Below are 70,646 nucleotides of genomic sequence, written 5' to 3'. Positions count from 1 at the left end.
CTGGTCTAACCCTAACAATTCTAGTTAAATAAAACTTCATGGCACTTGATCATATTTTTTTCTAAAACAATCCTTAGCCAGGTATCCACATGCATCATGAGGAAATGTCTGAGAGACATTTGTTAAAACAGGATTAGAAACTTGTTGTTGCCATTGTTAAAACAGGATTAGAAACTTATTTCAATGATTATTGATTATTCCATACTCAACTTCTTTGTTCTTTAAAAATAGCTTTGAATAATGAAATCATGAAACAAGAAAAACAAATGAATTAGCAACTCAAAAATGGGAAGTAAAAAACAAATTGCTGTTCTATAGATGTGCAAAAACGACTTCTTTTTAACCAAGTAGTTTGATTAACCAAAGTTCTCCATTTCTTTTGCCCTGAATTTTATATTTAAACAAAGGGGATGAAGAATTAACCAAAGCAACAAGAAACACAACAGAGACTCTGTTAATAAATTAATCTACTGTCTAAATTAGTTTTTCACCCAGGATGAAAATTAGTACCAAACCCTGACCGAAAATTAAGCAAACCAGTATCCAGATAGAAAGAATGGGGGGCATGGTGGTAGTGGGGCAGCCAGCATTGACAGTATGTGCCTGTAATTCCAGCTACTCAGGAAGCAGAGATAGGAGAAATCTTGAGTTTGAGGCCAACCAGGGCAATTCAATTAGACTCTATCTCAAAATAAAAAAATCTTTTAAAGAGCTGGGGATACATTCAGTGGAAGGACACCTCTGGGTTGAATCCCCAGTTACCATAAAAACAAAAACAGAAAAAAAGTAAAACAAAAAATTGAGAATTTCTGAAGCAAAGAATGTACTTCACCTCTTTATTTCTAATCTGGTACCCCTGACCCCATCCCCCCACCCCCCACCCCCCCTCACCCCAGACACCCTCAGAAGGAGTAGTGTCCTCCCTATGAATCCTTGAGTCTTCTGTGATCCCATATCTGCTCATTTCTCAGGGGTGAGTTTGATGTTATTATGAGACCTCTAATATTCCAAAGGTCAAGGTGTCATAATGTTTGATATAATATAACCATGTAGTATCAGTAGCAGAATAAAGCAGCAAGGTATCATGATTTACTATTTATTTATGTGTAGAAGTTGAACTATTTTAGGCAGATGTCTTTGAGGAAAATTGAAAACAGTCTCAGAAGAATTAGCTAGCTTTCACCTCAACTTCTTAAGACTGAAAATGTAAATATGATCTTTACACATATTTGGCTGACTTATTAAATCAATACACAAACACAAGGAAACACTGTCAATACAATTTCACATTTCACCGGTTTCTAATTCATCTTGATTTAGAGGAGGGTCCCCATAAATAGATAACAAAGTCCTAAATATCTAGGGATAGGGCTAAGCAAAGATCACATATTCTAAAATATGTGAAACTCTACAACATCTAAAAAGATGCTATAGTAGATTGTAAACAAATTTTTTCTGATGCCAGAACTAAATTAAAATTTGATTTACAGTTCTCCTGGATTACTTTATGACCAAATGCTTTGTCTATAAGCATGCACATAGTTAATAAATCATCTGAACCCAGTCTCCCCAACCAGAAGATCCCCACACAAACAATCTTGGGGTTCCTATGGAAATAAATCAGTCTAAATAAATAAATAAGTACACATCACGCGTAAGTATACATTGCTGGATTCTACAGACAGAAATTCATTCCTCCCACCAATATTTCCAAAATTCCTACCATGTACGTGCTTGGCACCGGACTAGAAGACTAGGGATAGAAGGGTCCCTGGGAACTCCATTTCTGTAAAGACTGGAATCTCATTCCTGCCCTCCAGAAACTTAAAAATAAATCACTGCCTGAGCAGCTTTACACCCAAATATGTAACTTTTAATTATAGAGTACTGACTTAATAGCAAGGCAGATGACCACTCTAGGTGTTAACACAAATTTAGTTAATATTCTTGTTGACATATCAAAAAAGATCTATTATCTAAAAACCAAAATAGGCCAAAATAAAATTTCGGTTACAGACTAAAACTTCAAGAATGAAGTATAAACTATGTTCAGACTTCCAGTATTTCAATTACTTATGTTTATTTTCTTATTTTAACCCAGAGCAAAGGTGAATCTCAGGCATGACCATAAGAGATCAGAGCCTGCTTGTAATCACAAAAGGCTTACTCTGTGCTCCTCTGTATTCCTAGGTTTCCATTCACTCAAAGCCAAAAGTTGTACAACTAATTTTAGACAACAAATATAATTGGTTTGCCCATCTTCATTAATATCAAATTTATGAGAGACTATTTTCACTGCAGACTGCTATATTTTCTTGAAGCTGAACAATCCCCAAAGAGATTAAACTTGTAAAGAAAGGCCTATCAAAAGTCATTTTGCATTCCCAGCGACTCAGAAGGCCAAGACAGGAGGATCATAAATTGGTGGCCCTAAGCAAATCAGCAAGACCCCGTCTCAAAATAAAAAATAAAAAGGGCTGAGGATGTAGTTCAGTGGTAAAGGGTCCCTAGGTTCAATACCAAGTACCAAAATAAAATAAAATAAAAATTTAAAAAATAATTTTGCATTGTTTTAAGCCAAATCACACCACAATTTAATTCTGCTAGCGTTCCCCCACTCTTTCAAAAATGACAAAGAAAATTCTTGTGTAAGTTCTTCCATCAAAAGAGAAAATTCCTGATTTTCTCTTTCGACGAACAGGATCCACATGATCTATTTCCATCTTTACGTTTTAACCAAGACCTCCTTAAACTTCAAGCCTAATTCTCCATTTCTAGGACCCTGAAAAGACCTGAGAACAATTAAAAAAGGGATCCGCACGTAAGCGTGTCATCACAATGTTAAAAGACTTCGAAACTTTTCCTGACCACCATGGAGCCTAACTGTTCAGCAACCCTCATAGGTGCAAACAACACCGGGTTGAAACAATCGACCCCAAAGACAAAAATCACACATCTCTCTCTGCACGACCACTCAACCCAACAATCGCAGGACTACAGCCAAAACACCACGTTAATTCGTTCCAACTAGAATCTGGGCCTGTCGCGGTTAAACAGAATCAGGAAAAGGCCACGACCTGAGGCGGGGGTCTCGGAGAAGTGTCTCGGAAAGCTGCCCCCTCGGAAGAATTCCCAGGCCGGAACGGGAGCCGAGGAGCTAGGGATGCGGGAGAAGACGGAAGCGGACCCGAGGGGCGCAGCCGACGAGAACCGGGCTCGGAGGAGAGCGGGAAAAGGCGGGAAGGGGCAAAGGGCGGCCCTGGAGGGCGAAAAAGGGGAACCTAAGGCTGGGCGGGAGACCGCGAAGGAGCGGGGCGGGGACGGCGGGAGGGAAGAAAGGCGGGAAGCGGCGAGAGCGCGGAGCTCCGGCAGATCCAGACCGCCGCGGAATAGCCGGCGCCGAGAGGCGCAGGTTCAGGCCCGGCCCAAGTAGTCGGCGCCGGGAGAAGACGCTACGAGAGGTGGGCGAACCCAGAGGAAACTGCCCGCGCCCGGGCAGGACCTGGAGGCCGACATGCCGTCCCTCGGCCCCTCCCCGTCACGGGACGGCACTTACCTCCTCGCAGCTGGGGCGCTCCGGTGACCCGGTCCCGTCAGTTCAGATCGTCTCTCCCCGACCGCCGCGCCTGACTGACCCGGATCCAAACCCGCGGCAGGGGCGGCCCGCGCCTCCGGAGTCGCATTGCGCCTGCGTCATTCGGCACGCGCCCCGCCTCCTGCTCATGCCCCGCCCACCCCAGTGACTCGGCAGCGCAGTAGGCATGGCCGCGCAGGCGCGCGGTGGAGGACGTGTCTCTCCATGCCCCGCCCCGCCCCTCTCAGAAGCACGTGCGCTCGCGTCATTTCCTGTTATTCTTTTCGCTCCCACTCCGGTGTTGTGGGTTTGCTGGGGACCGACTCTTGGGGCGTGTCTGCTTCCTCTTTTTTGTCAGGTGAGTGAGTAGGCGTAACTCGTCCCAGTGGCCAAGCCGTCTCCACTTCCCGGGGGTCTCCTTGTGCTTAGTCCTTCACTAGGAGTCGCCAAGGCAACAGGATTCCTCGAGGGTGAAGTCCGCGTGCGGGAGCCTTCGTACAGAGACCCTTCTGAGAGTTTGGCCAAGTCCCCTCAATGCCGGGGTATGGGTCGCCTGCAAAGTCTTGGGCTCGGGCCGCAACCCTTGCCTCCTGGGATCTTTTCTGGGCCTTCTGAGAAGCGAGGAGGTATCGGTCATAGTTGTGACCAGGAATGCGAGGCCAGAATTAAAACCGAAATGCCTTCGCTTCTGATGCCTCTGTTTGATTCAAGGCAACTGCTTATTCCTCTCTGAGCCTCCGTTTCTTGTCTAGTAAATGAGGAAGTTGGACGATATCTGCATGTGTCCTTTTTTCAGGGACTCCTTTGAGAATCTGGTGAGAACTATAGACCCTTTCGCCAGAGAAATGCACATACACACCAAAGTTTTCCACAAAGTTTAGGCAGGTCACCTACGTCGGTGATTTTTTTAGGGATCGCTATATATTTATGATTCTGATGGTTACTCACTCAGCAGACGGGAAAGGGGTGAGCTCTGCAGCAGCTGCTGCCTCCTCCATCACCAGGACTGGTTCTGCCAATCTAGCTATGCCTCTCCTCACCTGCCTTTGCCCAGCTCCACTTCTCAAAGCTTCATGGGAAAAGATGACTGTCTCAATTCTGTTACTTTTGACCCAATGTCACAATGGCAAAAGGTGTGACTTTTGCAGTCGAGGGGAAGAAATAAAGAATGTCCACGCTCGGGCTGGGGATGTGGCTCAAGCGGCAGCGCGCTCGCCTCCAATGCGTGCGGCCCGGGTTCGATTCTCAGCACCACATACCAACAAAGATGTTGTGTCCGCCGAGAACTAAAAAATAAATATTAAGAAAAAAAAAATTCTCTCTCTCTCTTTCTCTCTCTCCCTCTCACTCTCTCTTTAAAAAAAAAAAAAAAGAATGTCCACGCTTCTGCCTTTGTCAATGCTTTATTCACTCAAATCACTCAATATAATTTCACTCTATAGGTTCTTTTTTTTAATATGCGTGGGTTTTTTTAGTTGTAGGTGGACACAATAACCTTTATTTTTATGTGATGTTGAGTTTTGAAGCCAGTGCCTCATGTGAGCTAGGCAAGCACTCTACCGCTGAGCCACAACCCCAGCCCCTCTGTAGGTTCTTAATCAAGAAAATGACAATACTTAGTGCTAGACACTGAAAGAGATGTAATTCACAGCAAACAATTATACATTAATTCTAAGTGCTGCAAACACACTTAATCATGACAAACTCATGATAGACATTCCCTCTGCATGCTAAGCTCAAGTGTGACTTAGAGCCTTAGGCTCTAAGTCTAGCAGATGCACACTCACTCAGACTGCGGTGATCAGATCAGGAACCAGGGCAGGCTTCTCCTGGTTCCTGATGGAGCTGATGGCTGGCTGAGGAAGTGGTCATAGGGAGAAGTCTTTTTCTCACCAGAGTCAAGTGGCTGCTGTAGAGTATGAGAGCGGAGAGAATAACACAGAGGATCAGGCAGATGAGAAGAGTTGGGATTTCAGTCTGGGTCCTCACGAGGCTCTCAGACTTGTGTGCATCAGTGTCGACTGGCTGAATGTCTGTTCATTTGCTCCTTCATTTATACTAAATTTTGGGGCTTTGACCACCCTTTCAGTCCCTATCAGCTGCCACTGGGTCTCTCAGTGATGTCTTTACCCTGGGGTTAAAGCACTGGGTCTGTTGGTTCCCACCCTGATTTTCCTGCCTTTCCCTCTTATGGGGCAAGGACAACATGCTAGAGACTTCACTCTGGGATTGTCAGGGTGGGGAAAAGTGACTTGTTTGTGCCTAAGCACCATACTGGAGTGCTCCGTTAGGCATGCCTGGTGAGACTGCAGGTTTCAAACTGGAGTTGTAAGAGGGAGTTGCTTAGGCTCAGGCCTAAGGCCATCCTTACCCCCAGCCCTAGAGTGAGGGAGTAACCCTGAACCCAAACTGGCTCCCTCACCCTTATTCTCCAGTCCTACTAGCTGAATTGGCTTTTGAAGACAGTTCACCTGTATCAGCTTAACTACACCCATGGAATGCTTGGCTCTGGGAATGAATTAAAATTCATTGTACAGACAATCCCCCAACTGCTGATAGTTTGAATTAGGATTTTTTGACTTCACGATGGTGTGAAAACATATTGCATTCAGTAATAACCAGGCTTCAAATTTTTAATTTTGATTTTTTTCCCCCAGGGCTTGAAATATGCCCTCTTAGGATGCTGGGCTTAGGCGGGGAGCTGCAACTCCCAATGTCAGGCAGTCACCTAGTCAGGAGGGTAAACCACAGAGACCCTACAGTGTACTGTTGCCAGGCTTTGATGTTCAGTAAGTTATGTATATCAAATGCCTCTTTGGTTTAAGATATTTTCAGTTTATGATGACTTTATCTGGGTGTAACCCCATCATAAGTGGAAGAGTATCGGTATAAGTTTGCTAAAGCATGTTGTAGGCGTAGGTAAAACATTTTAGATTCTCCTTGTTTATATCAGTGGCTCAATAACTGACAGGAGAAGAAAGAAAACTGTAGTTATAATATGATGCTAATAAATAATGGCTTTCAAACGGAGAGAGAAGGGAAAGCACATGGAAATAGTAGGAGACCTTCAATGATACATAAAATTATAAGAGGTTATGAGGGGCAAGGGGGAGGGAAAAAAAGAGAGAGAATTGAACAACAGCAGGGGAGGTAGAGAGGGAAGATGGGAGGGGAGGGGAGGGGAGGGGAGGGGGGATAGTAGGGGATAGGAAAGGTAGCAGAATACAACAGTCACTAATATGGCATTATGTAAAAATGTGAATATGTAACAGATGTGATTCTGCAATCTGTATTTGGGGTGAAAATGGGAGTTCAAAACACAATTTGAGTCAAATGTATGAAAGATGATATATCATGAGCTATGTAATGCTTTAAATAATCAATAAAAAAAAGAAAAAAAAAGAAAAAAATAAATAAATAATGGCTTTCTTTTTCTGAGTAGCAGTTATGTACATATGTTCATTTACTATTCCTGTGATTTTATACCTTCTGCAGGTGAGGATGAGTGGGACTCAGAAAGATTAGGTAACTTGTTCTAACTCCTGTGGTCCTGTGTCACATAGTAAGTCAGGATTTAAACTGTCTCAAACGCCTGTTGATTCTCAGCTGCTCTTCTTGACAACTTCTGGAAAAGAAGAGGGAAATTGACATTTTTTTCTCAGAAGTTTCCAAGTGTTGCATCAATACCAAATATGTATTTTTTTTAGCTGCCACTTCAAAATATACCTTGAGTTAAAATCTCACACCTCTTTTGAGTGTGAGGACTGTGTCTAGATCATTGTTGAATTCCCAGAGCTTAACACAAAGCCTGGGAGGTAACTGCTCAATACAGTTTGGGTGACTTCTCATTTTACTTTACTTTTACCTGTTAAGACATTAAATACTAAAAACTAAAAAAGAAAAAGTTCCTTTTTTGTAAGCCTCTCCATCATAAAGTTAGATATTGTTTGCGATGTGACTCATTTTTTTTATAAAAAGAGAGTGAGAAAGGAGAGAGAGAGAGAATTTTTAATATTTATTTTTTAGTTCTGGGTGGACACAACATCTTTGTTGGTATGTGGTGCTGAGGATCGAACCCGGGTCACACGCATGCCAGGCGAGCGCGCTACCGCTTGAGCCACATCCCCAGCCCTGAGATGTGACTCATTAAGAGGACTGAAAGGTGAGAACTTCTTGGGAACACTGAATATTAACTCACACTTGATGAAGCTTTAACTTTCAAGTCATTATATAGAGGACTGACTCGCTGTGTAGGACATCATGACTTGGAATGAGATGGAGAAGCTACAAAATATGCTCTCTGGTAATTCTAGCTACTCAGGAGGCTGAAGCAAGAGGATGGCAAGTTCAAGGCGGGCCACAGCAATTTAGAGAGACAATAAAATGTATCAAAATAAAATGGAAAAAAGGGTGAGGTGCTGGGATATAGCTCAGTGGGATATAGCATTTGCTTAGCATATGCAAGACCCTGGATTTAAGCCCTAGTTAAAAAAAAAAAAAAAAGAAAAAGAAAACCCAAACCTGAATGAACAAAAAGCTAGACTTGGGCCCTGTACCAACAGTATCTTTTTAGCCATCAAAAAACTCTGAACAGCTGGGCACTGTGACCCACACCTATAGTCCCAGTGGCCCAGGAGGTATAAACAGGAGGATCACAAGTTCAAAGCCAGCCTCAGCAACAGCAAGGCACTAAGCAACTCAGTGAGACCATCTCTAAGTAAAATACTATATATGGCTGGGAATGTGGCTCAGTTGTTGAATACCCCAGAGTTCAGTCCCCAGTATCAAAAAAAAAATCTCTGAACTTTGTGGATCTTATGTTCAGGAAATTAAATAGGTATTGACTTAATGCACATAGAGATGCTGTTTAATTAAAAGGCTGTGCTAGTTATAAGATTCCTGTTAACAGTGACAGATGTTTTGTAAGTGGTTCTTCTAACCTTCTTGTGATAGGTATCCTATAAGTGATTGAACATGGAGGACTTAATTCCATCAAATTAATGCTGCAAAGACAGCTTATTTAGGATGATCTTTTATTTTTCTACATTTTTAGGATAATTTTTTTTAATCTTAAATACAACTTTGGAGAAGGCAAGTTCAAAGTCTTTTTTTTTTTTTAATTTCTCCCCACAGTGCCAGGGTTCAAACCCAGGGCCTCATATATACTAGGCAGGTGCTCTAACACTCAACTACACCTGTAGCCCAAGTTCAATAAACAATTTTATTTCCCTAATGATATGGTTTCCATCGTAACAGTGGTAATCTAGAAAAGTAGTCTTTTGTTTTAAGGGTCAAATAAGTCAATTTATTCCTTACCTTGGTATACTTTTTGTTTATTTATTTTTATGTGGTGCTGAGGATTGAACCCAGGGCTTTGCATTTTAGAGGCAAGCGCTCCACCGCTGAGCCACAACCCAGCCCCACCTTGGTATACTTTTTTAAATGACTAGGGTAGAAAATAGTGGTGATCTCATTTGTGTCTTAATTACAAGTGTGGTCTCTTAATCTTCCTAACTAACTTGTAAAACAGGTCCTTTTACTATGTCCATCTTACAGCGAGGAAGCTAAGGCTCACGCAGTTAGATAGCTTGTCCAAGGTTACACAGCTTGTTAGTAGCAGAATGAGGATTCAAATCTAGACGGGCTGACTCTCTACCTCCCTCCTGATTGCCCTCACATTGCTTTTCCTAGCCTCCCACACCTCCTGACTAGACAGGGATCTCTGCTTTCACCTGTGCTTGAGGAAGCTGTCTGTTCAGCTCAAGGACTGTGTTCCAACAGCACTTGCCTTGTATGTCCTTGAGCCCACTAGACATCACCCTCTCAGATCTTTTGCATTTCTGGGAACATTGTTTACTCATGGCTCCTCTCTCCACTCAAATCTCTGCTCGTATCAGTTCCTTAGAGGGGTCTTCCCTGGATAACCCCAGAAGTCCCCTTCACCCTGTATCCCTTTCCTTGTTTTCTTTTTCCTTTCAGAGCTTGTCATGATCTGTCGATGTGTATTTATCATCATGTGCCCTAGAATTGAAGCTACCTGAAGACAGGCTTTTCTTTTTCACTGCTTTTTTAAATTGACTCTTAGATGCACATTTCCTCACAATCTAGTCCTCTGCAAATCTAGATGTGTCTTATAATTGGCCGAGTGACCTGGTTTAATTAGTTGTATTTGGTGGTTTTTTGTTTTGTTTTATTCTGAAACAGGGTCTTGCTAAGTTGCCAAGGCTGGCTTGAATTTGCCATCCTCTTGTCTCAGTCTTCCCAGGAGCTGTGACTATAGGTATGTGCCACCATGCTTGGCTGTTTTCTTTTTTAATCATACCTCCAGTAAATGTGAGTCTTTAAAATGACAATGTCAGGCTGGGAGTGTAGCTCCGTGACAGCACTTGCCTAGGTTGTATGATCCCCAGCACTGCAAAAATATTTAAAATAAATGATGATGCCTTAAGAGTTTAGGAAAATATGTTTATCATCAGGGCCTAAATTCTTGGTAGCACATAGTTGGCACTCAGTAATTGCTGATCAAAGGAAGGCATTGAACTGTGTACCAAAACTACTAAAATATTTTTCACTCCCACAATTATCCTTTTATGAAATGCTTCCTGTTACCAAGACAGTCTGGTAGTGAGAATTGAATGCATGTTGATCATTTTGAAAGGCTTCAGGAGCCCAGAGACCTGTGTCCATTCTGCTTTCTCTGCTGTGGGACCTCACCATGTCAGGGTGCCTCTCATATGCTCAGTTCTATCCTTCTTTCCACAGACTTTAATGCTGCTTGCCCAGTGTTGTGCAGACGGCCTTGGGAAGTTCCTGGGCTCATTCGAGAGCCACAGAATCAGCAGATGTACAATGTGCTGTGTGGACACTCAGAAGGGTTGCCTGGCCCACTGTGAGGTGCAGGATGGTGTCTCAGGGAAGGCTTGCTGAGGGAGGGTTTGAAAATCAGGCATTGCCTGGGCAGTAGGAAGGGGTAGGACGAGACTGGAGGGTGGGCCAGGCCAGCGCTATGGGAGAACTGCATTGAGGAGTTTGGATCTTGTCCTGAAGGTCATGAAGTATTTTCATGATGGTGATGTGCCAGTCGGCAGTCGCTGTTGCTCTGGAAGTCTCTTGGAAAGTAGCGGGGAGATGGGAGAGTAGGTGAGGCCAGTTAGAGACACTTGAAATGATGTGGGAAAGGCCAGAAAGAAACCACAGCTGAAGGGCAGTGAGGAGGACATGGCTTCCAGGGAGACGAGGGACTTAGACCAAGCTGGGCAGAGGTGTCCAGCTCAGTGAAGCCAGTAGGTGACCCATTTACTAAGGGAGTAGATCCAGGGAGACCAGGCTTGGGGAGTGGGGGGAGAGTTTGGTTTGGGGCATAGGGAGGTTGAAATGCAGATGAAAACAGGTATCAAGTAATGAGGGGTCTTAAAGGCCGTGGCAAGGGGTTTATCTTCAGATTTCTCCTAAGAAACATGGGAGTTATGAAAGAGAAGCAGCCAGATAATTTTAGAATGATTACGCTGGCTTCAGGGTAGGCTGGCACGGTGCACCAGGCCTGAGAAGGCAGTGATCTACAGCAGTCCCCTAGGTACGGAGAGCAAGTTGTGTAGATCAGGCTTCAGCATGAGATTCATGTGAACCAGAGGGGCAGGTAGAGAAAATCCACAGTGACATTTGGCTGTCCAGTTTGACAGCTGAATGGATATTATTGCCTATCTGCTGAAGTCAGTTAACAGGGAGCAGAAGAAAAATAATATTTAATTGAGGATAATAGCAACTAATACTTATATAGCTCTTGTTTTGTATCATATTTTTAATTTCTTATTTTAGTTCTCACAACAATCCTATAAGGCTATCATTATCCTCTTCATTTTTCAGATGAGGACATTAAAGAGCAATTAAGCAACTGCTTGAGGTTACACAGCAAGCCCATGGTGGAGCTAGAATCTGAACCTGGGAGTCTGTGCCCTCCCTGCCTGCCTGTGAACCTGGAATATCAGTGGGTACCGTGGGGCAGTGTCCAGGGGCAGGAGGACGTGTGGGTCTGAGGCTCAAGTAGGAGGTAGGGACTGGAACTAGGGATTTTGGAGTCAGCATACCAGTGGCCATGGAAGCTCCAGGAGCGGGCAAGGACCCCATGAGGGTGTGGGAATAATAGGTGAAAGAAACAAGGGAAACCCGGGAAGGCAAGCGCAAGCATTTATAGGGAGGAAACATCCATCAGCAAGTTCGTTGCCGTTGGTTTACAGATACCAGTCAGCACTTAGAAAGTCCACCCCCTGAGTCTGATCAGCTCTGGGTATCCTGACAAAGTAGAGTTCTGGACCCAGGACTCTAAGGACCTACCTGGAATGGGGTGATCCTCCCTACTCTCCTCCACCATGAGATTCTACTTGGTGGCTTCACTGAACATCTGGGTTGTCCCTCACCACTATAGCTGCAAAGCCTCCAGCCCTTCTGCTTGCCATGTGCCAGCTTCCTTGAGGCAACACCCCCACCCCGTGTAGGTTCAGTCCCCACACTGTGTGCCCCATGGCACTTCATACTTACCCCAACAGAGTCAGGCTGCATCTTGTACCCCAGCATCTGACACAGGGTCTGCCGCAGTGTACTGATCAGGGTGAGCAGTGAGTCCACCTGTAAGTCATCAGTCGTCTCACTCTGCATGATTCCAGAGACCCATGCTTTTGAAAGCCACAGCTGGGGAATGCTGCTTCCTTCAGCTGTGGCTTTGAGCAGCAGAGCCTTTCTCCACATTCTGGTTTTGGGCAGATAGGAATTGTCTCTCTCTCCTGTAATTCTCTCTTAGCCTCAATGCTATTGTAGTTTGTTAGTATTTTAAAAATTTTTTTTAGTTGTCGATGAACTAAATATTTTTATTTATTCATTTTTTTAATGTGGTGCTGAGGATCAAACCCAGCACCTCACATGTGTGAGGCAGACGCTCTACCACTGAGCCCCAGTCCCAGCCCTGTAATCTGTTATTTTGATAGTTACTCTCCTGAAATGTTAGGAAGCAGAAAAGGAAGTGAAGGAAGATCTTGGAATGTACCAGTGAATGTCCTGGCCTTTCACTTCTGTGCTGGTTCCCAGTAAGGCCACTGCAACTTGGATCCAAGACTCCAGTTAATCCTCAAAGGTTCGAGGGAGCTTTGTTGCCACTGATTACCAGCAGAGGGCGCCATAGGATTGCAGCTTCTTGCTTAATTGAGATACAGCAGAACTGTTGAAGGTTATCTGATGGCTTGCCTTCTCAAATTTTCATTCATTTGAACTTTACAGTTTAAACAGTAAAGTAGTATATGTGTGTTTTTTTCTGTGTGTGTATTTAAACTCCAATAAAAAGTTTGAAAATCTTAAGAAAATAAGAATAACCTCCATATGTATGCCATAAGATAGTATTGGGTTAGAGTGAGCTGGTTTTTTTTCTTTACAATTCTTGATCGTATCTGAGCTATGAGACCCCTCACCTCAAGAAAGCCACAAATCCCAGGTTAAGAACTTTTGCAGCAACAGAAAAGAAAATGAGCAAAGGACATGAACAGATGATTCACAGAAAAAGAAATGGAAATGGCCCTTAATGAAGAGATACTCAGCCTCAATCTTCAAAGATAAATGCTCTTGGAAGATCACTGATATACCATTTTAACCTATCAGATTGACATAAATCCCAAAGTTTGATGGCACTCTGGCTGGGGTTGAAAGAGGGGTCAGGCAATGGGCAGCAGCTTCTTCATGCATTGCTGGTGGGATTGTGAAATGGACAATCCTGTTGATTTGGCAGTACCTATCAAAGTGGTGAGCCTAGCAGTCTCCCCTGTGGATGACATTTGTACACATAGGTAATGACTTATGTAAAAGGTTAACCATGCAGCAGTGAAGGTGAAGTCAGGTGGCCCTCTGTAGAGGGCTGGAAAAAGTTCAAGGAAGCTCTTTTTAGACTGGGGAAAGAGCTCCAGAGCCAGTGAGATGAGCCTTTAGGCATCCATACTTAATAACTGCCCAGTTCAGAATGGCTGAGTTTGTTTTTTTACGTTGAATTGAGCTGAAGTGAGAGTCTTCAACTGATTTTTTTCAAGCATTTCTTCATTCTCTGCTTGTATGTTCATAGCATCTATTTCTTTCAGAGAGGAAATGGAAAGTTTTCACCAGAAAGGTGTGCTGTGTCCCTGGAGCCCTGAGCGGGAGGTCTTGCTCTGTGTTCTCTTCTCTGCCTGTCTCCACATCTCTCCCCCTCCTGTCCTGACGCTGGTTCCCCCCAACATCACTTGGGTTTCCTCTCCCATCTTTTCCTCTCCCATCTTCACACTGTTTCTTCTGTGTGTGCAGACACACATCATCTCCTTGTTCTCCTCCTCCTCTCCCCAGCCATTAGTTTTAGTTTCAGAGGTCTTAATGAGCTTTATTTGTGATACTAGAATTGGTCAGCATTGTAGACCCAAAATAGTTCAGAATGTCCAGCTCTGCCACTTAGGCAAGTTTTATTTATAGCCGGAGAGCTTCTCTCATCTTTGAAAGACAGAAAGCGAAACCCAAACCCACAAAGCGCCCTTCTACTCAGGTTCTCCCTAAAGCTCTTGTCCTTCTCCTTATCTTCCCATCCATCCCCCATCCTGTCTCCTACTGCAACCAGACTTCCATTCCCACTGAAGCATTTCTTGTCAAGGTCATCAATAACCTTGTTGCTGAATCTGAAGGCCGCCATCTTGGCTCTTCTGTTGCTTGGGCACCAAACACTATCTGATACATGCAGCCTCCTCCTAACTTAATCCCAGCCTGTGTGTCACTGCTATCAGGCATAGCCGGTGGCCCCTCTTTTTTCAGTCTCCCCTGTGGCCTCCCTTTCCGATGCCTACCTGCTGATCCCCAGAGGCCTCACCCTGCACTTCCTGAATGGTTCAGTGTCAGAGAATATAGAAGGCCACTCTGACTTGAGTGAATAAAGGAATATACTGTATGGATATCAGGAAGCACACTCAACAAAAGGAAGAGCTAAACAGGCCTTATCAGCCTGGGAACCGAAGCCCTGCTCAGGTGCCTGGAATCCCAGAGCATAGCAGTCAGAGTTGATTCCGGTCCTCACATTTTTGATGCTGATGCACCCCTCTGTATAGGATTTCAGATTCCCGGGAGAGAAGCTCTGATTGGAAGCATCTGTAACATGGTCAGAGTTTACCCACTACCCCCCAGAGGGTGGAAACAATGCAGCTTCCTCTGCTTTGTTGTCTGGTCTCATCTTCCTCTCCAACTTGGATTCTTCCAACTGGGACACTTTAGACCTTCTAATTTCCAGCACTCTGTCTCCTGTACCTGTTCACAGTGCCAAGGTTTCTCCTCCCTCTCTCCTTTCTCTCTGCTTTCTTCCAGAATGGCATCTGGGCATAAGGGGGTGGCATACAAGCTATATGGTTTAGATGCTGTCCCCTACCTTTTGCTGGTCTTCACTGACATGTGGCTATTCCAGACTTTCCCCAGGGCATTATGGATTATGACTGAACCCACCAGGACAGGACTGGCCTGGATTAGGTCCTGAGCAGCACACTGACCAACTTTGAATTCTGAAACTTGCCAGTGTTTCCAGTCCTGAGGTCCTCATGTGCCATGGCCTCACAGCTTATCACCTGGCCTCTCTTCATCCCTCTACTAGCATACCACTGGGCCATATGGACAACTCCAGATCACCCACACGGCACTCGCAGACCAAGGGGAAGTGTGGAGTTGCTACTACCCACCATACCATCTCCCAGAGCTACTCTTACAGCTTCTGTGTCAGCTTGGCTGTGTGGCATATCAGGGGACAGCTCCTCCAAGAGGCCAGTGCCCTCCCTGGTCTGTGTTGGGGGAAGTAGCCACCAGTACCCTCCAAGCCTGTGTCTTCATCACCAACCAGGATTTGACCTGTGAGGAGGGGGACCGCAACACTTGCTTCTGAACTTTCATCTTGCCTTTTCCTTATCAACAGCATCAGAAGGCCCTTTTCACTTCCTGCTGCATGGGATCTTGTCCTTGATCTTACACCATGTCATCTTCACCCTGTGGTTTAGAGAAATCTATCCTCTCATCCCCAAATTGTGTTCTTGATCTGCAGAAGAAAGATTTCTGAAATTAGGAAATTTTCTCCAACGAAGCCAGATATTAAGACGTATCTCACCATGGACTCAAGAAAACTGAATTCCAATCTCAGGACTGAGCAATGGTGGCCTGAGTGACAGAGGCCATTGATAGAGATCTGCTAGCTGGGGATCTGCATGCTAACTAAGAATCCAAAATTATTAGCAACCAAGTTCACTTGGGGAATGGGGGGGTTGGGGCTGTAGCTCAGTAGCAGGGCACTTGCCTAGCATGTATGAGGCACTGGGTTCGATCCCTAGAACCACATTAAAAAAATAAATAAAGGCATTCTGTCCATCCATAACTACAAAAAAATTTTTTGATGCATTGTTTTTTAAAAATATTTTTTAATTGTAGATGGATGCAACACCTTTACTTATTTATTTTTATGTGGTGCTGAGGATCGAACCCAGTGCCTCACCCGTGCTAATCGAGTGCTCTACCACTGATCCCCAGCCCCAGCCCCAGCCCGGCATTGGGTTTTTTTTTTAATCTCAGGAAATGTTCTTTGTACCTGTCTTGGAAGATGTGCACATTTGGGGTTTCAGGACACTTTGGCATCTCACCAGGACTATGTGGCAAGGGTAGGGTGAAGAGGGGGTGCTGAAAACCAAAGGAAGGGGGAGGGGAGAAAGAGGAAGAGTAAAGGTCTCCCATGGCTTAGGGAGTCTCTTGCTGCTATGGACACCACATCTGTACCTCCAGCCCCTGTCATCTGCTTCTGCCTGGTGGATGTAATCCGTGGTGCTGGTAATCTGTTGTTTTTTTCTTGTACCCTGTTCTTCCTGCCCTAGGATGTTTAGCATTGTGGCATCTCACTGATGACAGTAGGTCCCAAAGCCCAGTATAGGTTCTAAAGAAGCCTGACTCAGGTGAGTAGGAGCTGGGGCGAGCTAAGCCATTTCTGAACTCTGTAGCCTTCCCCATGCAGATGGCCAATACTCTATGTATGTCAACTTCCAATTTCCCCAACATCCTCTCACTTTCACTTACCCTGCTAGTGTTATTCTAACCTCCCAAAAAGAGAGCTAGAGTTTTTCATTTGTAAAAAATAGAATCAACTAGGGCTGGGGATGTGGCTCAAGCGGTAGCGCGCTCACCTGGCATGCGTGCAGCCTGGGTTCGATCCTCAGCACCACATACAAACAAAGATGTTGTGCCACCGAAAACTAAAAAATAAATATTAAAATTCTCTCTCTCTCTCTCTTTTAAAAAAAATAGAATCAACTAAAATTGTATTTGTATTTTACAAAACTCATTCGCGCGTGTGCCTACGTGGATCCTCAGAACCCTGGAGTTAGGTGACCGTGTCGCAAGCTGACTGTGGAGCCCGGAGCAGCATGGTCTAAGTGCCTGGTCTTCCTAAAGGACGTTGCCTTCAGAAAAGAAGCGCAGCAAGGATGTACATTGCTTGGGAGAGGAGAACACCAGCTGTCTTTGAAGGAATAAAGCTGAAGTTAAAAGTGTAGAGACCCAAGGCCTTGAACTAAGGGGATGGATGCTGGAACTGTGGTTTCAAGAATCTTGCTCCTGTTACCTGCAGGGTGGCAGAAGGAATGGCAGCCCAGGACTCTAGGGATGGGGCTTCCCCTTTCTTTCCTCCAGAGTTACCATTTCTTGTGGGATCCTGGGCCACACACTATACTGACTCTCAGTTTATCCATTTGCAAAATGGAAATAGCTGTCCTACTTTGCCAATTTACATGATGCTGCCTCAGGGACTTTAAAAGTGTGAGCACAAGGAACCCCTTAAGCTGGATCTCTGCACTTAGGGTCAGGGGGACACTCCAGCAAGTGTTCTGTTCTTTCCTTCCTTTTATCCTTTACCTCTTATTTTTATCTTTACTTTTGTTCTTGGAAGGTGACAAGTGGTGCTGGAATATTTAAAATAGATATAAAAAAATCCTGTGTGCCTCTCCCGGTAAGCAGCCTGAGGTGATCTGTGAAAATAGTCCACTACTCTCTTGACCCAGAAAACCCCACAAAATCATGCAAATCAAGAGGTTCAAATCTTCGTGTTCACTTTTAAGAACACCCGTGAAACTGCGCAGGCCATCAAGAGTACGCATATCCGAAAAGCCACCAAGTACCTGAAAGATGTCACTTTAAAGAAGCAGTGGATGCTATTCTGGCATTACAATGGTTGAGTTGGGAGGTGTGCCCAGGCCAAACAGTGGGCTGGACACAGGGCCGGTGGCCCAAAAAGAGTGCTGAACTATTGCTGCACATGCTTAAAAATGCAGAGAGTAATGCTGAACTTTGGTCATTGAACACATCCAGGTGAACAAAGCACCCAAAATGGGCTGCTGTACTTACAGAGCTCATGGTCGGATTAGCCCATACATGAGTTTGTTCCTAAACCAGAAGAGGAGGGTGCACAGAAGAAAAAGATATCCCAGAAGAAGCTAAAGAAACAAAAACTTATGGTATGGGAATAAATTCAGCAAAAAATAAATGCAAGTAAAAGAAAAAAAATCCTGTGTGCTCCCTGCATCCCACCATCTTACTCTGCAGAGAGAGTGAGCACTATCTGTGGTTAGTACACCTTCCAGGCTTTGGAAACCCAGAGCCCAATCATATTTTGGTATATGCACATTCTCACATTCACATGCACTTGTTCATAGAATTTTGTAAAATGCCTCCACACTGCACCTTGCTTTTCCTCCTTAATAAATGCACCCTGCAGACCTCTTTACATCAGAACTTGTCTATGTCTCCATATTGAATTAATTACCTACTGATGTCACTCATTTTTAAAACTAAAATATTACCAATGGTGCATTAAAAGACTTCTCGAAGAAGTTTATATATTGTAAATGTATTTTGAAGTGAAGTTGCTGTGGCAAAGTTTAAATGTCTGATGGAAATGCCACACTACTGACCCCACCCCACCAGGGCTGTTGGGGGCTGTACACCTCCAGTGCTCACAGCTGGAGGAAATTTTGCCCCCAGGGAGTATTTGTGAATGCTTGGAGACAGTATGGTTGTCATCTACCTGGAGGATGGCAGTGGAGGTGCTGCTGGCATCGAGAGGACAGAGGCCAGGGCACTGCTCAGCCTGATGCACAGGACAGCCCCACAGCGGGGACTTACATCAACAGGGCCAAGGCTGAGAAGTTCTGGCCTAAACCCTTGTTGCATATTGCTATTAATTTTAATCTTGCCAATCTGGTAATTTGGAAAATGATGCATAATTTAATTTTGTGCCTCTTTAGGATAATGGAATCATTTTTATTTGCTTATTATTTGAATTGGCTACAATGATCATGTATTCTTTTTGTGATTTAATTTTTCCCTGGTGCAGGGCCTCATGCATGCTTGGCAAGTGCTCAGCCACTGAGTTACACCCCAGCCTTTTTATTGTTGTTGTTGTAATTTTATACAAGGTCTTGATAAATTGCCAAGGATGGCCTCAAACTTGTAATCCTCCTGCCTAAGCCTCCCAAGTAGCTGGGATCCAGGCATGCACTGTTGCACTTGGCTTCTTTCTGTAATTCTTTGAAAAGCCATTAAAGATTTTCTTTTAAGAATATGCATCTCTTTGACTCTTAGCATGCAATCTGTTCTTAAGATTTAATCATGTTAGTGCCTGTCTGTTTTCCCAGGTGAGGTTTAGAAAGAAGTCCTCAGTGTTGGCCTTGAGACCCCAACAAATCTTCAGGTTCAAGTTCCTTCTGACCTTCAGAGTTTCTCTACTGCTTTTTTAAAGCACCTTCTCCTAGTGTGCACCCAGACCCAGGAGCCATCTCCCAGCCTTATCTTAGTCCAAAGAAATTCCTCACCACAGACCAGAGCTCCAAAGCAGAATGTCTCCTGCAGCTGACCTAGGGGGCCTCACAACACCCACTATGGATTCATCTTCCCAGATACCAGAAAAAAAAAAAATCCTCACGCTCATTTCTCAGCTTTGAAACCAGAGATCCATTCACGCAGTGAGCTTCCAGGACTGTCACAGCTGAGCCAAGCCCCTGGTGCCTGTGTGGAGCCTGGAGCTGCTGGCACAGGCCCTGATGGAGCTTGGACATGTTTGCATTTCCTCACCTCCATTAGGTCCCATCAGTGTGGAAATGGCGAGGAGCCCAGTGACACTCCTGCCCAGCATGGCAAGGACTCTTGGAGCAGCGCCCCAATCTCAGAGCAAGTCAGAGCCTGCCTGGAGGAAGTGTCCTGGGAGGACTTGTGGGTGTGATCTGGATATTCCCAAGAAAATGTTCACATGTAGAAATGACACAGACTTGCCTGCAGCCTTTGTGAATGTCATGAAGCAGAATCACCCAACCACAGATTTTCAACACTTGCCTTGTGGGCAGAAAGCTCCTGGCCCTGGTGCAGGAGATAGGACTTCCACCAGCAGCTCTGAGTGTTTGATCTGCAGTCCAGAGGGCTTTCCCAGCAGAGCCGGGTCGGGTGGCTCTCCCCACTCTCTCTCTCCACACCAATCAGGCCAGTGGAATGGAGCTGTGAGGCCAGGGAGTCTGAGGCCCCCAGCATTGCTGACTTAGTGAGAGAGCAAGCAGCAAGTAATTCCTGGGGGCCGGGGATGTGAGGAAAGGGGCCTGAGTTCTGGTCCTGTCCTGCTGCCCACCCCAGGCCATCAGACCCTTCTTGGGCCTCACTAACCGGTCATTGGAAGCATTTGCTATTTTTCAATCTGCTTTTTCTTCTCAAAATAGTGCCAATTAGATAAAGCTGGCTACACAAATTAGTGATTTAAAGTAGAATTTGAAATCAATCCAGTTCCTGTTTGTTAGTTTTTCTTGACTGTCAGTAATAAATCCTCAGAACTTCAGGGAGGGGGAGAAGACACAGCTAAGCAAGAGGCAGTTCTTAAAGAACACCCATAATCCCACCCACACAGACACCGTGCTGCTGGCATGTTGGATGGATCCTTCCAGAAAGGTAGTCAACCTAGATTGGAGGATGGGATTTGGGGGAAGAGAATCCCTAACCCACTAAAACTAGGGGCTTGAGTTGGAGTTTCCACTTCTCATTCGGTGTGCACAGAGTTTCCTGACTCTCCTCCAACCAATCAGCACTGTCTCAGGGATTTCCTAGGCCTACATATTAAATAGTTTTAATGGTTCTTACCATAAGGTGACTTTGCACTTGAGCCCTTTTCTTTCTGTCTTTATTTCTCTCTCTCTCTCTCAACAGGGGATTGAAGCCCGGGAGGCTTTACCCCTGAGCTACATCACTAGTTCTTTTTTATTTAGACAGGGCCTCACTCTGCTGACAAGGCTGGCCTCAAACTTGCAGTCTTCCTATCCCAGCCTCCCAGGTCACTGGGATTACAGTCATGTGCCATCACACCCAGCTATAGGGTTTTTTCTTAATACTTTTTGACAACTTCTGCTCCATTGCTTAGCTAAGCTTGACTTAACAACCTGCCATTTAGGATATTTTAGTCATTTTGCTGCTATAAGGACAGTAATGCAGATACAAAAATATGGATGGAAAATAATATAACAAGAAAACAAGAAGAAAAACATAGAAAATGTGAACCCCTGAACAACAACAACAACAACAAAAAACTTTAAAAGGATGTCAAATTACACTGCAGAGCACAAGAATTACCAACCAGCAAGAGATGAATAAGATACCAATACTCATTTTCAACCAATTACATTTAAATCAACAAATATGTACCGGGCAGCTGCTGTTATATGCCATACCCGACGCCAGATGCTGTAGACTCAAGAGGTGGCCTAGTCACAACCTTATAAATGAGGAGAGACCAGCCCAGAGATGATTTCCTACACCATTACAGCCCAGCATTACCTCACTCTCCATGCTGTTCTTGCTGGTGACTGGCCTCCCTGCCTTTGGGGAGGCACTTCTGCTTGTTCTCTTCTGGGAACAGAAGGGAGGCGGGAGGCAAGAAGGAGCAGGAGAAGGCAGGAGGGGAGGGGGGACTGGCAAGACTACAAGGGCACGCCCCCAGGACTCTCTCTTCCACCAGCTCCCAGCTCCGAGCAGCTCCATTCACCTATGAATCCATCAATGGATCCATCCACTGATGAGATCAGAACTCTCATGATCTAATCACTTCCCAAAGGGCCCACTCTGAACATTGCTGCTTTGGGGACCAAGCCTTCAACACATGAGCCTTTGGGGAACATTCCAGAACCAAACCATAACACCAGCTGCACCATAATTGCCCAGATCCCAAAGGAAACACAAGACAATTCCCTTTGAAAGAAATTAAAATGGCTTTTAAACATTTGAAAGGATGGTCAATTTCACTCATATTTAATGAAATTCAAGTAAAGAATGCACACTGAGAAGTGCAGATGAAAGGGCAAAATCAGAAAATCCTCATTTTACAACCCTGCTAATTGACTCACTTGAAACCATAAATGGATGAGTGGATCCAACGCTGGCCGGAAGAGGAGAAATGGACCCTTACCATGGAGTGCTGTGGTCACCACCTTAACCTGTGACCACATTCAGCATCATAGTGGGACAACATGACATTGTAACTACTGATACAGGCACAAAGAAGCAGGCAGCACCTCCAGGAAGTATTGATTAAATCCTTGCCCCCAAAGTGTCTAACCTAATTCTAATCCATCCTTTGGGGTCCAGATGCTACTTTGTAGAAATGCAGGGGACAGTACAAGAAACTAAAGGACATGGCAATGAGACAATCAGAAAACTGCCAGGGTGGGACATTGCACACGGTGTCTGGCCCAGTCCCTTTGGGGAGTGCCCTGGGAAAGGGAGCAGGGACCACTCCAGACTAAGACACCTAAGAGAGGCAGCCACAGACTTTGGTGTGGGGTCCATGATGGGCTCCTGATTGGAACTGACTGTAAAGACACTTCTGGCAAAACTGGTGAATTTCAATTATGAACTAGAGTGTTAGGGCCTTGTTAAATTTTTAAGGGTGAAATTTGTATTTTTGAATAAGAAAATGACCTATGTTAAATATAAAGTCTTTAATACTTTATGTAGTACCTAGGACGGTAGTTGGAGAAATATCATGATGCATATAATTTGTCTCCAAATACTCCACCCCCAATTAAACAAATATGGTAATTTTTAAACAATGATTATTTCTAAGTGTTGTTCGTTGAGCTATTTGCTTTTTCATGTTTGAAAAGTAAAAACAAAAAAAGTAAATTGAAATACCAAAGACAAGATTCCATTTTTCACTTGGAAATTCAGAAAAAAAAATGTTTAAAAATATGGTGCCAGGAACAGTGGCCCTTGTCTGTAGTCCCAGCTACTCGGAGGGCTCAGGAAAGTCCAAGGCCAGTCTCGGCAAATTAGTGAGACCCTGAGCTAAAGTGAAAAATAAAAATAACTCAGATGTAGGGCTGAGGATGTGGCTCAAGTGGTAGGGCGCTCGCCTGGCATGCATGCGGCCAGGGTTCGATCCTCAGCACCACATACCAACAAAGATGTTGTGTCCGCTGAAAATTAAAAAAAATAAATATAAAAAAAAGAACTCAGATATAGCTCTGTGATAAAGTGCCCCTGGTTTCGATCCCTAGCATCAAAAACAGAAATGGAAATTTCCCTCACTCTCTCTCAATATAATATATATATATATATATATATATATATATATATATATATATATGGTTAGCAGGAGGATAGGGAAATGGGAACTGTCCTAGATTGTTACTGAGGAGTATAAATTGGGATCTTTACTAAAGACATGTCCTTTGACAGTCATACTACTTCTAGGAATTTAACATGTAGTGTACACTTAGGTGTGTACAATGTATATGAATAAATTATTGCAACTCTTTCTTTTTATTATATTTTATTTTATTTTCAGTACTGAGGATTGAACCCAGAGATGCTTACCATGGGGCTACATCTCCAACCTTTTGAAAAATGTTTTAAAATTTTGAGACAGGGTCTTATTAAGTTGCTGAGGCTAGCCTCAAACTTGTGATCTTCCCTCCTCAGCCTCCTGAGTAGTTGGAATTATAGATGTGGGCCACCATGCCCACTCTGCAACTTTATTTTTATAACAAAAGATTAGAAACAGTATATATGTCCATCAGTAGAAGTTGTCAAATTTTTTATGGTCTGACCATGTAGTAGAAAGTGTCATAAAGTATGAGTTAGACCTTTTGTGCTGTTAAATGTATTGCTGAGTGTATAATGCAAAGGTCAGGGCAGACTCTTATTCATCACTATATGTCTGGGGCCTAGTAAGGTGTCTGGCACACATGGGTCCTTAGTAATATTAGTAGAGGGACTAAATACACCTCTGAACAGCTGTGAATCAGCCTGTCTGGATGGATGTGATCAAGTTTAAGACATAGAAAGGGGCCAGATTTTCTAACTCCCTTAAATATCTTCCTTGAATTCACAGATATTTGAATTTCTCTCAAAATGTACCATATCTTTCTTTGCAAAATCAGTGAACAAAACACTCAAAGGAGGAAAAAGAAAATTATCATAAAAGAGTGACAATGAAATTGCTGAAGGTAGGGGTAGGGGGAGCTAAGGTAACAATTGGGAATTAATAGAGAATGTAGCTTCAAGCTTCCTGACAGCCAGGCAAAAAGAGAAACCCTCGGGCCACAGAATTTTTGTTACATGGTAGAAGAAAGGACACTGAGTTCTATGAGCCATGCTTATAGTAGGGGAGGAGTCCCTAGTAGCAAACCTCTCTAGGTAATTTACAGCCATGCACTGCCTAAGAACATAGGTCAACCGCGGACCACATATGGGATAAAAATCCCATAAGATTATGTCACCTAATGATATTCTAGTCATCCTAGTTCTTACAAATTCGCTGGGATGTTTGCACAATAACAACCTGTCAGCTTGTTCCCCTTGTTAAGAGATAGGCGACTATATTTGTGTCTTATTGTCTTGAGATCTGTTCTGTATTTGCTCAAGGGTAAAAAGCGTCAACTTTATGTAAACGTCCTATGAATGTTTATTAGGATAATTGTTGGCAAAATGATCTCCTCTACTTCAGTCTCATTTTCCTGGGTGGAGGTGTAACCTTGGATCAGTGGCATCTCTGAGCCTCACCTTCCTCATCTGGGGAAAATGATTATTGTGCAGATAAAATGAGATGCTGCATGGGAAGTGCCTGCGTTGATAAATGCTTGCTGCGCTGCTTACATTATCATCATATCAGGATTTTCTGGCTGACAGCACTGACTGCCTGGATTTGAATCTCAGCTCCACCACTTAGTGACAAAGTGACCTTCGGCAAGGTCACTTAGCCTCTCTGTGCCTTAGTTTCCCCTCCATAAAGCGAGGCCAACAGGATTATCAAGGCGCTAAATTGGCTGATGGCTAAGTGCCGGTGTTTGTTAAATAACTCACTGGTTCCCTTCTGGTCTTTCAGGCCCTTCAGGGAAAAAGTTCGAAAATAGCAAAGAGAGATAAGCTCTCTCCCGACACTAATTTGAAAAAGCAACGGATCTCTATGATACCAGTTATCCTAAGAGGCATTTCCTTCGTGGAAGATTAAGAGGCGTAAATGCGTTTATAATGGTGGAGCTTTCGGCAGGTGCCTGGCCAGATTGGAGCTATCTGGGGGGCACGGTCCCCACCCCTCGGCTGCTCGCGCCCTTCCAGGGAGCCCACGCGGACCAGCGGCTTTTCCGCGCCGTCCAGGGGCGGGCCACCGGGAGGGGACGGAGCTCCCGGGATCCCCGCCCCTCCCCCCGCCTGGTGAGTAATGCCATTCGCGGGGAAGGAGGCGGAGGGAGGCGAGGAGAGGGGCCGGCTCCGCGAGGCCATGTGATGCTGGGCGAGAGAGCCGCCGCCGCCGAAGCCGCCTTCTTTCCTCCTCGGATCCCGGGCCGCCATGGCGACCCCCAACAACCTGACCCCCACCAACTGCAGCTGGTGGCCCATCTCCGCGCTGGAGAGCGATGCGGCCAAGCCGGCTGAGGCCCCCGACGCGCCCGAGGCGGCCAGCCCCGCCCATTGGCCCCGGGAGAGCCTGGTCCTGTACCACTGGACGCAGTCCTTCAGCTCGCAGAAGGTAGACGGACCGCGGGCGCCGGGCGCGGCGGGCGCTGGGAGGGGCCGGAGCTGGGGGAGGGCAGGCGACGGCCCCCAGGGCGAGCAGCATCGTGCTGCCTGTCCCTCCCGGAAAGACCCGGTGCTGGGGGCGCTGGGAAGAGAGACAAAGGCCCGGGGAAGGGAACGGGTGGGGAAGGGAACGGGCGGCGGGGAGGCGGCCTGCGGAGGGCTGCAGCGGGCGACCCGCCGCCCCGGGAACCCGCCGCCCCGGGCTGAGCCAGGCAGCCCTCGCTCTGCGCTGCCGCCCCGGACACTGCAGGGCCCAGGTCGCAGCTCCGCCGCCCTCTGTGCCGGCGGGGGCCTTCCCAGGCTGGCTTCGGAAGGCCGGTCCCCAGGCGCTACCCCTGCTCGGGAGCTGAGAAGGAGGGAGCCCTCCAACCAGCCCCGCGGCCCTACAGGTCTGTTTTGCTCTTAAAGACACAGACTGGCTCCAGCCCCTTAGACCCTTCTCAGACCCGTGGGTTTGCGGGTAGTTGGAAATCCAGCCTGGTTCTGAGTTGTCAAGGATCCCCCTTCTCCCGGAAACTGCACCCCTGTGACCCAGGAGCCTCCAGGGCACGCAATCCCCCACCCCGGGAGGCCGTCCTTTCTCTCAGGCATGGGTTCAGCACCATGGCCAGAGCCCAGAGACCAGTCCTACTGGGGCCTAAGCGGCACCGCGTCTGACCCTGACTCTTCCTCTCCTTGGGAGAATCTTTTGTTCCTTTCATTCATCTCCCACATGGAAAAACAGATTTCGTGAAGGAGAGGGGCTTTCGAACCCAAAGACTTGGCTCTGAGTCTTGGTTCAGGCTGGGGTTCATTGTCTGGAAAATGGGATAATGATAATAATAGCTGCCTCTAGTTCCAGCCCCTTCCCAGGGAGGCCGCCAGGGCTGTTGAAGGGGTGGCATAACTTAGCACTCTAGACAGGCACTCCTCATGCTGCCAAAGAGCCACAGGGCATCAGGGTAAGACATGGCCTGCCAGATTCTGCCCCAGAGGTTCTGGTTCAGTTCAGTGGGGGGCCCAGGCACTGTATTTCCAATAGGCTCCCAGGTGCTGCTGAGGTAACTGGGCCACCCATCACCCTTGAGGAGCCCCAGCTTAGATCTAGGCTCTGAGGCCAGTCAGACCTCAGTGGGAGAGCCAGCTTCCCCACATGCTCACTGTAGAGCTTTGGATAAGTCACTTTGCCTCTCTAGACCCTCTGTGTTATAATCTGCAGAATGGGCCTATCACAGTCACTTCCTTAGAGGGCTATTATGAGGACAAAATGAGATGATGCACAAAAAGTGCTGATGGTGGCCGGACACAGTGACGCACACCTGTAATCCCAGCTACTTAGGATGAGCACAAGTTCAAGGCCAGTCTGGGCAACAAAACAAGACTCTGTCTCAAAATAAAATATAAAAAAGACTAGAGGGGTGTAGCTTGGGAGTATGCTTGCCTAATATGGAGACCCCAGGTTCAGTCTCCAGTACTGCAAGGAAAACAAATGCTGAGGTAATGTCTGGTGATAGGCCAGGGCTCTGGTAATAATGGGTGCTTGTGTAGCTCAGTGGTGTAGCTCCTGTTCAGCATGCACAAGACCCTGGATTCACGTCCCAGCGTGTGTGTGTGTGTGTGTGCGCACACACACACACACACACACACACACACATAGGCAAAGGAGGGCCAGAGTTATGCAAGGTCATTCTGGGACCAGTCTATAAATTCTACACATGCTTGCTGAGCACCTACTGCATGCCAGACTCTGTTTAAGGTACTGGGGGGTTGAAGATGAATCAGACTGTCTCCCAGATTTTAGAATCTCCTTCCACCCAATCCTTGGGAATCAGGTCCCAGTGGCTGAGACTGGACAGGGAGCAGGAGGAAGACATCTCCTATCACCATCCCCAAGAGGGCCTCATAGAATATTTCCTGTTCCTCCTGAGCTCAGGTCTTAGGTGGCTCTGCAGTCAGGGATGGGAGCACCCACTGCAACTCCACTTTTTTTTTTTTAAAGAGAGAGTGAGAGAGGAGAGAGAGAGAGAGAGAGAATTTTTAATATTTATTTTTTAGTTCTCGGCGGACACAACATCTTTGTTGGTATGTGGTGCTGAGGATCGAACCCGGGTCGCACGCATGCCAGGCGAGCGCACTACCGCTTGAGCCACATCTCCAGCCCTGCAACTCCACTTTTGACTGAGTTGTGGAACAACCCAGGCTGGACATCAGCCTTCCTCCCCCACCGAGGGCCTTCCCGCTGCCCAGGGCCCATGGTGGATTCCAGGGGCAGGACAGCCTCACAGAAAGATGACTTTGGGTTCCAGTCTCACCCTGGCTGCTTACTGGCTGAGTGACCTTGGAAAAGTTGGTTTGCCTCTCTGTACCACAACATCCTCATCTGGAAAAGGAGACTTTCCGTCCTCCCCTGCAGAATCCATGGGAGTCTTAGAGGATGGAGAGGTGTAGTGCCCGACACGGAGCAGGAGCCCAGCGGGCACGTTCCCTGCCTTCCCAAAGCCCTGAAGCGCCTAGTTTGCCTACAGAGAGGCCCCACCGTGGACCTCTGAGAAGCCTGTCCCTAATGGCACATGAACTATTAATAGCAGAAAACAGCCCACCTCCAGAGCTGACGGCAGCTCCGCTGGGTGGGGGGGCTATTGGAGACCCAGGCTCTGGAGCCCCGGCTTGGCACTCAGCTCTGCCATCAGCCAGCAGGTAACCCCATTCAGGTGCTGATCTCCTGTGCCCCAGTTATCCAACCTGCTCCCTATGGATAATGACAGAGCTCCTGGACAGGAAGGACATTGCAAGTCAGTAGATGGACCCATGTGAATCACCTGGGATAGCATGTAGGATGTGCTCACCCAGGGCTGGCCACCATTATAAAGACATAGGCTGTGGCATCGGCTAGAGACCAGGCCCAACCCCAAGCCACTGTGTCCCTCTGCAGGCGTCCCTCCTCTCTGGGTCTCACTTGGCTCATCTGTGTGCAGATAATGGCAGTACCCCCTCAGAGCGCTGTGAGGATGGGATACTGTCACCTACAGTCACATGCTTAACACTGTGCACCTCCAAGCACCACCATATATGATAGTTGGAGGCCATGGGGTTTGAAGGAGGCTCTGAATGTGTGGTGCAAACAGTGGCTTCGGAGGGTGTTCCTGGCACAGCCTCCTCTGCCTTTCAGAGTAGAAGTGAGTTTGAGAGGGGCAAGAAATGCAGGGCGTCAGACACTGAGTGTAGCGCTGGAAGCCCCACGTACAGCTGTGTGGCCTGACCCTCTCTGGTCTTCAGCTTCCCCAGGGGAAAAAGGAGTAGATGGGTGGTACAGCCTGCCTTGCTCCCTCCTCCCCAAGAAGGGAGAACAACCCTTTATCTCTGTGCCCCCTGCCTTTGTGCGTCCCTCTGTCCTCACTCATACCTGCCAGCTTATTAAAAAAACTAAGATTGGGGGCTGGGATTGTGGCTCACTAGAGCACTCACCTAGCACAGGCAGGACCCGGGTTTGATCCTCAGCACCACATAAAAATAAAGGGGTCCATCTACACCTAAAACAAATAAATATTTTTAAAAAACAAACTAAGATTGCTACTTGTTAGCTGTGTGACTTTGGGCAAATTATGTACTGTCTCTGTGCCTGTTTCCTCTTCTATAGGTCAAGGATATCAGTAAGTGTTAGTACCCACCTTGCTGGGGCTTTGTAGGGATTAAAGGAGTAAATGCACGTGCTGCTCTCAGAACAGTGCAGAAGTGCTATGTGAGAGTTAGCTGTAGATACTGCTGTTATTTCTACCATGGCAACTTTCTGAGGACCTCTTCTGGTTGCTGCCCCAAGCCTGGTTTAGAGTCCCTTACCCCACCTTCTCAGGTTCTGTCTTGGATGGATCTGGGGAGCCCCTAGCCCAGCCTTTGTTCCTGGGGTAAGAGACCCAACTTCCTACCAGGAACCAGTCCTGTCACCAGGCAGGGAGAATGGTCTCTACCTCCCCGAGCAGCCTCACTTTCAAACTCCCAAGCACTGCCCCCCTCCCAGCCTGTCTCTGCTGCACTTGGCCATTTACTATTCTGCCCAAGGCTCACAGGTGAGAACTGACAGGGCCAGCAGAGCACCGCATTCCACTCCTCTCCTGCTCAGAAGCCTGCTATGCCTCCCCAGTCCCTCCAAGAAAGACCCAGAGTCCTCACAGTGGACTGAGGTCCTACTGCAGGCTCCTGATCTTGCCTGGGTCAGGACAAAGTCAGGGGAAGCCTATGGGCCCTAGTCAGCTACTGTTTTTAATTGAATAAAATAAAACACCTAAGATTTATAGAGTAGAAAGGAAACCAATCATATTGAAGTACAGCTATCGAAATATTTTTAAAACACATGTGTTATATAATGATATGTGTGTTTCTGATTAACCCATTATATAACACAGCCTAGTGGCAGGCCTGCTCGCTGCTGTCATGTTGAAGTCTCGATGAGTGTGCATGATATTTCGAGGTGACTGCAACAACTGTCAAGTGAGGTGACACCGCGGTACTTTATCACCTACATCCGTAGAAGAAGGGCAGGCCCGCATCAGTTTCCGTTACTGAAGTAAACATGTCAGTTCTCATTGAAGGTTCACACAGTCCCTGAATTTACTCATGGCTCCTTGCTGAAAAGCCCCTCCTAGAGATCCTTCCTCCCTCCTCATCTCCCTGGACCTGCTCCAACCATCCTGCCCCCATCCTCCTTGCTGACTTCCAAACACATCCACTTGATCTTGCCTCAGAGCCTTTGCACCGTCCATTCCCTCTGCCTGGACCTCCCTTTTCTGATCCCAGTGTGATCACCTTGTTCAACTTCTGCTCAAGGGTCGCATCCTCAGAGAGACCTGCCCTGCTGGACCACTCTACTTATGTATTGTGGGACTGGGGATTGGATCCAGGGGTGCTCTACCACTGAGCCCAGCCCTTTTTATTTTTTTATTTTGAGACAGGGTCTCTCTCGCTAAGTTACTCAGACTGGCCTCAAACTTGTGATCCTCCTGCCTCAGCTCCCAAATTGCTGGGACCACTGCCCCCTGCATGGTCCTTCCTATTTAAAACTGCAGCCCAGCTCCCTGACACGCTTGCATCCCAATAGCTCTTGCCTGTTCCTTAGTTTCATCATTTTAACTGCTTATCATCTGCCCCCATTAGAGCATCAGCACCTTAGAAGGGATCTTTGTTTCTTTCATTCATTTCAGAATCTCTAGCACTTGGAACAAGACCTGGCACATAGCAGGCCCTCAATGAACAACTGTTAAGAAGTGATGTATTTGTAAGCCATAAGTTGTTACCTAAAGAAAGTGTTTGATTCTGCAAACCTATAACTGCTTTAAAAAACAAAAAAAAAATCTGTTAAATTTTTCTTTTGGTGGGGAAAGATATTTGAGATAAACAAACTAAGGCTCAGAGACTTGAGTGCCTTTTAGAAAGTCACACAGCAACTAAATGACTGGGTACAGATGCCAAATCAGTGCACCACATAAACAGTGTCTGACCCCTCACATTGAAGCACCAGTGGGCAATGGCTGAAGTCTCATCACAGGGGTGGTGACCACCTAGGTCTGGTGGAGCCTCCAGGAGGCAGAGATGGCAGATGGCTTTGGTGGCTTCATGCCCTTCCCTTGGGCTTGGTTCCTTTCAGGTTCCCTCCCCCGCAGGCTGGCACGGGGTTCTGGCCTGCAGCTCGGCTGAAGGTGAACGTCTCCTTGGCCACCTGCCAGGGTGACCCTGAGGCGGCTCCAGGCAGGGTTATTGTGCCTCTAAAGATAGTCCCCTCCCCAGGCGGCAGCAGCCCCATACCCTCACTGGAGCCAGGGGCAGAGCCTGGGGAGTCGCCAGGAGCAGGTGCCTGCGGGGATGGAAGGCCAGCTGCATCTGCTGGCTCCCAGGGGAAAAGGAGGGACAGGAAGAAAAGGGTGGATGGTGCCACACCTGAGCTCCGGGTTTCTGCAGGGCACGGGCCATGCGTGTGCGCCAAGACCCAAGTCGCACACGCTCTGGCTCCCGCACACCAACACGCTCACCCAGTGCTTCAGTATACACTAAGTTGTGCGCTCAGCTATGCACACGCATCTGCTCACTCATGCACACCCACTCACACTCATGCCCAGACCCAAACAGCTCTGGCCCAGGCCGCTCGCCACTGCAGTTCTGGGACAGACCCGCAGTCCCCGCCCAGCGCCACCAGGGAGGTGGAGCCAGCCCCGCCTCCTGCTCGGTCAACTCCCCGCAGGGCTCCAGGGCGTTCTGTGAAGGAGTCCAGCCACTTTGTTTTACTGAAGAGAAAAAGGAAGTTCAGAAATGGGGAGAGAGAGATCTAAAGTCACACAGCATTAAGGTGCAGAGACAGGACGACAACAGGGTCCCTGCCTCCTGCCTGGGGGCCTGCTTTGGCTATCAGAGCAGACGCATCTGTGGAGAGCAGCGGCGTCCAGGGCCCCGGTACTTCCCCTCCACACTCCGCCCAGTGGGAGGGGTGTTAGCCGAGAGGGCGGGCAGGGGGTGCTCCAGGTTGCCATCCAGGGTGCAGGGAGGTCGTGCAGGCGCGTGCTCAGCACCCACAGGTTAACCTCCATGCTGAGACTTCACACACAGCACCCATTCCACCTCACACCAGCCTTGAAGGAATAGATCACAGTCCTCATTTCACAAAAATCAGAGATCGGAAAGGTTGCCTGATCACATAGCAAATATGCTGCACAGCTGGGCTTCAAGTCCTGCCGGCCTCTGAAACCTTGTCTAAACCGGGGAGCTGAAATGTGGCACAGGGCTTGGGGCCTTGAACCCCCCACACACAGCTGTCTCAGGGAGTCGCTCTGGGACTTCACGGGAGCAGGAGGCACACAGAAGTGAGGCCACTCGGCCATCCAGCAAGGCTGGAGCAGGGATTTGACCCCACACCCTCCAAGGCCCTGTCCCTGCCACCATGCTGCCTCTGCTGGCACTGAGAGGGAGGCCAAGTGCACCCAGGCCTGGGACTCCCGGGTGCTCAGCGAGAACCCGCCTTTGCTTCTCTCAGGCGTGCCCCCTTCTCCCCAGAACTGCAGTAGAATGTGGGAAGAAGACTGCGGGAGGGGATCCCTTGCCATCCCCCTGCCAGGGAATCTGGGGCGAGTCCCTCCTTCTTTCTGAGTCTCCATCCACAGGTACAGACAACTGGACTAGGTGATCTCTAACCAGGCCTGATTGTTTCCAGCTCAGAAATACTGAGCTGGGGACTGGAGTCATGGCTCAGTGGTAGAGCGCTTGCCTGGCATGTGTGAGGCCTTGGGTTCGGTCCTCAGCACCGCAAATAAATAAATAAATAAATGATCCATTTAAAAAAAAAATAAAAAGAAAAGAAATACTGGGCTGGGGCAGGAGCAGGCCCAGCCTCAAGGCTGTTGGCTTCTGCCAATTCAGGTGTTTGTCTGGAACACCCTAGAGACAAGGAAGGACTCAGGAGAAGGCAAGCCCAGGACTCCAGGAGGAATTCCTCAGAGGAAAGGGCACTCACTGGTCTGACAGTCAGAAACCATTGTTGCTAGCTTTATGTCTGCTGTGTAACTTTGGGTATGTTGCTTGCCCTTTCTGGGCTTTAGTTTTCTCATCAAGGAAAATAGGGAAATATTCCCTGTTCTGTCTTCCCCTGGGAGGCTACTGTGAGCATCCAACCAGACAGCCAGATGGGAAGGCACTTGTTCAGAAGCAATAAAACCTCAACTCATGTTGGCAAATTATTTTTCACCTCACTTTGTTCCCAATTAATTTGAGAAATTTAGCTCTTGATTATGACAATGATTAGAATCTCTGTGAATCTCCTGGACAGATCTACCTCCAGAGACCAGAGTAAGTGTCAGATCACGATCATGATAATCATGAATTGCCATCTCTGTGCCAGACCCACACTGGCAAAGTGTGCCAGGACTGGAGATACCCCCATCCTGCAAATAGGGAAACTGAGGCTCAGAACACTTAAAGAGTCTGCCCCCATGGTCCAGCTGGGAGTCCCATCCCGGTGTGTCCAGGTGTAAAACCCAGGCCCTAGACAGCGGCAGCACCACCTCTCAACCCCGGGCAGGCCCATGTTCCCCCACTGCCCAATATATGCCCCTGAGACATTCCCCCCGCCCCTGTGCCCAAGACTGCGCTGAAAGCAACAGTGTCACCCTCCTGTGTGTGACCTCTGACCTCCCTCCCCGCACGCCCTGCCCCGCCTGGGCAGTGTCCCTCGTGTCCGCCTGCCTTCCCCGCTCTGACCCTGGCGCCTGCAGGTGCGACTGGTGATCGCCGAGAAGGGCCTGGCATGTGAGGAGCGGGACGTGAGCCTGCCGCAGAGCGAGCACAAGGAGCCCTGGTTCATGCGGCTCAACCTGGGCGAGGAGGTGCCTGTCATCATCCACCGTGACAACATCATCAGCGACTACAACCAGATCATCGACTACGTAGAGCGCACCTTCACGGGAGGTATGGCCACCGCTCTCCCCAGGGGCACAGCCCCCTTCCCCAGGAATTCTGCAGTCACAGGCACAGACACAGGCCCTTAGGAGTCCCTCAGGTCCCCAAGACAGGGTCCAGATTTCCCAGGTCCCAGCCCAGGGCCAGACTCACAGGAACCCCATAGACACAAGCAGGGTCCTAACACCCCAGACTCTGCAGGACCCTATGTCCTCTCCCTCCCTTTGGCCATCCCCAGGCTCAGGAGATCACTGCCCATGCAGAGGCTCAGGCAGCCACTGAGAGGGGATCAGGGACCAGCAGGTGCTCTTCAAAAGGAATGAGGGGGTGAGGATCCATGGTAGAGGCCCTGGGTTCCACCCCCCACCCCCACACAAAGAGAAAACACACACCCAGGGATATTTAGTCACCGGCGAGTAATTTATACATATAATGTATGATTTTATATAGAAGGATACATACATATATATTTAATGAACTTGCCCGTGGTTAAAAATCAAGGAGACTTGAGCTTAAACATCCAGGTTTCCAGTCCCTTATGAAATTAGGCAGCACGAGGCCGAGGTCCCTCCTGGCCACAGTCAGGCTAAGAGGAGCTGCCCTTGCAGGGACAGCCTGGCAGAGCCCAGCGAGGAGAGGCCCCACTGGACCTCTGGATCCCGGGGTGGGCCAGCGGCAGAGCCCTGGAAGTGGGTGACCGGGCCTTCTCTGTGACGGTCCTTGTTCTAGGATGCTGGGGGTTGGCGGCTGAGTCAGGATCAGCGCCTACCCCAGCCCGGCCATTGGTTGTGCCCCACAGAGCACGTGGTGGCCCTGATGCCCGAGGTGGGCAGCCCGCAGCACGCACGGGTGCTGCAGTACCGAGAGCTGCTGGACGCGCTGCCCATGGACGCCTACACGCATGGCTGCATCCTGCACCCTGAGCTCACCACCGACTCCATGATCCCCAAGTACGCCACGGCCGAGATCCGCAGTGAGTGCCCTGCCTCGCGGGAACTGTTGCCCCACCCTCGCGCACCCCTCCTTTGGACAGGAGTCCCTCTTGGGCACCCTGCTCCCCTCCCGGGTCTCTTCCTCCTGCCTCTGCTCTTCCTCTCACCTCTTCTGTCCCTGCTTCTCTCTCTCCCCTGTCTCTCACTGGGGGTTCCTCCCGCCACCATTCTTCTCTTCCCTCTTTCCGGCCCTCCATCTCTGGAAGCCTGCCCTCCCACCTTCCCAGGAAGAGGCTGCCTGTCCTGCAGAGGTTTTTGTTACTGGTGGGGAGCTGCAAGCCTCCCCCAGAAATCCCGGCCACAGACTGTCATTGGTAGCCAAGGGCCCTGAGAGAACTCAGGGTCATGGTTGCCCAGGAAGGATGCCCAGATGTGGCAGGCCCCAGTGGGGTCTCTGGTTGGGGGTGGGACTAGTCTCCGTCGGCCCTTTGCCAGTTGCCTATAGACTTCGGTCCAGGCTCCTGCAGACACCTTGGGGTCCCAAAGTCACAAGAGACAGGAAGAGCCCTAGCAGATCATAGGTGTTTGGTAAATGGTCACTTCCCCCCGTCTCTCACATCCTCTTCTGTCCCACTGATGTTCAAAGGCAGGGAGGGGCATCAGTCCTGTCCCTCCAGAATTCCCTTGAACAAGACTCAGAATTTATCCATGTGGCCTTCCCTGTTCAGTCGACAACATTAGGAGACCAGGAGGGAGCTGGGAACATACAGGGTTAGACGCAACTCCTGCCGTCCCAGGGTCTCAGTTCCATGGAGCAAAGACAAAGATCAAGCAATTACGGTGCAAGACTAAGAAAACGGGCACTCTCTGGAGGGCACTGACCAAGCACAGAAAGCTCACACCTTGGAGACTGGCTCACAGGCACACCTGGACATATGCCCCAAGAAGTACAAAGATAGTCACCACAGCATTGTTGGTCATAGTGGGAAACACAGCTGGAAATTAATCCCCTGCCATGGGTTGGGGACTGTGCAAATAAGTAACGGTACTACCATATAATGGCATAGCATGCCACTATTTAAAATATGACAGATGTGTTCTCAAAGATATACCAGTGAGCGGGGAAAAAAGAAGGAGGGAAATCACCCAAAATGCTGTACTTAAAAGGGAGTTAAGTGGACGCAGAGGGGCTTGGGTGCCCAGGGTATTTCTTTTTCTTTCTTCTTCTTCTTCTTTTTTTTTTTTTAAAACTTTTTAGTTGTACACAATACATTTATTTATTTATCTTTTCATGGTACTGAGGATCGAACCCAGGGCCCCGCACATGTTAGGTGAGCGCTCTACCACTGAGCCACAACCCCAGACCCTGCATGGGGTGTTTCTGGAAGATGCCCATGAAGCTGTCGATCATGCCAGCCCCAAAGGTTTGGTGGGGTCTAGTACACTCAAGGTGACTGAACTGCATCACCAGGGACAGGAACACTGGGGCACTCAGTGAAAGAGGGAGCAAGCAGGAGGTGGAGAAGGTGGGTCCCGCAGCTCTTAGAGGGCAGGGAAGGCCCGGGTGCTGTGGGAGAGGGGCAGGGAGGCCTAGAGGACAATAAGGCCTGGGTTAGGAGTTCCGCCTGTTTCCAGCATTTCCTGTTATTTAACCAGGCGCTGTCTCCTCCTCAGTGAGGCTTCCTGGGGGCCCTCTAGGCCCCACAGCATTGTGCCATTCTTCATTACAGATGGATTGTGCCATGTCACAAGGACTTGGTGTCTTTCTCACCCACTGGCCTGAGCCTAGGACAGGGTGGTGTCTCATGGCACCGTGTCACAGCCTGTAGTGACCCTAAGTCTTGGCTGCTGCCATTGTCATCCCCCCACCAGTGTTCAGATGGACTGACTCCCAGTCATGGGGGAAGGACGGGAGGCCCTGGGGGTCAGGATAAGACTCTCCCTGTTCTCTTCTCAGGACATTTAGCCAACGCCACCACGGACCTCATGAAACTGGACCACGAAGAGGAGCCCCAGCTCTCAGAGCCCTACCTGTCTAAGCAGAAGAAGCTCATGGTGAGTGCCCCCGGCCCACCGGCGCTCCCCACCGTCTGTCCATGGGAGGGACAACTGGAGAAGGCGGTTCTGAGGTGATCACTGGCTGCTGATTTGAAAAGGAAATCCTTGCTTGCTTTGCTAACTCTGTGTCCTCTGCCACTTACTGGCTGCTTGACCTTGGGCAAGCCACCGCCACCCCAGGGCCTGTTCCTCACACCTGAGGCTCTGTCTCCAAAAGCAGAGCATTGAACACAGGTTCTTGGGTAAGAAGGTTCTGAGGGGAGCCCCGTGGGGATGGCAGAGAAAGGGAAGAAGAAGGGCCCACGCCTCGCCTGGTCCCCTGGGAAGCTCTGGAGCACCAGAGGCACCACACAGCCAGTCCACCTTGTTATCAGGGCCACCCTTTAATGCCCCCATATCAGTTGGCCCTTGGCTACAGACTACCTGGTGGGGTGTAGGGTTGGGGACAACCTCCCATGTGTTTCTGGTCAAGGCAGCTCCTCAATGATTGACAGCCATTCTCTGGAGAAAGGACACCTGTTTGCCACTAGCAGCCAACCCTCCCAGGGGCTGGAGGTCTGAGTGTCCAGCCCCGTGGCCGGGATTTGGGCAAGATGGCCACGCTCACTGGACCGTCAAGCACCAGATGAGGAAGGCTGGGTTTGCGAAGGGAATTAGGTGAAGCCCCTCCTGCCCCTGCGTATCCTGACGCCACCGAGGCCAACTCAGCCTCCGGCTCCTGCCTGTCCTGCCACAGGCCAAGATCCTGGAGCATGATGACGTGAGCTACCTGAAGCAGATCCTCGGGGAGCTGGCCATGGTGCTCGACCAGATCGAGGCCGAGCTGGAGAAGAGGAAGCTGGAGAACGAGGGTGGGTGCTGGCCCTGGGGCGGCGGGGGCTACAGGCCCCGCTTCTACCACCCCTCCCTGCCCCTGCCCCTGCCCCTGCCCAGGGTCTTTCTCCCCCAAGATCTCAGAAGACCTCCCAGATGGTGGGGATCATGGGCTCTGGAGTTGGGTTCAAATCTAGCTTGGTCACTTTCTGGCTGAGTGACCGTGGGCAAGGTACTCACCTCCCTGGCCCTCAGCTTCCACATATGGAGTGGGGGTAACAGGAGGACCTTCCCCAGAGACACTGGGACGCTGCATGAGACCACCCGAACAGAGAGCGTAGATCAGGGTGTAGCACACAGCTGAATAGAGGCTGGTGACGCGGCTGTGGTGGTCATCAGCCTCCACACCACCTCACCTGGCCCTGCACAGGAGAGCTCGGTGGTTCCTTCCCACTGCAGCCACACCTCCAGGCTCTGATCTTGACACCACCTGCTCTTGAACAGCTTCTTCCCAGCCCCACCCCCTTGCTCCTGCAGCCCAGCCTAGAGTCCCTTTTCCTGCCACTCAGCTCCATTAGCCCGTGACACTGACTTCAGCCTTCTCCCAGTCTCACTGTGGACCCTTCTGCCTTGCTCTTTTTTTGGAGGCCTGTTAGTCTTGTGTCCTCAACAGTACAAATGTCTGGGCCATGTGTGGCCTGTCTGTGTGCACAGGAGGCTGCAGAACAGTGTCAGAGACAGGCAGATTTGAGATAGAGTTCCAGCTTTTCTCTGTGGCCTGGGACAAGTTGCTTTCTCTCCTGGATCTTCAGTTTTCCTCATCTGTAAAATGGGATGGTAATAACACAACTTAAAACCTTAACCCCATCTTGTTGGACTCTGGGGAACATCAAAAGCACTCAGCACTGTTCCTGGTGCATATAGCTGAATAGACGTACAGCTAAAGGCGAGCTTCTTCTCTGGATGAGAAAACTGAGGCTCAGAGAGATGAAGTAACTTGCTCAAGGTCACACAGCTCATAAGTGTTAGGTCAAGAACAGGTTCCCTCTCAAAGAGTTCAGTGTTCTTTGCAGCACCTCATAACTAATGGCTCAAGATACACAGAGACCTAAAGTCCTGAGCAGGGACATCATCATACACACTGAGGCTGCTGCCTCAGATTTTCCTGGAAAAAAGCACGGGCTGGCTGGGTAAACAATGACACACACCTCGAGGAGGAACTTTCCAGTTTCCACTGGAGAGGGTGCTCGGGGGGGATTACAGAAGAGCTTTCAGGGGCCAAAATACATGGTGAGTCCAAAGCTGGCCTTTGGGGTTGGACAGTCTCAGCTCTGTGGTTCTCTGGCTGGGTGACCTTGAATCACATGGTACCTAGGTATTAGTTTGTTAGGGCTGCTGAAACAAAACACCACAGACCTGGTCACTTAAAAAGTGGAAACCTTCTTCCTCCCTGTCTTGGAGGCTGGACGTCCAAGGTCAAGGTGTCGGTAGGGCAGGTTCCTTCTGAGCCCCTCCTGGTTGAACATGGTGTCTTCCCACTGTCCTCAAAGCTCGTTCCTCTGCTGGGCAGCCCTGGTGCCTCTGCAGGCTCAGACTTGGCCTTATGAGGAGGAAATTAGGGCCCACACTAACGTCCTCATTTGGACTCACTCACCTCTTTAGAGCCCTGTCTCCAAACGCAGTCACATTCTGTGACACTGGGAGTTAAGAACGTGTGAAGTTAGGAAGGGACAGAATTCAGCCAGGACAATGTGCGTATTTATCAGCACTCTCTGTCTGTGAACACTGTTCATGGAGTTCAACTTGCTCAATACCCATGACAGCCCTGGGAGGTAGAGACTATTCCCATTTAATAGATGAAGAAACTAAGGCACAGAGACATTCAGCAGCTCCCCTGTTCACACAGAGAAGTGGTGGAGTGTGGATTCAAACTCTGGCTCCAGGTTCCTAGGCACTAGCTCTGGTGCCTCTTCTGAGATGAGAACTCTCATTTCATGCGTTGTGAGGATTTATGAGAAAATGCATGTACGGGTAGCACCGCGGGGCCTGGCACACAGGACGGGAGTTTCAACAAATGTTAGCTGCTGTTGTGATCAAGGGGGGCTCAGGGTCTGACCTTGACTGGGGCCAGAGTGGGTGGCTCTGGAAGAGAGCTCTGGATGAATGTTCCTCGAGGGATTCCCAGATGGGGACCCTGCTGCCTGCCTGTCTTTTGGTCAGGAGGTCTTCTGAGAGGTGGAGGTGTTGCATTGCCCTTGGGTGAGATGGCTGAGCTGTTCAGAATGGAGAGGTGTGGATGGTCCTTGTGCCCCTCGGGGCTGAGGGGCAGCAGAAGCCCAGGGAAGTGGCTGTGGGTTTTAAAGCTCTGACTGGCTGTGTCCTCATGGCCTCTGCCATTCATTCCCCAACCAGGGCACCACTGCCTGCCCTGGGGGACACTCAGGTGGGTCCACTTCTCTCCTGGTGGGCTGAGCCCAGAGTCGGGAGGTATTATAGTGTCACAGTTATGACCCCTAGCATACAGCCGGATGACCTCAGTGCAGATTCCCAATCAGCCATCTCCTTGCTCTGTGACTTGTGGAATTCACTGCTCCTCCGAGATCATCTGCAAAATCAGAGTAATAACGGAAAGTAACTCACAGCAGGTTTAAGAAGACTTGTGAAGGTAGTGAGCTCTGAGCACTTCAGACAGTGCCAGACTCAAGGCAAAATGTTCTAGAAAGAGCAGTTTTAAAAATCATTCTTACCATTTTTCTGGAAAGGTTTTTTGTTTGTTCATTTATTTGTTTGCTGTTGCTGGGGTTGGAGCCCAGGGCCCCAAGCATGCTAGGCAAGTGCTCTACCACTGAGCCCCAGCCCCAGCCCCACTTTCATTTTTTCCATTTATTTATTCAAATATTTACTGAGCATCTCATATGTGCCAGATCCTGGGGATCAAATTGGAAGCAAAAACAAACACCACTTTTGCTCTCATGGAGTTTATGATCCAGAAGAGAAAAAGGTATTAGTCAAACAATTTCATGAGGAAACACAGAGTTACAAAGAGTGATGTGTGAAGATGGACGAGGGCAGGGGCTCTCGGGGGAGGAGGCTCACCTAGCATGCTTGAGACCTGGTTCAAACCCCAGAACCACACACACACAAAGGAAGACAAAAATGGGCAGGGCTGAGTGCAGGTCCGTGAGGAACCCTTGCCTGGCATGCCTGAGGCTCCGAGTTCGATCCCCAGCACCACCAGAAAAAAAAAAAAGTAAAATGGGTAGGACAAGTTTGATAACGTGAGACCTGATAGAGGAGAAGAAACCTAGGGGAGAAGGAGGGAGCTGTCTCCCAGACTAGGGGATGCTGTGGAGGTGGGGAGGTGGGAGGGATTGGGGGCCTCTCAAGCAGCTGTGTGGTACATCGTGGGGTGAGTGATATGAGTGAGGCCAGAGACAGCTGGAGAGGACAAGGGGTGATCATCGCTTCAGGGCAAGTTGACATTTATGAGGTTATTTTACACTGAGTGCAATGGGGAAGTTCCTGGAGGGTTTTGAGAAAGAGTTGTATCCGTTAGCCTTACTGCGTAACAAACAATGCCAAATCTGAGTGTCTCCCACAAAGAACCTTTCATATGTTCATCATGACTTGTGGCTTAGCAGCATGGGCTGGGCCCAGGTAGGAGGCTTGTCCCTGTCCCACACAGGGATGGCTGGCTTCATGCCTGCAATTGTGATCAGCCAGCAGCCACCAGCCTCACTGGCGTGTCCGCTGTTGGCAGTGTCAGCGGGGCCAGTGGAGGTAACTGGACCACTTGCTGCTCCTCATCCAGCAGGCTAGCCCAGACCCGATCATGCGGTGGCAGTCACAGGGTTGCCAAGAGCAACTTGAGAGCAAAGCGTCTTCCAGCCTCCGCTTGGGTCACCATTATTCAAATCCCAAGGACTGAAGCAAGTGGCACTTCAAAGTCCAGATGAAAGAGGTGGAGCTCTATCAGGTTGGCCTCCTGGGGCTCAGAGCAATGTGGAGAAGGAGAAGAGGATCTAGAAAGGCCAACTAGAGATATGCAGCTTCGGATAAGTGCAGAGGACCACAGAGGGACTGGCCTGGGAGTGGAGGACAGGGCCTGCCAGGTCAGCATGGGTAGGGAGCAGGAGGCAGAGGCTGGAGCTGCTGGAGCCAAGCCTGTGTGCCTGGTGGGGGCGGGGGCGAGGCCTTTCAGATCTGAAGGTTGCTCTCTTCTGAATGAAGCATAAGATGAAGTCGCCAGCTGAGAGAGACCTGGGGAAAGTCCTGAGGGGTGAGGAGAGAAGGAGAGGACAGCAGTGGTGTCCCCGGGAGTGGGAACAAGGCAACCCGAGAAGTGCAACAGGACCCGCAGTGTCCTTCTGGGCTTCGCAGCCCTGAGAGGAGCATGACTCTCCAGCTCCGCTGTGGATTGTCTGCAGCAGGAGCGACTGGCAGGCTCAGGAGTGCCAGCTGGGGGTTGACTGGGTCTGGGGCTTTATGAAAGGGATGCAGGACGGCGGGGGAGAAGAGAGGAGAAATGAAGGGGCCCTCCAGAGACATCAGGCGGCAGCCAAGGGGCACCTGTGGTAGCTCAGGGTACTTTGCCTGCAAACAGACACAGGAGGGGTAGCAGTTCTCAGAGCAGGTCTGCAGGCAAGCTGCCCGAGAGCGTGGGTGTGCGCTGTCCTTCAGGAGATGCACCATGTGGACACAAAGCCCACGTGTGCAGGTACCCACATGCAAATACGAGCAGGAGCTGCATGGATCTGTGCAGGCAGACACAGGGTACACGCAGACAGATCCACACAGACCAAAACACAGTGTGCACCTACTGACGGGGCCGAGTGTACATGTGGAGATGCTTGTATGTCCCAGCTCATAATCAACACATGGTGTCAATGTTCATCTGCATGTGGAAAAGAGCAGCATGATGTAAAGTAGCCTGGGTTTGACTCCAGGCTCTGCTCTACCATATACTAGCTGTGCAACTTTGACCAAGTTACTTGACCTCTTCATGTCTCAGTTTCCTCGTCTGTAGAATGGAGATAATAATCATATCTGCTTGCTAGGGTTGTCGCAAGGACTGAGGGAACTACACCACGCTCCTTGGGGCATCTCCCACACACAGGCCCCTCTTCCCAGCCTACTTGCTGGGTTCTCCTTGTGGCCCAGTATCTGGGCTCCATCCAGGTCTATTCTCAAGTCTGTGTATGCTCACTCCCTTGCTATGGGCCCACCTCTCTTGCCCGCTTCATCACACTGGCCAGACCTTGTCCCCTATTCAGCACCTGCCCTGGGCCTACACTGGCCCTAAACATGGCTGGGGAAACCTGAAGACACTCTGGAGCTGGTGGGCAGCAGCCTTGGGGACATCACCCCTGCCCCGCCTCCCGCTACTGCAATCTCCAGAGGGCTTCTGTGACCATCTCCTTAGCCCTCCACCCTCCACTGTCCCCCATCCTCACTCCCTGATGACCCCTTTCTTCCTACATCCCCGAGAAAATCAAAACATTAGGAAGCGATTCTCACAGCCCGGTCCCATGACTACCTGCAGGCAGGAGTGTCCATCAATAGGACAAACCCTATTTGTCCTATTGTGACAGCAGATAGGAGGTTCCTTGGACCCATACCAATATGCTAAAAGGCGTCTTTGTCAATCACACGAACATCTCTAGAATTGACACTTTTTTTGTGATTGATTATTTGCTTTTTCTTTGGAGTGGGCGTCTCAGTCCCCATGGTTACTTAGATTTGGTGACAGACCATGCTGTCCTCCTTAGCAAGATGCACCACAGTCCCTGAACTAGCCAAGACCAGCCCCTCCACAGGCCCCAGACCCCACCCATGCTCCTCCACTCAAGAACCCCCGGCAGTGCCTCTCCCTCTTCCTGTGGCCTCACCACCCCCCACCACGGCATCACTCCATGAGCCTTTTACCCTCTCATCTTGCAGAAGTGCTCTTGACCCGCCTCACCTGACTGCCTGTCCTTCCTCTCAGAGCAAAACTTCTTAAGAGCCATCTTTGCTCCCTATTTCCTATTCTCTCCTCCCCCCTCTCGAGCTCCTCCTACCCAGGCTGTCACTGTCAACAGCCGGTCCCCCTGCCCTCGTCAAGGCTGCCATCCACTAAATGCATCGCAGTGCTCTAGCCTCTTACTCGACCCTTACATGGAATCTGAGCACAGCCGAGCACTGCTCCTCGGGACACTTCCTTAACTCAGCCTCCAGACACCAGTGCCCTGATCATCTCCTCCCTCAGAGGCTGCTCCTTATCTGTCCTTTGCTGTTTTCTCCCTGTTGCTCCATTTCTAAACCTTGGAGATCCTGGGATTTGGTGTTTGAGCAAAGACCCACGGAGGTGGAGGAGTGAGCCCGGGAAAATGCAAAGCCCCTGAGGTGGAGTGTGCCTAGGAGGAGGACCTGCAGGGAGGCAGTGTGGCTGGTGAAGAGCACAGGGCGGGAAGTAGAATCTGAGGTCCGGAAGGTACCTGGGGCCAGATCCCACAGGGCCTTGGAGGGCTTGGAGGCCTTCAGCTTCTATTGTCACCATCATGGGACACTATTAGAGGGTTTTTTTTTTTTTTGAGAGATAATTTTTTAATATTTATTCTTTAGTTTTTCGGTAGACACAATGTTATTTGTATGTGGTGCTGAGGATCGAACCCAGCGCTGCGCGCATGCCAGGCGAGCGCACTACCGCTTGAGCCACATCCCCAGCCCCCTATTAGAGGGTTTTGAGTGGAGAGAAGTGGCCTAATCCAAGTTTTCACAGGATCCGTCTGGCTGCTGTGCTAATAGACTCCAGGGGCAAGGACCTCCTAAGGGACATTATGATGATTTGGTTATGAGATAAAAGTTGTTGGATTAGGATGGTAAAATTGAACATCAGGTTTAAAATATATTTTGAAGATAAAGCTGATGGGAATTACTGACCCATTAGCTATGGGGGACCAGAGAAAGAATTCATGGTAGCACGAAGGCTTTTGGCCTGAGTCACCAGAAGCATGCAGTACCACTACCAAGGTGGGGGTGACTGCCATGGGTTTGTGGGTGACCCATAATCCACAATTCTCTTTTGCACACTTTGAGTTTGAAATGCAGACTAAACCCCAACTGGAGCTGGGGGAGAGGCAGTTGGATGTGAAGTTCTAGAGTTTAAATACACAATTTGCACTTTGGAAGTTGATTTAAGCCTTGCCCTGTGTTGCACACCTGTGATCCTGGCTCTTTGGGAGGCTGAGGCAAGAGGATGCCAAGTTCAAGGCCAGCCTGGGCAACTTAGCAAGACCCTGTCTCAAAATAAAATAAAAAGGTCTGGGGGTGGATCCTAGTAACAGAATACTTGTCCAGCTGCCAAGTCCCTGCCACACACACACACACACACACACACACACACACACGTATGTCAGTTGAGCCGGGCATGGTGGCTTCACACCCATAATCCCAGCAACTCAGGAGGCTGAAGCAGGAAGATTGAGGCCAGGCTCAGAATCAAAAGGACTAGGGATGTAGCTCAGTGGTGAATCCTCTGGATTCAATCCCCAGGATGAGAGAGAGAGAAGAAACAGAAAAACATGTCAGAAGCTGTACAGGCAAGGACGGCCCCTGGGAGACACCCGGGTGGGCAGACACAGGCTGGGCTGAGGAGGGAAGTGAGTGCTCCGTCCCCTCTCCTCCTCTAGGGCAGAAGTGTGAGCTGTGGCTCTGTGGCTGTGCCTTCACCCTTGCCGACGTGCTCCTGGGGGCCACCCTGCACCGCCTCAAGTTCCTGGGACTGTCTAAGAAGTACTGGGAGGACGGCAGCCGGCCCAACCTGCGATCCTTCTTTGAGCGCGTCCAGAGACGCTTTGCCTTCCGGAAAGTCCTGGGCGACGTCCACACCACCCTGCTGTCGGCGGTCATCCCCAACGCGTTTCGGCTGGTCAAGCGGAAGCCCCCATCGTTCTTCGGGGCGTCCTTCCTCATGGGCTCCCTGGGTGGGATGGGCTACTTCGCCTACTGGTACCTCAAGAAAAAATACATCTAGAGCCGGCGGGGCTCGCCTGACTGTCTGTCGGTGTCTGTGCTGTGTGATTCCCAATGACCTCAGAAACCCACTGTCCCTCCAACACTGGACAGCACTTCCCGCCCCTTGTTCTGAGTAGTTCTGTCGTCGGTGTGAAAACATTCCATAGTTGTAGAAGTAGCCGTCGCCAATGCTGTGACCTGAGGCCATGACTCTGCTAGAGAGAGAGAGAGAGAGAGAGAAACGAAACAGAATGCCTTTTCTTTCGATTCAAGGTCTCAACACGGAACTGTGGGGACTGGTTAGGATCTGAGGTGAGTCCCCGGCCTTGCCATCCAACAGGGCCCAGGTTCTGGGAGGTGCCAGGGCCTCCGAGAACCTGACCGCTCGCCTCCCTTCCCTCTTGCCAGGACAAAACCAACACCAAGACACACCTCTGCCAACCAGCACCTGGGGCTGGCTGGGGCTGGAGAGCCAGAGACCCCGTGGAGGCCCCTGGAGATCAGAAGGGGCTCCATTCTTCTCCTGGACATGGACTAAGACAGCACTGGCCAATGCAGTGGCACCCCAAAGCCTGACCATGGCTGGGACAGACACCATGAGCACCCCCCGGCCCTCCTCCTGAGTGTGTCCAGTCTGGCCTTCAGTAGCATTCCCTCGGGCAGCAGCCATCAGCACTCCCTACCTTGAGTTGTTTTCCCATCCCGTGAGGTGGGACTCTCAGCAAAAGCCACGTTGGCCTTCTCTCAGAAGGTCAGTGCCAGCTCAAGTGCAGGGGTGGGTCCCTCTCCACCTCCTTTAATGCCACCTTTCCCACAATTCCAGGGGCTCCCCATGCTGCATGCAGGGGGGTCTCTGTCTCCACGCTGCCCCCTTGGTCGGGTCTCACTTTCCTGTGCCTTTTGCTGTGTTGGGAAAGGGTCTGGGTGTCAGTGCCGCTCATGCTTAGAAACCACTGAAAGCCCCCAATAAAGCATCCAGGAGGAGCAGTTGCTTTTCATTTCTAAACCTGTTTGTCCACCCAGCTCTTGTTTCCAAAGTCAGGCCAGAGGGCTGGAGGTGAGGTTGAGGTCCCCAGTTGAGTTGAGGGCAGGTCCCAAATTGCCGGTCTGGGCTGGAGAGACTTTCCAAAGCTCTGATCTTGAGGTAAACACTCCTTGCTTAGGCACAGCACTTCCCAGTTTAAGAGCCTGCTCACAAACATTTGCCTACATTAACCTTCAGGGGGAACCCAGGGCACATCCCCACACCAGTTTCTAAGTGGAAAACATGTATTAAAATGCCCAAAGAATTAAGCCGGGATTATAATTTGTGGAATATAGTTTTATATTGAAAGAAGATGGTAAGAATCTGCCTGTTTAAAAATAGCCAGATCTAAGACAGGCCAATGGTGGATCTTGGAGACCCTGGACACTCTGGTACTGTGTGTCCCACTGGGCTACCCAGACATGCAGAGCCTCCTCACTTGCAATTCAACCTCTACTCAAGAAGAACAGCAGCCTACTCTCCTAGCAGGATCCACTGCCCTTGTGAAATGGGGACACGCTCACCTTCTCCAAAAACAAGACTCACAAGGCCCTGCCTGTCTGCCACATAGCTTGGGGTGAAGTCATATTCTCCTCCCACTCTTCCAGGTCTAGAGATCACACTCGAGCCTCACTGAACTATAACTTACAGACCAAATTCAGCTGTCACTAGCATTCCCGTGACACAGTGTGCACATACAAGCAAAGAAAATCCTCACAACTGCCGCCCTTCTGAAACTGATCCCAAGGCCATTGTTGATATTTATAATTTCTCTTTTCTCCACGGCTATTTTATGTTTGTTCTCTTTGCCTCAAACAGTGCTCTGCTGGTTGGTGAAGTCTGCCTGGTGAAATGACTCTAATTTTTGGTGGCCCTTGGGTTACTGTGGTTTTCTAACCATCTTTTACCATTAGATGTGAAGGTTTTGTAGGGTACCTAGAACTCCATCTCCATACATAGCCTCCATGCTAGCATTTGTAGAGAAGCCCAGCATGCCTTGGTAATCAGGTGGAGCTCCACACCCTGGGAGGTGACACCCCTTTGCCTGGAGTTTCAATGTAGGAGGGGCTCCAAATGGCCAAGCAAGGGAACCACTGATGTGTTCCCCAACAGAAATGTTCTGTCCTTGGTACTTATAATCTCTAAGTGGCCAAGGCCCACGGTTTCAGGGATGGAAAGCACTATGTGTGACAGTGGAGTCACTACTCCCTCTTCTACCCTGGCCCCCTGGCCCTGTGTTACTCAGCTAAGGAGAAACCAGGACCATGACAGGTTGAAGTGCAGTTTCTACCGCCCCCTGCAGGTCAGTGCTCCAGCCCTGCAGCGTCTCCCACCCGGCATTGGAACAGAGCCTTCAGTAGCCCATTTCAATGTTCTGTGAATCTGGCTGCTTCTGGGTACAAGAGTAAGGACATGACAAGACCAGAAGTTTCCATTGGTATGACCCCTTTGCTGCTCTTCCCTTGCTGTAACCTCGATTCTTTGGTCAAAGCAATGTCACATGGAATACCAAGACTGAGACCAGACATCCTATGTCCTTGTGTGTAGTGGTCAGAGAGGGCAAATCCACATGGAGAGCCAGTGAGGACCAACTGCTGCTTCCTCTATAATGGAAGTGGTTACACGTAGATGAATGTGATGAAAGGTTCCATATAATAACTCTGGGCAAGCTGCGCACTCAACAGTGGTATTGGCTAAATAGGTTTTGTGTGTGTGTGTGTGTGTGTGTGTGTATGTATGTGTGTGGTGCTGGGGATCGAACCCAGGGCCTTGTGCATGTGAGGAAAGCACTCTACCAACTGAGCTATGTCTCCAGCCCCCTAAATAGGTTTTGAGGAGAGGAAGTCCACGTTATACCATTTACAACTCAGTGACCACGCCCATTCTCATGAACCTATTGGACAAGCACAAGGATATCTGGGGAAAGAGAATGACTAATGGCTACAAAACAAGGAATTTTGTCTCCTGGTATATTGACCCATGACCTCCTCTGCAGTGGCTACCTTTGGGGGAACATGCACGTAGGACATATTACCCTCCCATTCTATGCGCACATGCCTTCTCCCACAGACCTCCTTGTTACCAGTCCTGCAATCTTTTCTTTCCATGTTCCTGATCATCCAGCCAAACCCTCTATCCCATGCATATGTAGGTTCATATGTCGGACTTCTGTCTCCACTTGAAAAGTAGTCGACCAGATGGACAGCTTGGACCTGTGTTCTTGGAAGCTATCTGCCTTCTGCAGTGTCTTCCAGGGCACCCTGCAGTGCTGTAACCATCCACTTCCACCTGGCACCAGGCCCGAGTTTTTTCTTTCTCCATCAACTGACCACAGGGACTTCACCACAAGACCTTGGGTACTGATTGAGGAAGAGGCAGCAATGTGGCAGAACAGATGGCATTGTGCTGTCACTTTCACTTGGTAAAATGCTGCTGTACATGCATGTCCTGGCTTGACAGGTCAGATGACACCCAGATCGTGACTGAGTGCTCAGCCAGGTTGCATAGCCTTGGTGTCTTGTGGGCAGGAGTTCAGTCTCTACAGGGCCCAGAAGGAAGCCAAATGCTATTTCTCAAAAGGACAATCAATTATCATCTGCAGAAGAGGAGATTGTGGGGTATGCTGAGATTTTCCGACTAGGACTTGCTGGAAGCTCAATGCCACATGCCTGTTTCAGAGACAACTGAGGCATCATTCATTGGATGTGCTGGGTCACAGGCTCCATTGGCAGAGTATCTTGCACTGCAGCCTGAATTGCGTTGGGACCCATTCAAAACTGGCAGAATTCTGGGTTATTCAGCAAATAGTTCAAAGAAGCACGTGTGCATGGGCATGTGTTGCCTCTGGTAGGGAAGCCAATCAGTGAAGAAGAAGAGAAGAGATTTCAGGGACAGCTAGCAGCCTCTGACATAGGAGTAACTGAAAAAGAAGACTGCTGGAAAGGATGGTGGGTGCAGAGGAAGCCCAGGCTGGCGGACAGCAAGACTGCCATCTGCTGGTTCCACATATGGGGAAACCGGGATCCTGCATGGGGTGGCGGATGGTTGAGTCAAGACCCCACTGCCACAGAGCTAGAACCAGGGAGTCCTTTCCCTGGTCTCATTCTGTCTCTGAGAATATCATGGAGGAAATCTAGGGTGTCGACAGGTATTTACTCTAAATTCATGGGCTGCTGGGCCATGGGGGGTGCAGAGGTGATGGCAGGTGGCTATTGGAGTTCTCTAGTCAGGAAGATGGGCAACAGCACTCCGGACTGTGGCAACAGGGGCTCCTGAGTTTACACTGTTAGCTGGGCAAGGTGGGGCACACCTGTAGTCCCAGCCACTTGGAGGCTGAAGGGGGAGGATCACTTGAACCCAGGAGTTGGAGACCAGCTTGGGCAACATAGTGAGACCCTATCCTCCCAAAAGAGAAAAAATAAAAGAAAGGCTTCTCTGACATTCCCTGAAGAATTCCTGCTGGGAGGACAGTAAGGGCTGCTGCAGGTCATAGTTTCTTTGGTTTGTTGGTTTCTTATTGCCAAAGTTACAAACTTGATGACCCAGGTCACTCCAGCATATCCCCAAAGTCCTATCTGGTTCTTCTCTAGCAACCTGGGCCCACACTGCCTAAGGGCCTTGCTGAGGGCCATTGCCAAGTAGGAATGACGCATCGAAATTTCCTTGCCAGCGTACCCCATGTTAAATGGACTTGCCTTGGAATTTCGCTGTTGACATTGCATGTGTGTTTGAGAAAGGTGACCCTGCTCAAGGACGAGGGTGGATCCAGGATTAGGGTGTATCCTGCAGTTTGAGGAAGTATCCCGCTCCTTGGGTTTAGGGTGTTCCCGGTTTAAGACAAGTTTAAGGCGTTCCCAGTTTAAGACAATAGGGGTTTTAGGGAAGTTCCAGGTTGAAGATTATTGCTGCTGGGAATAGGGCGTTCCTGCTGCCTGAGTTCCCGTTGAGTTCTCGTGAGATTAAGAAAGTATTAGGAAAAAAGCCTTGTGGAGTAGGTGAATTGGGCGGCAGGAGAACTGGGATGGCCCCAGAGCTTGTGTGGAGGCCGGTGTGAGTTCGGGAATAAAGAATTGCTGTTTGAATCGACAAAGCTGTGTGGTGGCTCGTGATTCTGTGCCCAGCCAAGACATTGGCAGGGCCTCAGTTTTCTCATCTCTGAAATGGAGCTGGTGACACTAACAGCTGCCATTCATTAAGTACTAGGAAATATGCATAATTTCAAACCCTAAGAAGCATGAATATTTGTTTTTCATTGATGAAATGAAGACTCAGAATTCAAGAACTCATGGTTCTAGTAGTAGATTGTACTATGGGTCTTCCCAACAGCATTGCATAGCCACTGCCTTTGACACAAAAATTCAGCCCCTCCCACTGTGGGTGGAGTTTGTTCCCTGCCCCATCAAGCCTGGTTTTCCCCGTGACCTTCTTGGGTTAGTGGAATATTGGTGAAAGGATATAACTTAACCACTGAGCCACATCCCCAGCCCTTTTTATTGTTTGTTTTGAGACAGGGTCTTGCTAAGTTGCTTAAGGCCTCCCTAAATAGCTAAAGCTGGCTTTGAACGTTGGATCCTCCTGCCTCAGCCTCCTGAGTCACTGGGATTACAGGCATGCACCACCATATCTAGTGGGCAGAGGTTTTAAATGTGCTATGTGGCTCAGCTTGGACATGGTACTCCAGCAACCATCAAAAGGGGAGCATGCCCCTAAGTAGTTGCTGCCCTTTTTTCTGGATGCCAGAACGAAACTAGCAAAACAGGACTGAGCCTATCTTGTGGCTTACAGCCAGGCAGAGCCACCCCCAGGCTGCAGCAGAGATCAACAGCTGAGGGCAGCCCATAGTAGCAGAGTTGACCTGCATTTGCTGTAAGTCAGTAAGTCTGTTGGGAGATGTGTTGTTACCAAGCAGTATTAGAGCAGTAGCTGACTAATATACTGGCAGAACTGGGCTATGAAGTCAGATATGTTTGAAGCCAAAGTCCCAGCTATTTTCTCTTGGCCTGGATTGGAGGGAACCACAGGTGAGGTGATACAGTAAAATGTCAAGCATCAGACTAAAAAAAAAAATCAAGAACAAACACCAGTTGTTAATCTTATTCATGCTGCATTAGATTGATGATTTTTTTTAAGAGGGAGGTGAGAGACAGAGAGAATTTTTAATATTTATTTTTTAATTTTTGGCGGACACAACATCTTTGTTTGTATGTGGTGCTGAGGATCGAACCCGGGCTGCACGCATGCCAGGCGAGCGCGCTACCGCTTGAGCCACATCCCCAGCCCCGCATTAGATTGATGACATAGAGAAATTTCAGGGTTATTGAGGACATTTAGTTGTTAGAGGGTCTGCCCCTGAGAGAGAGAGAGTCATTAAGCAAAGATAAATCTCTTCAATACTAAGCAGGTCTCATGGGTGTCTGATATCTCAAAGCTTATATTTTCCCATCTGTGATTGCATTAGGCCAATCAGTGACTAGCGAGACAGAAAGTATTCTCATTTTGAAGTTGAGTAACAAATCAGAGAGGCTAACTGCTTTGCCCAGGGTCACGCGCTGAAGAATTGAACGCAGGCTTCTTGGTTTCCAGTCCAGGTCAGTTCAGGAGAGCTGGTTTATGCCCCCCGCCGCTCACCCTGCATCAGTCCCCAGCAGCAAGAGGCGCCTGGCAGATGAAGTACGCTCAGGAAGTGCAGGCAGAAGCCAGGGCAGGTGCAAGGGGTGCCAGTGGGAACACGCAGCTGGCTCGGGCAGGCCCCAAATGACTTTGTTCCAGAAATTAAGATCTACTCATGGATATTCCCACGCTCCCCCACCCACTTACCTCCTAAGCACTCAGCCACCTCAGAAGCTCAGACACTGGGTGGCACACCTGGCAGAGAAGGCAGCCAGTGGCAGGGCTCTGTGATAAGGCTCCCCCCCCAGGGCCCCACAGGAAGCATCTTGGGGCCAGCGTAGGCAGCCCGTAGTTCCCTGGGTGGACAGCACCTCAGACAACACCGGGACCTACTTCACCTTGGCCAGAAGGATGCCACCAGTTCAAGGCTCTTTCTTTCAGCTGTCCTGGAAAATGGCTCCCTCCCTCTCCAGTAACTTCGTTAACCTGCAAACCAGAAGGCAGAGTCTGAGGTGCTCCAGGGCCACGCCGGTGCGCAGGGACACAGTCTTGCCTGTTCAACAGCACCTCTGTGAACTGAAAACGTGCTCGTTGTGGATTTTCTTTCTCCTGGTAAAGTAAGTTATGGTACTGATGACACACTAGGACCTACCACATCCTGGATGACCCTTGTGTTGACCTCCCGCACAAGGTCCTGTTCTAAGCACCTCACAAGCTTTAATTCATTTAATCCCCACAACACTTCAATGTAGGTACCATCCCTCATTTTACAGATGAAGAAACTGAGACCCAGAGAGGTTAGGTGCTTGCTCAAGGGTGCACAGCCAGTGTAAATGTTAGGGTTAGGATTGGAAACCAGGCAGCCTGTTAACCTCCTTGGTCCTTTTACTTCTCTAAATGCTTTATGTAACTTGTCTCTGCCTGAGCTGTGAAAATGTCAGGGTCCGTTGGGGAAACACTGCTTCTGATGCTCTGCACACTGTCTGATGTGGCGATTTCGTTGTCTGAATATGGTTGAACTGCAACCCATGGAGGCAGGTCTGAGTCTGAGTTAATGCTGCACTCCTCCCTCGCCTAACACAGAAACTGGAGCACGGGTGCTCCCCAACTACTGGGTGACTGATGAGTGAGGAGAGGCACTGTGAACCCCACCTTACACTCCCGAAGCAGGGGCTCAGAGCCGACCTGGTTGAGGATACACAGCTGCGAGTTATAGTCAGCACGAGCCCAGATCTTCCGCTCCAGACTCAGGCTAGCTAGGACGTCATTCATTCTTGGTAGCAACTGCATTACGTGACTCACAGAGTTACTATAATTTATGTAACTGATATAATTTATGTAACTGTCATTTGGGTTTTGACAAGTTTTCACTCTTGCAGCAACTATGATAAAAATCTTTCTGTACACATTTCCGTATGCAAACCCCTACACTCAGGTTGTTGGGTCTGCACGTTTTCAGCTTGGTTTCCACCAGGTCACCGTCTAAACAGGAGGCACCAGGCTTCCACCCGCGTCCCCTGCAGCGGGAGGGCACTGTTCTCTGTGCTGGGTGTTCAACTGTAAAACTCCCCAGGTGCTGTCAGAACTGTCACAGGTTGCGGGGACAATTCCTAATGATGTCTAAACCATAGGGGTTTCTCTTAACTACCATCTCGAAAGTGATCAAAAATGTTTTGATTTTGGAGAGTTTTTAAATGACCTCTGCAGCTCATCCCTTTGGGAATTAGGTTTGGTTCCCCAAGTGCAGTAAGCCCATATGAACCCATGTGACCAGGCCCGAACTACACTAGGGTGTCCTACAGAGAAGGAGAAGCAGAGTGGTGATACACTGCACCCAGAAGTGTGCTCTCTTGTCACTCACCAGGAAAGGAGCTGCCACCTCAACCCTGAGGGAGAGCTTCTTTCCTGTTGTTTCCTAAAACAAAAGCCATAATCAGCTTTGAAAGAACTATTTATCAGGCAGAACAGAGAAACAGAGGGACAGGGTAGAAGGGTTGCTGAGACAGCCCAGACCACCCAGAGCTTATCACGTGAGGAAACTGAGTCCCAGAGATACTGAATGATTAGTTCAAGGTCACACAGAAGAGCAGAAAAAGCAGTGACAGAATCCAGCCCACACCAGGTATTCTAACTTCTGGCTGAGAGTTCTTTAGATTGCAGCTGGGCACATCTGTAGCCGCCAACAACAGGCCTAAAAGTCTTCCTTCAATCTCGGGGGCTTTAGAAAATGACAAGAAAGTTGAGTTCACCTTGGAAAGGGAAACCTGAATAAATTAACCCATGGACTATCAGCATGACCTTGTGTGTTGGCCCCACTGCCTTGGATTCACTTCCCTGCCAAACTCTTCCAACTCCTCTTTATCCTTTAAGACCCCAAAGAACCACTACCCTCTGTGGAAATACTCCCTGATTCTCTGGGGCAACTGGCTGCTTCCTGCTCTGTGTTCCCAGGCCCTGACCTTGCTCCAGCACTCAGAGCAGTCTATGGTGGGCCTGGGTCTTCTCTGTGAGAGTGACAATTCCTTAAATGCAAGATGTGTCAAATCCACCTTTGCAAACCCAATAGCTGAAGCCACAGTGACTTTAGAGCATTAACTCCACCAGGGAGGGAGTTGATTCAAGAGGGTTTTTAGCAGGGCATGATGGCGCACACCTATAATCTCAGTAGACTTGAGAGGCTGAAGCAGGAGGATTGCAAGTTGGAGGCCAGCCTAGGAAACTTAGTAAGACCCTGTCTCAAAAAATCAAAAGGGTTGGGGGTAGCTCAATGGTAGAGTACCCCTAGGTTCAATCCCTAGTACTGAAAACAAAAACACAAAAACACTTCTGCCGAGCTGCTGAAGGAACGTGAACAGGAAGTCCTCCAGGGTGAGGAGATGCTGATCCTGGAGGCACTGAACTTTCATCACACACTACCTGGAAGTGCCAAGCAGGTCAGGCTGCTAAGTGAGGTGAGCGGGCCCTAAAAGGCCCAGGAAACTCTCACCTATGTGGAGGCCTCCCTCCAGGGCCACAGAGCACTTGCGAAGACGACCCCACCCACGTGAACTTTGTAACTGCTCTTCAGCCTTCCTCCTAGGAGGCCTAGCTCTCCTTTGCCAAGGGGACGCCGCCCAAGTGCAGCTGACACAGAACTCAGGATAGTAAGACACAGAAAGGAGTAAGGCAGGCTAAGAAACATACACACACACAACAAGATGTAGGTGAAAAAAAATGAGATGAGAGTAACTATTTCCATGAAAAACTACACACACACACACACACACACACACACAGTGGGGGAGAGGGAGATGGGCAGACAGAGGATGAGGGGGAGAGAGACCCAAGAAAGAATCACTGATGTTCAAGGAGGTGTAATCAAAGTGACTTGGGAGGCTGAGGCAGGAGGATCCCAAGTTTGAGGCCACCCTCAGCAACTTAGTGAGACCCTGTCTTAAAATAAAAATCAAAAGGGGCTGCATATATAGCTCATAATTAGGGCATCACTGGGTTCAATCCAAGAAAGAAGTAAGGAATTAAAGAGTGGGGTGGGGGGAAGGAAAGAAGGAAAAGAGACAGGCAGACTATCTTTCATATAGTGCTCTCAGGTTTGCTGGGCTGCAGGCTTCTGTAGGGATATGAGAAAGTAACACACAAAACACTGGAATGCGGATTTCATTATCTCCGGTTTACTTTAATTTGCTTGTTTACACACAGATCCATGTGTACATAACAGTGGCAAGAGCCATTCTCTAAACACAATCTGGTACCCAGACATGACAGACGCACAGGAAATGAGGGCCAGGGAAGGAACCTCCAGAGAGGCCAGATAAGCACAGCAGAACTCTGCCATCAGAGATACCTCCAGAGCCTCTTGTCCAGCACCTGAGGACAACAGACACTTCTCAAAAGATATAAGATATTCAACCTGAGACCCAGACTCCAAGTTGCCCCCCAAAAATGTCAGTTCCTCTGCCTTCCATAAAGGAACCAGAACATTCCAAAGGCTGTCAAGAAAATGGAGGATGGAGATTATCAACTGCTAAGAACAGATGCTCAGCACTTTATAGGCCTCATTTCCCATAATCCCAACAGCATCATCTCCACTTTCCCAGTGGGGAAGACGAGGCTTGCACACAGTCACAGCTTCTGGGGGTGGTGCTAAGATATGAGCCCACACCTGACCTTTGCCTGGGCCCAAACTCTTATCATGCCATGGTGTGTCACATGGTGAGAGTGCACATGCTCCCGAGGAAAAGGCAAGGGTGCTGAGGGGCCAGGGTGTAGCTCAGAGGCAGAGCACTTGCCTAGCACATGTGAGGCTCTGGTTCCATCCCTGGCACCACAGAAAAAAAGAAAAAGCACTAAGAATGAATAATTGGTGGAAGCCGGATGCACACAGCAGGCCGGGTAACTGACAGTCCCCCGTGTAGTTAATTTAGTGTTAAGCCTGCACCAGACCTCGTGAGAAAAATGAACTTCCCTTTGGTGCTGAACATGAAGCTTAGGAAAGACTCAATCCCTCAACATGCACCTGCAACCGACCTCAGGCCCACTCCACCCCCGGTTTATGGATGGAAACCCCAAGGGTGGAATAGGTCATTCCCACGGTGAGCCCATCTAGCCAAAGCACTGTAGTGATGCCTCACTGTGCATTTCTTCCCCTTTGGGGACAACATGGTATGTCTCACGTTTTGATCAATAAAGCTGACCCACAGCAAAATGGGATAGAAAGACATATTTTAAATATCTTTATATAAAAAGATTTACCCTGAAGATCGACCAAGCTCCTTACCACCAAAGCCTGAGCTAAGTAAGCCAGGCGGGAGAGCTTATGCTAATGCTATTATCTGGCTCCATGCCTCAGGCCATCAACCAGAAGGTAGGGCTTGGTTTGAAAGGCCAGAGGAGACAGTCTGGAAGAGAAGACATCTTGTGGACCTGTGCCCTGTGAGATGGAGTGAAAGGTTTTCTGACCCTTCCCAGCACTCTCACAGTGAAGGCCACAGAATGACAAGGCTAGAAAAGAGGAGAGGAAAGGTCCTGGAACGGGCCCAGGTTTTGTGTTTCATTGATGGTGCAAGGAAGAGGAGGTGGGGCCAACGTCAGGCCACCAAGGGTAAAGATGTCTTTGCCAACGGCCTGGCTGCTGGCCAGCGGAGGGAGAGTTTTATTTCACTTTCGAATTATCCCCATCTTATCCAAAGGTAAAAGTGCCCTGGGCACAGTACAGGGACCAATGCTCTTATGCATGACCCTGAAGCAATCTTCAGTCTACACCTGATACCTGGTCAGGAAGGTTTCAGTACAAATACACATTTTACTAAACTATTCTGACTCAGCTTAAAATCCATCAGATTATTAAAATGCCAGCTTTCCGGTTTTATTCTTAACAGAGGAAACAACCTCACGAGGTGTAATTCCTCTAAAGCCAAGAATTTGGTTTATAAAAAGTAAATTAGTGTCCTAAAAAGACTCCTCAAAACAATCTACATATACCAAAAGCACAGTACTGAACTGTGAGTTGTTTTCAGGAGTTTTGTTGACAAAGAACAAATGTCATAGTTGTTATTAAAAACTATAAAGCATTCACTCAAAAGAGAAAAAAAGATGACCGTATTGCTCCAAAAACCAACATAACAATAGACAATGAACAGAAAAATATCATTGTTTGTGACATAAAAATCACCCGATACTCAGTGGCACAGACACTGTGTTTTAAGGGACTGATTTTGGGGGCTGAGCACAGCCAGCTGCAATACTCAATATTCCAAGGAGGAAACAAACAGCTGCCACCGAGTGTCTTTCGGGTACTGGGGTGTTTTATGAAGAACCTGATGGGAAGAGATGCTTCTGCCAAATCTACAGGGAGGAACACTGTTGCAACAACGGCTCTAACAGCCGCTCAAGTCAAAGGACAATTCAACTCTGGAAAATGGCAGCACAGGACCGGAGCTCTGCCTCCCCTTGGGCCATGCCAGGGAGGCCGCACTGATTCTATCTTTTCACTGGGCCTACCTAGCCCCTCAGGGACAAAGGGGGTGTTTCAGGTTAAAGTCAAGTCTTTCCACGGGTGAAAAGTGCCTAGTGGGAACAGTGATGTTTGTGATACAGGCAATGACACCAAGAAGAGTCTGAGGACTAAACTCACTCCCCAGATTCATCCACCTCTCCACCCCCAACTGCCTGCAAACATCCTGTCTGAAGGAGGATCCAGAATTCAGGCCATAACTAACCAAAATAAGTGGGAAATACATTATCTGTCGTCCTGCTGTCCCCTTTTGTTTCTCTCTTATTTCTTGTAACTGTCTTGCTTCAAATTCAAGCTAGAGCTCTGGGGAGGAAGTCCAGGGGAGAAGGATTTCAGATACCAAAACCCATACGTCCCATACCAGCCCAGCAAACCAAACAAGGTACCAAACACCTTCTGGGACAAGTCATGGAAATAGACGGCCGTGCACAGAAACATCCACACCCAAATGAAGGTCAAGAAGCCCAGGGCGACCACCAGGGTGGTGATGGCCATGTGGAGGCAGTGGCTTCGGTCCGTCTTCACCTCGTGCAGCACAGCCATCTCCTCCACAATCATGAGGGCACAGAAGGTCAGCAGGAAGGAGTGGCCTGAGATGTCAAAGCCGTGCCAGAAGCCTCCTTCCTTGTGGCACTGCTGCTTGCTTCGATGCTCCTCTCGGACCCCCTCCAGGGCCGGCGACTGGTAGCAGCTGCCTGTGTAGTGCTCGATGTTGGAGAACAGGGCTGTGCAGACGTACCAGATGGCTGTGCCCACGAGCAGAGTGCTCAGTCGCCGCAGGACCACGCCGGCCTTGCCTGTCAGGTGGTAGTTGGTGAGAGCAATGAAAGGCAGGAGGAGACAGAATGTCCAAGCCCAGGCCAGTTTGACAAAATACCTGACAGAGGAGGAAAGCGGAGATGAAGAAGGGCCATGGTGGGGAGGAAACAAAGTCATGACTCAGACACCCGCACTCCCAAGGGAGGATGAGTGAGAAAAGATGATCGACGCTACAGACCCTAACAGCTCTCACGTTACCAGTGCTTCCTATATGCCCCCCTTACTAAGGACTTTTAACTATTTAAGTCTTAACTCTGTGTTATTAGGGGCTCCATTTTGTACTTAAAGAAACTGAGGCACAGGGAGCGTCATTCCAAACTGGAGGTTGTAAATCAGGCATGTAAATCAGGTGGCGCACACCTGTAATCCCAGCGACTTGGGAGGCTGACATAGGAGGAATGCAAGTTTGAAGCCAGCCTTGGCAACTCAGCGAGGCTCTGTCTCAAAGAAAAAAAGGAGGAGTGCTGGATGTAGCTTAGTGGTAGAGTGCCCCTAAATCCAAACCCCAGTACCACATAATGGAGGTTGTAACTGGTAGAGTGGGGCCTGAGCTGCTTGTAGGGGCACAAGCCAATAATTCCAGCTACTCAAAATGTCTGAGGAAGAAGGATTTTAGTTCAAGGCCAACCTGGGTAACACGGTGAGACACTGCCTTAAAAAAAAAAAAAAGAAGAACAGGGCTGGGGATATAGCTCGGTGGTAGAATGCTGGTCTAGAATGTTCAAGGCTGTGTGTTTGAATCCCAGTACAGCTGAGAAAAGAAAAAAAAAATTCTGGGTCTATGATTTTAGCATTATATTATTTGCTCATGGAAGCAATAGTAATTGAGCATCTACCAAATGGAGCTTTCATACACATTCACTCTCTTTCCTTTCTCCCCCTCCCACCATGGTGCTGGGATCAAACCAGGTTCTCACACAAGCCAGGCAAGCGTTCTACCACCAAGCTACAACCCCAGCCCCCAGGTTCACTTTCTACAGAAGACTCACAATCACCTTGGGAGGAAGATGTCATTTGTCTCATTTTATGAACAAAAGAGCACAACTCAAACCGTTCTTTGCCAGTCTAGAAGCCCATGCTCCCCTGCCACACCACTGTTTCTTCCTGAACTGCAGAAGAAGTCCTGGAACAAAGAGCTTTCCTTCAAGCTAGAAGACCCGGGTTCAAATCCTGCTGATTTCACTTGTTACTACTTGTTTCCTTGGCTTTTAAGCAGAGCTTAAATGGTTTTCAAAATTGCTTCCAGATCCCATGATTCAATACTAGCTCTCCTAGTTTGGAACACTAATTCTAAACTAGGAATCCATGGCTACCCCCAAACAACAGGGACTCATGTGCCAGGCTGCTTGGCTCCCAGTTCATCCAGGTCAGATAAAGCAGCAGCTGCCTTGTCTAGTTCCCCTGTGCCCATGAAAGGTGAATGGCCTGAGGACTAGCTGTGGGAACACAGGAATGAGACTGGAGGCTTCTACCACTCTCACCACCTATTCTTAGCCCAGCCACCAAGAATGGGTGAGGACAAATGGTGGGCCAAGGACAGAATGCCCCTTTCCTAGGTTCCAGTGGTTTCTCAGACACACAAGGGCCTGTCAGTAAAAATCTTCACTGGCACGGATAAGGATGGACTTGCCAGAGCCAAGACCTGTCAGGCATATGAAGCTGCCTGGGAAGGAAACCAGGGTTTGAAATGGACAAAGTTGGGCTGAGTCTCAGGGGATGCTGGAGACAATCCTGAAGAATTAGGCTCACATTAAAGGAGAAATTTCACCTTTCCTTTCCCTTTTTTTTTTTTTTTGGATGCCGATGGGCCTTTATTTTATTCATTTATTTACAAGCAGTGCTGAGAATCGAATCCAGTGCCTCACGCAGGCCAGGCAAAGTGCTCTACCACTGAGCCCCAGCCCTTCCATTACTCCACGTTTTTGTGCAATAAACTTACATTCTGGTTGTCTAAAAAAAAAAAAAAAAAAAAGTACAGAAGTGGGTGGGTGGAGTTAAGGAGATGTCCCCAACAGCTCAGCTGGGATAGCTTTTCTGGGCCACTGGCCATCCACTCTGGATGGCTGAGAAGGTCCAAGGAGATCCAGGAGAAAGGTCATAGACCAGAGGGTTACTTTCCCAGGGCCAGTCTCTTGCAGTGGGGATTCTGTCGCAGGCTGGGGACACGCTCTCAAAGTTGTTGGGGGGAGGGGGGCGTCTTTAAAAACAATGGTGCTAGGACTTTGTCACAGGGGAGATCTGACATAGGGTGGAGGAGCGGGGTCTGACATACAGGCAGGCAGGAGGGAGCTGGCATCTCCCAAACAGGGCAGTGGACAGCTCCCGACGCCAAGAGGAGGTGGGGGCAACAGCGACACGGGCTGGTCCATCGCCCCCCACGGGCACCCTCACCCCTGTCCGTCCCTGCCTGCCCGTCAGACCCGGGCTGTCAACCTGAACCTGCCAACACGAAGTGCTAGTAACACTGGCTATTCCGGGGTCCCTGAGTCGTGACACGCGCGCAGCGTTGCTGTCGCGACGGTAAGGTTCTCTCTTCCCACGACTGGTCCGCCCGGCCCGCTAACCCCGGCTTCTCGAGCGCTTGCTGCCAGGCTATGGCGTGGCCAGGAGGACCCTAGGTGCACTCACACGTTGAGGACGTTGCGTTTGTTGCTGAGGAAACTCTCGGGCAGCGGGGAGAGCTCCTTGAGGAGGGAGCCCGCCACCATGGAAGCCACCAGCCCCCACGGCAGGTAGCGCCGCACCGCAGCCCGCACCAGCGTTCCCCGGAGAAACCACGCGCAGCGTTCCAGGTGCTCCATGCCGGACCTCGACGGCCACCGTCCGCCTCTCGGTGCCCTCTCGGCCACCGTCTTACCCTTCGCCAGGGCCGGCGCGGCCGCCTCCTTTCGAGCGCATGCGCGCTGACTGTGGATTTCACTGTAAGGAGCCCGCGCGCTCCCTCTGGTGGCCACAGGCGACCTCTGCAGCGTGCTTCTCTGCGGTGCCAAGCTCCCCGCTCTTCTAGGTGCTCGGCCTCCTCCTACAGGCTGCGCTTGCTCTGGTCTGGGAAAAAGCGCCTGTGAGAGTATTTGCTGGAGGCTGGGATAGAACAGATAGAGCCCAGTAGGAACTGGAGCAGTGGTCACAGCACCATTTAGTCTCTCTTGGAGACTTGGAGACACCTCCTCTCTCTCTGAGCTTAATTTTTTCATCTGTCACATGGAGAAGAGAGGATCTATCTTTCCCTGAGAGAAAATTTTTAATATTTATTTTTTAGTTCTTGGCGGACACAACATCTTTGTTGGTATGTGGTGCTGAGGATCGAACCCGGGCCGCATGCATGCCAGGCGAGCGCGCTACCGCTTGAGCCACATCCCCAGCCCCTTAGGGGTTCTTTTTGGCGGTCCAGGTGTGGAGACATGAGATGACACTTTACTGGAAAGTAAATCCATAAGATAATTACTAAAGTTGAAATTTAAGTTATTAAATGTACTTTCATTTAAAATAGCTGTGCATAATCGTATGGTTAAAAAAATAAAATAAAATAGCTGTGCGTACTGAGTGAAAATACTGGATGGCAAGGGTTAATGGAGAGCACATGAAGGTTTTGTGGGGTTTGTTTTGTTTTTGTGGTGCTGGGGATTGAACCCAGGGCCTTGTGCATGGGAGGCAAGCACTCTACCAACTGAGCTCTAACCCCAGCCCCACATGAGGGTTTGGGAGACCTGGTCACTCAGTCCCCTGTCAAGCTGGGTGACTATGAAAAGGTTTCCCAAACTTGAGTCCTTCCTTGGCCCCTGTATTAGTCGTCTGTGGCAACCATATAAATCATCATAAATGTGTTGATTTAAAACAACGGAATTTTTTCTTTCACATTTCTGGAAGCCAGAAGTCCAAGGTGTTGCCAGGGCAGATTCTTCCTGGAGGCAGTGGGGGAGAACCCCCATAACTCTCTCGGTGAAGAGGCTCCACCCTAAATCCACTGAGATCCTTAATTTACTTATACCGGCAAAGACTATTTCCAAGTAAGGTCACATTCCTAGGCGCCAGTCATTAGAACTAGGACATATCTTTTGTGTGGTGGGGGTCATCATTTAACCTATTCCTGCCTACTTTTACTATGTCTATATACCATAGATTCTATTATTTAATTAATATTTTTTTAAACAACACACATTTAAAATGTGCATGCCTACTGAATACCCTCCCAAGAAAACTATCCAGGCAGTCATGAACTCAATGTGCCAGTTATATTTCTTCCATTCAAAGAAAACCTTTCTATTGAAATGTTATCATTGTTAGCCAGGCACGGTGGCACGTCCCTGTAATCCCAATGGCTCAGGAGGCTGAGGCAGGAGGATTGAGAGTACAAACCCAGCCTCAGTCACTTAGCAAGGCCCTAAACAACTCAGTGAGACCCTGTCTCTAAATAATATACAAAAAACTGTTGGGGCTGTGGCTCAGTGATTGAGTGCCCCTGGGTTCAATACCCAATATCAAAAAAAAAAAAAAAAAAAGAGAGAGAGAGAGAGAGAGAAATATTATCATTGCTAACAGACTAAAATTATCTCATGTCCATGTGCCAAGGACAGCTACCATACTTTGGGAAATAATGTCTGATTTATGTCTATCATGGACTGATTTTTGAAGTATCTCATACAGAGAATCAATAATTAATGAAACTAAAAGTAATAATTCCTTAAAACCCATCCTAAGATGATCTTCATGTCTGTAAATTGCATTTATCTGATTGGGGTTCTTATATGGCAAGATATTTCTAGGCCTTCAAATAGCTAGGTTTAAAAAAGAAAATACAGGGATAATTATACTAATTTGACTTTTTGTTGTTTGTGAAGGCAGCTTGTAAATAGAAGTTGAAACCATCTCTATCTCCTTAAGATTGGCCGGTGCTCACCACGACTTTCAGTAGCAAACACCATAATGGGAAAAGGGATGGAGGCTGGGTTTGTTTGAGTGGCAGCTCTACCTTAATAACTGGGTGGTTCCCCTAGTGGAAATCCAGATGCTGATCCCCTGACTCAATGGGGAAAGAGGGCTAGGTGAACAGAAATGCTAGACAGCATCCAGAGGGACCATCAAAAAGGTACCTCCTGAAAGTTTTGGCTGGGATTTGCATTTCTAAAGAAAGGAAATGGGTTTGTTTCATTGGAAACAATGCAGCTTCCTTCCTGGAGATTGTTGAAGACAGGTTTGAACTTGGTCCTAAAGAATTGTTGAAGGTCTCTAGAGCAGTTCTCATATATATATATTTAAAATTCAACCCCCATTAGGAAATACATATATATGTTTTGAGTCCAGTGACAATCCCTTAGAGAGCCAGTTCATACAGGTCTGAGAGAGCTGGGTGTTAAATTTTCAGAACTTTTGCAAAAATGATTGTTAAACACAGGCATATAAAGAATTCTATTATATAAACTAATGAACTGGGCTGGGGATGTGGCTCAAGCAGTAGCGTGCTCGCCTGGCATGCATGCGGCCCGGGTTCGATCCTCAGCACCACATACCAACAAAGATGTTGTGTCCGCCGAGAATTAAAAAATAAATATTAAAAATTCTCTCTCTCTCTCCTCTCTCACTCTCTCTTTAAAAAAAAAAATAAATAAACTAATGAACTGAAAATAAATATCCAAACCCCATCACTGCCTAATTATTTTATTATGTTATTATTATCTATGTTTTGATTGTTTTTTTGCAGTCCTGGGGATTGAAACCAGAGGTGCTCAACCATTGAGCTACATACATCCCAGCTTTCCCCTGACCCCTCCTCCTCCTGCCCTCCTCCTGCCCTCCTCCTGCCCTCCTCCTCATTCTGTTATGCTTGAATTCGGGACCCCCAAAAGACCACCAGAGACCCAAGATCGATGTAAGCAGCAAAGAGGTGTTTATTTCGAGCTAGCTCAGTCCTCCCCACGCACACACAGCAACTGGTGACGCTGAGAAGCCCCGAGCCCAGGGTTTGCAGCAGTTTTATACATTCTTTGGAGAGGGCAGGGACTTCACATACATCATAGCCTCTTTTAGCAAATCATCACACACCGCGGGAAAATCAAATAACAACTCAACTCTAAAACATGATTAGCACATTCACTGGCAGGAACAAGTTGGGTGGGGTGATTGGTCAGTACAAAAGAGGTATTCATTTGAACTGATTGGTTTAAGCCAAGAGGGGTGTACGTGCTGAACTACATGGTTTCCCAACTTGTTATCAACCACCATAAACTACTGGGAGGGTTATCTGGCATCCCAGGTATTTCCCTGTCTCATGCTGATTGGTGGCTGCTAGGGGGATGCTATGGATCCCCACCTATCCAGACTGAGTCAGGGACACCTGGCACAGCAGATGCTCCTGTTATTTGTAGATAAACAACTTAGCAGGGTAGGAATGTGCCTAGGAGTGCTCTGTGGGTCTTTCCAAGGACAAAGGCCATGTCCCTTCCTTGGACAGGCTTTGCTCTGAGGTAGAGGCTGGTTTTTCAATTCTCCTTCTTCTTTTTAATTTTGAGACAAGGTCTTGCTAAGTTGCTTAGGTTTGCCTTGAACTTGAGATCTTTCTGCCTCAACCACCTGAGTAGATGGGATTATAGGTGTATACCAGTGACCCTGCCTATCACCCATGTTCTTGAGGTTGCTTACCTTTGTCTTATCTGCACAGCACACTCCTGAATAACTCTTCCCCTCTGTGATATCACATTGGTACCTTAGTATTTACACTAATGAAATTGGCAAGTCCACAAATTAAGGCTTTAATGTATACATTGATTGCAACTCCGTTTGTCAAAACGTGGTTGAGCTGAAATCATATGTTGGCTATAGGTAGAAGAATCCAGCAAAAATCAATAAAAGCATTCTGTGAAATCAATTAATTTTATTTGCAACAGAGCATTATATATTCATAACTTGTAAATCATGTGCTACACATTCTTTATATTGAGAAAAATTTATAATAAGTATATATGTATATACTTATACATGTTCCCCTAGAGAACAAGTAACATTTACCACCAGATCATTGTTTGTGATCTAGTACACACATAAAAACATGCAGCATATAAGTGATTATATATGCCAATAGATATTTAGTTATAGATAGAGCTTCATGACAGTTCAAGATCAGAATATGCCCCTGTCATGTGTAAAGCACTCTGATCATTTCTACCCAATCATAAACTCAGTTTAATTTTTTAAAATGCTGGTCATGATTCACTGAATTGATTTCATACATTTATAGTATAATTTGAAAAATGCAAATTAGGAAATATTAAGGCATCAGAGAATGATATTCTTTCCCTTCTCCACCAGAGGGAGACGGAAGACCACAAATATTGGGCTGCTCCCCTCCTGAGACCTCAGTGGTATCACCTAATTGTCAATTTTCATCCTTCATTTGTTGATTCTACAAATACTTGTTGGAAGTGTTGTCTCTGGGGCTGGGGTTGTGGCTCAGTGGTGGAGCACTTGCCTTGCATGTGTGAGGCACTGGGTTGGATCCTCAGTACCACATAAAAATAAACAAATAAAATAAAGGCATTCTATCCATCTACAGCTACAAAATAAATTTTTTTAAAAAAGTAATATTGTCTCTGCACAAATAAATGGATTGGTGTCCCATGTTCATGGATTGGAACAATTAATATCATTGAAATACTCATACTACTCAAAGTGATCTACAAATGCAATGTAATCCCTATCAAAATTCCAATGTCTTTTTCATAGAAATTTGAAAAAAAAAATCCTAAAGTCCATGTGGAACCATGAAAAAAAAAAAAAACTTTAAATAGCCAAGGTAATCATGAGCCAAATGAACAAAGCTAGAGTCATCACCCTACTTGACAAAGTGGTAGTAGCTAAAACAGCACAGTACTGATATAAAAATAGACACGTTGACCAAATGAACAGAATAGACAGCTCAAAAATGAACCCCAATATGTATAGTCAATTAATCATCAACAAAGTTACCAAGAAAATACTGGAAAAGGACATTTTTTTCCATATGTCGGGAAAATTAGATATCCATATGCAGTAGAATGTAATTGAACCCTTACCTCACACTATAAACAAAAATCATCTCAAATGGATTAAAAATTTAAACATAAGACCTGAAACTATAAAGCTCTTAGAAGAAAATAAAGGGCAAAACTGTAAGCCATTGGTCTGGGCAATTATTTTCAAGATCGGATCTTAAAAGTGCAAGCAACAAAGACAAAAATAAACAAATGGGATTACATCAAACTAAAAAGTTTCTGCACATCAAAGTAAACAGCAGAGTGAAGAAGCAACCTGCATAATGGGAGAGAATATTTGCAAGTCACATATCTGAGAAGGGGTTAATACCCTAAATATGTAAGAAACTCAAACAACGCTACAGAAAGGAAACCATCTCATTTGAAAAGGTACCATGGAACTGAATAAACATTTTTTTCAAATGCAGACACACACATGTCCACAGATATATGTAAAGATTCTCAACACCACCATTCATTGGGGGAAATGCAAATTATAACCACAAGGAAATATTACATGTCAGATGACTGTCATCAAAAAGATAAGACGTGGGCTGGGGATGTGGCTCAAGTGGTAGCGCGCTCGCCTGGCATGCGTGCGGCCCGGGTTCAATCCTCAGCACCACATACCAACAAAGATGTTGTGTCCGCCGAGAACTAAAAAATAAATATTAAAAAAATTCTCTCTCTCTCTCTCTCCTCTCTCTTTTAAAAAAAAAAAAAGTTAAGACGTGGGTGTTAGTGTAAATAAAAGGGAATCCTTGTACAAAATTAGTAGAAATGTAAATTAGTAGAGCCAGTATGGAAAAAGTTTATGTTTGTATTTTATTAAAAATAAAATTACCACTGGGCACTGTGGCTCGGGAAGCTGAGGCAGGAAGATTGTGAGTTCAAAGCAACTCAGTGAGACCCTGTCTCTAAATAAAATACAAAATAGGGCTGGGAATGTAGCTCAGTGGGCAAGTGCCCCTGAGTTCAATCCTCAGTACCAAAACAAAACAAAACAAAACAAAAAACATTACCATGTGATTCAGTAATCCAGAAGTTGTATAATCAGTGTAAGATGTTTACTCTCCTGTGCTCATTACATCATTATTCACAATGGCCAAGTTGTGGAATCATTCCAAATGTCTGTGATGGGACAGAGAAAATGTGGCATATCTACATAGTGAAATATTATTCAATCTTTAAAAAGAGATTCTGGCCTTTGTGACAACTTTGATGGAATTGGAGAACATCATGCTAAGTAAAACAAGCTAGGCACAGAAAAACAACCAAACTCAGGAAGGATTGCATGGAAATCATCTGAGGTCAGATTACATTTTAGCAAGGTTGGACATTTAGAAAATATATATATGACTAAAGTCAAAGGAAATTAAGTGTATGTTACCTTCCCATAAGTAATTTTCATTCTTCATAACCACATTACATCATGATACTCATAATTTATATGGGAATTAAACTCTTTTAGATAGAATACCAAAAAATGAGAGTGTCTCCATTGGAAAAGAGATCTTTATTTTGATGGTGATTTTGGTCTGTTTTAAAGTAAATTGATCTGTGTCACTTGGTTCAATGGAAAAAAACTATAAGCTCTTTATGGATTAGTGGTCTCCATCAAAGATTATACTTCAATTTACTTAATAATTTACTAGTTCATTTTCCATTTTCCCCTCTTAAGGGCAGGGAATGCTGTCTGTTTTGTACATTGGTGCATCCTAAGTGTCTCAGATGGGTTCTGACACTGACCAAGCACACACACAAACATGTTTTTGAGTAAATTAAAGAAGTATTACTATTATTATTAGTGCTGGGGCTCAAACCTAGAGCCTCAAGCATGCAAATACATTCTACCACTAAGTTGTTCCCCCAGCCTAAAATATCATCACTACTACTGAAGGGAAAGTGAGAGTCAAGAGACCGGTAAGGGAGAAATGAAAGACGAGACCAGGCAGAGACACACACAAGACCAGTCAGAGCTGACAAATAAAGGCCATCTCTCTGTAGGAGAGAGAGGCAAAATAGGCTTGAGTTCTGGGACTTTTATTGGGGAGGCTCAGGAATCAGAGTTGGGCGGGTGCTAATGTGGGTAGTTAAGGGTTGGGTTGGTGTGAGGGAGTGGTGAGCCCTGTCAGAAACGCCCTTGGGCAGGAAAGTGAAACTTTTTCCTTAAAATGGAAACTGTCACTTAAGATGGCCATCTAGATGCTAAGCAAGGACCTTATATCCCCCTCCGTTTTTGTTTTTACTGGGCCATTAGGGAACAGGGATGTAGGTCAATCTTCTATAACTACTTCCTGCTGGGAAGGGGCAGAATTTGAATCCCTTATTAGGGGCGCAGGACATGACTGGAAGGATGACAGAGGTTGATTGGTGGTGGAACGCTGTCCCTGGTGGCCCAATTTTTGGTGAGAGATTGGTATTCCTCACCAAAGCTGGTTTATAGTTTGGTTAGAGATTTTTTGGATCTGGTCTTGAACCAGTCTAATGGCGCAGAGGGAAAGCATTAACAGAAGGCCTATGACAAGGGAGGGGTCAGGAAAGGAAGTGCCCATGGGAGAAGGGAGTTACTTGGCTGCCATCCTTCAGTAGAGAAAAGCTGTTGTTTCCGATGTTCAAGGTCCTGTTGGAGTTGTTCTATCTTGTTCTTTACTATACCAGATTAATTGACATAAATATAGCATTCCTCCTGTAATACAAAGTCCACCTTTTTCGGCCATAAAAAGATCAAGACCCCTTTGATTCTGCAGAACCACAGCAGCTAAAGAATCAAGCTAGGACTGTATGGTTAGTTCGGTTTGAGCAAGTTGCTTTAAGTCTCCTAGAAATCAGAATGGCAATTCCTGGGAATGGTCCCCCTGGGAGGTGAGTGCAGGATGAGGGAGGAGGGCAAAAATGAAAAAGGGAAGGATGGTACTCATGGTTCTGCAGTGTCCTCATGGTCCTCAGAGACTGAAGGAAGATTGGGGGTTCCGGCCTTGGAGAAACGCAGCTTGGGAGGGCCTGTGGGTGTCACTGTATAAAAGGGCAAAGAAAACCATTTTAAATGGGAGTTGTGAACCCAATATGGGACGCCCTCAAGGCGGGCCATCCAGAGGGTGGTAAGAATGACCCGATAGGGTCCAGTCCATTTTGTGGAGAGTTGAGAGGAGGGAGGCCTGTTGGGGGTGGAGGTTAAAAAGTACCAGGTCACCAGGAGACAGAGTGGGAGAAGGGGAAGAGGCAGAATTAGGCTTTGCCAGAACAGCATTACTGTATTAAAGAAGGTTCCTAATGTATG

The 70,646-nt window shown here is 48.2% G+C and overlaps 3 protein-coding genes and 1 pseudogene across 4 annotated transcripts in view; 2 read left to right on the top strand and 2 right to left on the bottom strand.

Moving 5' to 3' along the window:
- OSER1 (oxidative stress responsive serine rich 1) overlaps nucleotides 1-3,715 on the bottom strand; it is a 12,061-nt gene extending 8,346 nt beyond the window's left edge. The window contains exon 1 of the mRNA XM_081291038.1: nucleotides 3,557-3,715. The gene's annotated coding sequence lies outside the window, so the exon portion shown is untranslated. The remainder of the gene's footprint in view (nucleotides 1-3,556) is intronic.
- A 12,635-nt stretch (nucleotides 3,716-16,350) lies between these two features.
- LOC308647317 (large ribosomal subunit protein uL22-like) lies at nucleotides 16,351-18,535 on the top strand (annotated as a pseudogene). Its single transcript has 2 exons — nucleotides 16,351-16,420; nucleotides 17,623-18,535. The product of its transcript is annotated as a large ribosomal subunit protein uL22-like (transcript).
- A 6,876-nt stretch (nucleotides 18,536-25,411) lies between these two features.
- Nucleotides 25,412-46,213, top strand: GDAP1L1 (ganglioside induced differentiation associated protein 1 like 1). Its single transcript, XM_081292354.1, has 6 exons — nucleotides 25,412-25,640; nucleotides 33,919-34,111; nucleotides 34,902-35,075; nucleotides 36,992-37,089; nucleotides 37,829-37,943; nucleotides 45,576-46,213. Exons 1-6 carry the CDS (start codon nucleotides 25,461-25,463, stop codon nucleotides 45,917-45,919), a joined length of 1,104 nt encoding a protein of 367 aa, XP_081148480.1. The 5' UTR covers nucleotides 25,412-25,460; the 3' UTR covers nucleotides 45,920-46,213.
- Nucleotides 46,214-56,186: 9,973 nt separating this feature from the next.
- On the bottom strand, nucleotides 56,187-62,272 carry FITM2 (fat storage inducing transmembrane protein 2). The gene is made up of 2 exons (XM_081293588.1): nucleotides 61,992-62,272; nucleotides 56,187-59,421 (listed from the first exon to the last, which is right to left on the bottom strand). The coding sequence occupies exons 1-2, from the start codon at nucleotides 62,162-62,164 to the stop codon at nucleotides 58,806-58,808; spliced, it is 789 nt and encodes a 262-aa protein (XP_081149714.1). The 5' UTR covers nucleotides 62,165-62,272; the 3' UTR covers nucleotides 56,187-58,805.
- Nucleotides 62,273-70,646: the final 8,374 nt, after the last annotated feature.

This window comes from Spermophilus citellus (assembly GCF_964194105.1).
Source record: "Spermophilus citellus genome assembly, chromosome: 4".
NCBI classification, from domain to species: domain Eukaryota; kingdom Metazoa; phylum Chordata; class Mammalia; order Rodentia; family Sciuridae; genus Spermophilus; species Spermophilus citellus.
The sequence above is the reverse complement of the archived record's forward strand: the minus strand, read 5'-3'. Positions and strand labels throughout refer to the sequence as shown.

What these genes read in the sequence shown, in the direction of transcription:
- FITM2 (XM_081293588.1), bottom strand. Translation starts at nt 62,164, where the DNA reads ATGGAGCACCTGGAACGCTGCGCGTGGTTTCTCCGGGGAACGCTGGTG. An exon ending in AAACGCAACGTCCTCAACGT is followed by an intron (nt 59,422 to 61,991) that starts GTGAGTGCACCT and finishes CTCCTCTGTCAG; the next exon opens with GTATTTTGTCAAACTGGCCT.
- GDAP1L1 (XM_081292354.1), top strand. Translation starts at nt 25,461, where the DNA reads ATGGCGACCCCCAACAACCTGACCCCCACCAACTGCAGCTGGTGGCCC. An exon ending in AGAGCGCACCTTCACGGGAG is followed by an intron (nt 34,112 to 34,901) that starts GTATGGCCACCG and finishes TGTGCCCCACAG; the next exon opens with AGCACGTGGTGGCCCTGATG. An exon ending in GAGGAAGCTGGAGAACGAGG is followed by an intron (nt 37,944 to 45,575) that starts GTGGGTGCTGGC and finishes CTCCTCCTCTAG; the next exon opens with GGCAGAAGTGTGAGCTGTGG.